The sequence below is a fragment of the Mustela nigripes genome, chromosome 6 (genome assembly GCF_022355385.1).
Source record: "Mustela nigripes isolate SB6536 chromosome 6, MUSNIG.SB6536, whole genome shotgun sequence".
In the NCBI taxonomy this organism is placed as follows: Eukaryota; Metazoa; Chordata; class Mammalia; order Carnivora; family Mustelidae; genus Mustela; species Mustela nigripes.
In genome coordinates this window covers 88879606-88948190 of record NC_081562.1, presented here as the reverse complement: position 1 = coordinate 88948190, position 68585 = coordinate 88879606, and the positions used below count along the sequence as shown (strand labels likewise).

The following is a 68585-nucleotide window of genomic DNA, read 5'->3' as shown; positions in this document are numbered from 1 at the left end:
TAACTCTATCTCCTGTCTGTCAAGGGCTGGAAAGCGCACTCCGCCTTTCTTCAGTTTAAGCCAATCCTGAAATCCAGAGTGGAAAAGATCTTCACAGGAGGTGATAATTCCCATAACTCCTTGCAGGGTGTCCCACCTTTACCAATTAGTAAAGTCCTATTAGAAATCTCTTTTCGCCTTTTCCTGCCTTTTCGGGAGTCCTCCTCGTCAGTCAAATGGTTTTGCTAACTTTAGAGGGTTATTGGGAAGATGAAATAGGGAAAGGGATTTGAAAGATATAAAGGGCTGCCTCTTCGTATTATTTTGAGGTCAAATGAGATAATACAGACTTAAGGCTTAGATCTGTACCTGGTACTTGGTAACTTAGCTGATTTTCCCCATGATAACCTCAAAAATTAGAGAGGGACCTGAAAGTTTGCCCTTCCTAGACATTTAGAGCTTGTAGTCTCATTACAGCCTCCTTGGATGGGAAACTCAGATTCCTAGGTTTTAATTTCTGAAAGTACATGATTGAATGAATAAGTGAGTACGTCCTCCATTCACTCTTCTGGGATCTGGCCTTGCCTGGCCTGGCTTCCTTCCCACCACCCCCTGCAGAGCCTCTCCCTCAGAGCCCTGAGCTCATCCTAGTTACCAAGTGTTTGTTTAGTTCTGTCCCCCTCCCCCCCCCACACACACAAGGACACCAGCCCAAATGCTGGCTTTCCCCAGTGAGTTCTTTTCTTTCCCCCACTGATTCTTACATAGGAATCTGAATGTGTTGGAGATGGAAACTCGGGCCATCTCATTCAATTCCTTCGGTTCAGGAAAGACAAAACTGACAGCCAGAGAAGGGCAGAGTCTCAAGGCAGAACTACCAAGTCAAATACCTGCATCCATGCAAGGGGGCCCTGTCTGCTGTCAGGGATAGGAGAATTCTCAGCCTCCTCTTCTTTTCTCCACCTAAGTAGGTAGAATAAATCACTATTTTTAAATGCCTGGAACACAAGCAAAGGCTGGAAAAGGGCTCACGAAAGCCCCTCCACACAGACGCTGGGGCTTCTTCTTCATTCCTCCATCTTACCCCAGTTCTTATTTCCGGCCCCTTTTGGTATCCCCGCTCCATCCCCAACCCTCCAGTCACATTTGTTTGGCTTCTGTGCTAACCTGCCTATCATTTGTGTGTCCCTCAACAAATACATTTTCTGGGATGCCTGGGTGGCTCAGTTGGTTAAGCCGCTGCCTTGGGCTCAGGTCATGATTCTAGCGTCCTGGGATCGAGTCCCACATCGGGCTCCTTGCTCAGCGGGAGCCTGCTTCTCTGTCTGCCTCTGCCTGCCACTCTGTCTGCCTGTGCTCACTCTGACAAATAAATAAATAAAATCTTTAAAAAAAAAAAATACATTTTCTGGGACGCCTGGGTGGCTCATTGGTTGGGCAGCTGCCTTCGGCTCAGGTCATGATCCCAGCACCCTGGGATCGAGTCCCACATCGGGCTCCTTGCTCAGCGGGGAGCCTGCTTCTCCCTCTGCCTCTGCCTGCCTCTCTGTCTGCCTGTGCTCACTCGCTCTCTCTCCCTCTATCTCTGACAAGTAAATAAATAAAATCTTTAAAAAAAAATACATTTTCTGTTTTTTGTTTTTTTAAAAAACGGACCAGTGGCTCTCTGGGGGTGTTTAGTCTGAATCCATGCAAATACCCAAGGCTCCACAACGGGTCATATTTGACTGGCAGCTCCTGAGGGTTGGAGTTCCCTGGCCATTCCTTCTGCCCCCGCCAGTGAGGCTCAAGTATACTCCAGACAAAGCCAGTGGGTTGGTTTCTCCTAAAGTGAAGCCAGATTGCTTGGGTTTGAATCCCAGCTCTTCCACGGACACTGGAACGAGTGACTTAAACTCTCTGTGCCTCAGTTCCCTCATCTTAACAGAGAGATCTGCAGTTAGCTCTCTCATACGGCAGCACCAAGCAAATGAGTTCATACACCTAAAGCTCTCGGAACACATAGTGTGTATTATAATATGTATAATCGTAGATACTATGTAGTATGTCTAATAATACCATAGGCCATTATTATAGGAAAAGACAGGGACTCAAGAAATCTGTGTCTCTACCCCCACCCCTATATATACTGGGTCATGAGGCCTGGGATGCCATTACCCTTCTCCAAACCTGCTCCGCTGGCCCCTAAGCAGTCATTACCCTTCCCTAGCCCCCTTCTCTCCCCTGGGGCCCAAACCTGGATGTGGGGAAGGGAAGGAGGACAGGAGGGAAAAATGTGGCCATTTTAGGGCAGAGGAGCTGTTAGAGGGGAGAGGGAGTGGGGGCAGCAAGGGAGTAGACCCAGAGTTGGGAGGCTCCTTATTGGGAAAGGCCCCTGTCTGATTCTGGGAGACAGAGGCCAGGCCTGGGCACTTGGCCAAGTCCAACGAGAAGGCCCCAGGCCCTGTCCTGGCCCCGAAGCCAACACTGGTGAAGAGAAGACTAGATGCTCATTTGCTTTGGGCCCTTCTCCACACGGTCACAGCACACAGTCTCCTACCCCAGTCCTACCCCTTTCTGCCTAAACCCCCATGGCCATTAAAGTGATCAGAGCCAAGAGGAGGACCCCCCCCACAAGTGTGTTGGGGAGCAGGGCTCCTGCTTTGGCTGTCTCTAGGACCCTGCCAACCACCCACAATCCCCACTACCTCGGTTCCTTGTCCAACACTGTGAGCTCCTCCTACAGGAACTCAGCCAGTTCTGGGGAGACCACTGCCAGTGAGGGGGGGCCCAAGGGTGAGTAACAGTTCCCGCGGGGATCGGGGTGCCCATGACTAATCAATGAGAGAGTGAGAGAGGAAACTTACATTCCTTGACTTGTAGGGCAGTGGATGGAGGTGGGAGGTGGGGCAGGGCAGACTGAGGCAAGGACAGCCAAGTAGGGACACAGAGAAGGAAGCTAGGCTGCAGTGGGGGTGGGGTGTCTCTTCAGCCCTGCTCTCTCCACATCCCAGGCTGCAAGAGGGGCAGGCCCTAGGTAACCAAATATCTGGGTCCCTGCTCTGTTCAGAGGCTCCCCATCTTCTGGCCAATGAGGCCCTCCCACAGTTCATTCAAGTGGGACTTCTGATCTTGAAAGTGTTGAGAGGGACAGACTGGCATCTCATTTGCATTCCTTAGCCCCTATTCCATTCATCTAGGGGTCCCCATTCCCCGAAGACTCAGCTTGGAACACCTCCCCTGTGCCAGGCTGAGGGCATACGAGAGGAAGCGAGCTGGGAGCCAAGGTGCCCTGGAAAGGAAGGAAGCCAGTCTGCCGCCACAAAGGAGTCAGGAAAAAGAGGGAACAAACAGCCAAGTGCTTCCTGCCCATTCTCTTTCCTACCTCCCCACCTAACACTCCCCACCAGCCTCCTCCAGACAGTCCCCACATCTGAGGGCATGGGGGAGAGGGAAGAAAGGGATGCAGAGACCCATGCTGGATATCACCTACAGCCTCCAGCTGAGAAGCCTTCCTGGCAGGGGGCCCAGGGCTACTCTCACAGAACTCCCTGCTTCCCCTGCCTAGTGATCACCTCCACCTCAGCCAGTCCCTGAAGACCCTCGTCCCAGTTTTTTCCACTTGGGGAAGAAAGTGACCTGTTCCTCTTTCTGTTTTATGGTTTGCTTTCTCTGGCATGAGCTAGAGAAGAGATGGGATGGCGGGGAAAGCAGGCAGCCCTCATCCCTCAGGCCACTAGCTCACCGCCCCCCTCAACCCCGCACTGGCAAGAGATCACGCCCCAGCTGTGGCCTGTTGACCTCTCAGGACACAGATGCCCCCACCTGTGCACATATGCACACTGACACAAGCCTGTTCAGGTGTTCAGACCACACACACACACACACACACACACACACACACGTCTTCACCTCACATCAACATTCACCGCACACAGGATCTCCTCCCCGCCCAACGGTGAACATCCGTGCAGGGATACAAAAACCTGGACCAACTTGGGCCCAAAATCTATCCCAGCTTTGACACTTCCCCAGGCCTCTTTCTCCTCTTCTTCGGCCCCAGGGCTTTCCCTACAGAGCACAGCAGGGGAGGGGTGAAGGCACCTTAGGGTGCTTCTTCCCCAAGCCTGCCAGTTGTGAAACTCAGTCAGCTCTGTCTGGGTTTCTGGAACCCAGCCCCCATCCCTGAGGTGATCATATGGAAAACGTCCAGCTGTGGTTGCTTGGAGAGATGAGCTCAGCCCGTCTGAGTGGGGCTGGGGGCCTGGACTCAGCATCAGACTTTCCATCTCGGACCTTACCCCTCCTCCTACCCCTAAATACCACCCCAGGGATTCAGGAGCAGGAAGGGGGCCAAAGGGACTTCTGACACAAACATCTCAGGCCGAGACGGGTTTGGCAAAGGAGCGGAGACACTGAGTGGAGAGCAGACCAGAGCTGGAAGCACCTCCAGGCCTGCTTCACCCCTACCCACCCACTTCAGGGAAAGAAACCCAGAGAAGAGAGACACAGGAGACACAGCGTGATGAGTGTGGAGGAAGTTGACTTCAGAAATCAGTACCCAAGAGGTGGAGGTGAGGAGGACAGGGAACCAGTGAAAGAATTGTCACTTCAAGGACCCCAAAATGGCGAGGGATAGAGAAAGCTGGGTCCTAAATGGGAAGCGGGCGGGGAGCAGACCAGAATGCCTACAGGCTCCCGCCCGCTCCAAAGCACCTCTTGGTGACCAGCAGAGTTCCCGACCCAGCCAGAAGAAAGGACAGGCCCCCCAGTTCTAGCATCTTCAACTCACCATGCCTCCACACACCTCTCTCCACATCCTCCCTCTTCCCCCTACTTCTTTTCTTCCTGGTCCTTTCCCCTCCCTCCTGCTGCCTCCACTCCTTCCCTTTCATCCTCTGGGCTCTACCTCTGCCGTTTCTCTCTTTCTGTAGCCTCTCCCTGTCCACCCCTTTGCTCCTTTCAATCCCCATCATAGCCCAATTCCCCCTCCTTCTTCTCCCTCATCATCTCCCATCCACCCCACCCTACCCCCCACCAACCCAGCATGGCCCACTGAACTTCCGTACATAGTTAGCATTCAAAATGTGTACTGACTTGGGTCAACCACCCTTCCTATGTGTCTTGCATGGTTCTCGGCATTTTCAAGTAGACAGAGCTCTACTGCTTAAAAGGCTGGAGCTGTAGAAGGTTTTGAGCTGCGAAGTAGCATCATCAAGAGCCTTGGTTTAAGGAGATTAATTTGCCTGCAGTGAGTAGAGCAAATTGCAGGGGGGGGATGAGACCTTCTTTTCTCCTTTTCCCTCTCCCTCTCCAGCTGTTTCCTTCTGACTCTTCCTCATCTTCACAGGCTTCCCCACATAACCACAATGTCTCCCTCTCTCCCTTCCATGAATCTTCCTTCCTTTCTTCAGTTTCCCTTCCCTGCACCCCCAACCACACAAGCTCCTTCCACCACCACCCCCCTTCGTGGCACATCTGTAAGCAATCCGCTTATGGTGGGGGGTGGGGTTGTGATCTCTTCCCAGCCAGCTGTGGGGGTGTGGCCAGCCACAGCAGGCTGGGTGTGAGGGTGTGAGGATGTGAGGGTGTGGTCTGAAAGAAGGGCTGATCTCCCCAAGGTGAAAGCTTAGAGCTCCATCCCACCTTTCCCTCCCCCAGCCACTCAGTGATCTACCAAACTCCATTTCCCTTCTTCCCAGGTCAATCTCTATCACACATCCTTCTATTTTAGGGAACTGAGGGCCTTAGCCCTACCCCCACCCCACAGTTCTGTCCTCTGGGACCCCCTAGGCAAGCCTAGATCAGAGATGGGGACAGGGACCGTCCCCAGCCTCTGAGTGGCTGGATAAGCTATTGAAAGGGATCTGAGCCAACAGGTCAGGAACGGACCGCCTCCCCTTGGCTTCTCCCCTGGGGCTTTGAAGTCCAATCAAGGATTGAGGCCAGGGGCGCCTGGGTGGTTCAGTGGCTCAGGTCATGATCCCAGGGTCTTGGCATCGAGCCCCCCATCAGGCTCTCTGCTTGGCGGGGAGCCTGCTTCCTCCTCTCTTTCTGCCTGCCTCTCCACCTACTTGTGATCTCTGTCTGTCAAATAAATAAATAAAATCTTAAAAAAAAAAAAAAAAAAAGGATTGAGGCCAGAGGTGAGAAAGGGCAGAGGCTCAAAGGGCAAAACCCATTTCAACCTTTGCTGCAGGTAAGGCAGGAAGCCCCCATATATATTTGCACTCATAAATTGTATACAACACTGCGTTCTATTAGATTATTATCTCAACTCAGGAAGCCACAACCTTGGAGTCCAGAGGTTAAGAATCTTTCAAGGTTTGGTGCCCCATCGAGCTGTAGCTGCAGGAGAACAGGAGAGGGCTGTATTCCCCAGGAGTGCTCCATATCACTGAACCCCTTAGTCTTGGCCCTACAGACTGTCCATTCTACCCATAGGGGCTGGCTGCTAGCCACACCTGGACCCCTTGCTGGGGTCACTGTACACCCCACTTACCCCCAAATTCAGCACCCCAACGGTTAGATCTCCTGAGGGGAAGGTCAAGGCGACAGACCTATCTTAGCCCTTGTACATGATCCCTGGAAAACAAATGTGCTCATTACAAGGTGATGATGGACAGGGAGGAATTTGCAGCCAAGAAAGGAGTGTGTGTTTGTTTGGGGGTGGAGAGGTGAGGAGTGCAAAAAGGTCCAGAGACTCATGGGTAGGACTTCTGTACTTTCCTGAGAAACAAGCAGGAAGGACATGCAGTCCCTCATCCCCAATCTCTCACCAGGGCAAATTTATTATTTTGTTAAGGACAAATGGCATACCTATGCTATACATACAGACACACACACACACACACACACACATGCCTGCAGAGACACACACACACACACATGCCCACAGACACACGCACACACACCCTGATTCCTTCCAGATCAAAGAGGTTGTCATCTCTGTAAAGCCAGAAGGAGCTAAAGCTAATGAAACCATCTGTCTGGGTTTGGGTGCAATTCCTGCTCCCAGCCCCTTCTGATGCCCTAACTTCCTGTCTGGGATTGGTAATCCTTCCCAGGAGAGGGCTAGAAATGGCAGGCAAACTTATAGGGGTGGGAGGGAATGCCTGGCTCATCTTCAGCCCCTCACAGCCCCAGTCAGATGTGTATTGGGAATCCTGGTGTTCCAGGTCCCTCCCTGATGGGCTCCAGATGTGCTTACATCTGGGAAGGCTATCCCAGGAAACTGATGCTCCCGCCCACAGCTCCCACCCCGGATGGATCTCTTCTCCAGCCCCCAGGTTTTGGAGCACAGAAGCTTGAGGCACTCCTTTCCTCTCCAGAGGTAGGTACAGGGCAGCAAGGGGGAGAAAAAGGATGGAAAGTAATGGGGGTGGGGTGGGTGAGCGAATAAAATGAGGTCAACATTTAGAACACCCCAGAGAATCGTATTTCCCTTTTAACTTCCTATCTGGGGTTGTTACATTTTGCTGTAGGATTCTGTTCCAGAAAAAAAAGAACAGAAAAACTGAAGAGGGTTTGGAAGCAGACTCTAGCTGCAATGGAGGAAATTCCTTCTCATTGATTTGCTTGTTTTGCACCCCTGGGTCTTTTTTTTTTTTTTTTTTTAACCCCAGTGTCTCCTTAGCCCTGCCCCTCTCCCATCAGTGTCCTTCCCCTAATTCCTGTCCTTTTGTCGCTCCCCAACCTGGCCCAGCTTGGGAAATTTCCCAGTTTGGTTCCTACAGAGATATCTGGTCATAGTCTCAATCCCTAGGTCCAGAGGCCCGGAGGACCCAAAGAACTTGGGCATACTGCCTCCCAGAACTGGTCTTGTCACCCCAGCAAATGTCATCCACCCGTCCTGTGCTCTGAGCAAAGTGGGGGTGGAAGGGAAAGAGTAGTCTGGGTTTACTTTAGGTCTAGGATATGGGGGAAGGGGTTCTCCCCACCAGACAGGGAGTGGGGGTAGGGGATGGTGACTCACAGATGATGGAGCCATTAGTTCCTCTAGGCTGAGACCTGAGTCAGGGCAGTGACAAAACCCAATGGTTCCCAAGGCTTGCTCCTGGACTTTCCGATTACCCTCTCTTAGACACACACGCTGAGAGCAATGTCTCAGTGTTAGCTGGCTCTGGACCCAGACTCCGGGGATAACTAGGCTCCTACTCTACTTCCAGAGATCCCCCTGCAGCTCCGTAAGTTTCCTAAGTATCCCTTCTTTCTTCCCTCTCTGAAAATGACTCCCACTTGCCACCCCACCATAGGGTAGAAGGAGTGGGACCCCCTCCCCCCGGCCAAAGCCAGGAGCCACAGACCACCTGACCCCTCGGGCCCCTTTGTCCAGCAAACTCTTCCCAGTCTTACTTGTATTAAGTGACACTGAGAACATGATATTTGCACAGTCCCCCACAAGAGTAAAGCGAGAGCCGCCAGCCCAGGGTTTCCGGCTGTCCCAGGTCTCTCTAGGCTGCAAGGGTTGAGGGAAACAGGATCTGTCTCAGCCCACCTACAACCCACTTCTGTGTGCTACCACATGCCAGTGAGGAAGTTTTGTTTCATGAAGACCTCACTCAGCCCAAACCACCCAACCAGGCTTCTTACAGACCTGACAACCTTGAGTCTATTCCTTGAAATCAGGACATCCAGCCTCAGTGTTCTTAGAATTTCCAAGCATTTGAGAATTGGAAAGAAACAACCGGGTCTCACTCCAGAGAAATCACATGCATACACACAAAAACTTCCACCCAGTTTCAGAGCACTAATGGACTGGGCACGCAGTGTTTCCCCCACTCCAGCCTGGGGACAGTGGACCTAAGTTAAAGATCCCTGCTCCAGAACCTTTTCCCTAAAGAAACCGAGCCCAGTTTAGAGGGCTAAACCGACAGTACAGTGGAAAAGTAATGACTTTGGAATCAGCTGGGATTGAATCTGGATTCTACCTTGACCCCTTTCTTTCTGTCAATCTTGGCATAGTCACTTCACTCCAAGGACCTCAGTTTCTCGACAGTAAAATGACGATCCTGATACATTCAATGCTGGACAGCTGGGAAGATTAAATGGGATAAAGGTAGGTTAAAGGTCAAGAGCAGGACCAGACACACAGCACATGCAAAATAAACGACCAATACTCTGCATCCCACCCTAGTGTTTAGAATGTGCTCCTCTATCCTGACCATCTCTGGAAATTTTTTCCTCTTTTTTTAAGGCTCCAGCCTTCAGGACAGGCAGGCTGGTGACAGCAGGAGCCTGGTGAGTGTCCTGCCCTTGCCCTTCACTCCTTCTGCCCCTCCATCAAGCAGACTGTGATTAATAATAGCCAATCATCACAGCAAATCATTCCTACTGAGCTATGAAGGGACAGAGGGCACCAGAGAGGTCAGATCTGAGAGACAAAACAGAGACACTTGGAGACATACACGCTGGACCAGAGAAAAGCTGAGAGATACACAGAAGAGAGAAAGCTGAGAGGAGACAGAGCATTTAGAGGTCAGCTGGCTAAGAAGAAAGGGCATTGGGTTTAGAGAGTCAAAACACTTGAGTTCTAGAGTCACCACTGACTGGCTAGCTGCGTGTGACCTTGGATAAGTCACTTCAGCTGTCTACACCCATTTCCTCTTCTGAAAGAGAGGGTTGGGCTGATAACCTTTAGGTTAACCTCCTCCTGGCTGACCTTTTTAGGCTGGCTTCCAGACCTGGAGGCTGTGCCAAAGCAGCTCCAAGTAGGAGGGAACCCCAAGCCAAGCCTGACCCAGAAGCAGAGGAACATAGAGCTAGGCAAAGGCAGCTGTGATGAGAGGAAAGGCAGGAGGTGTTGGGGCCACTGGGATAGGACTTATAAGGGCAGAGAGAGCCAAGAGAGGAGGGATATTGGGGATAGTAGAAAAGCCAGCCAGAGAATGACTAAGGGGCTCCCGGTATAAACAGGAGCTGGGAATGGACAGGGAGGGGGCCCGTTTAAGTTGGCCAAGGCTGGGGGTGTGGAGTGAGGAGGAGGACTGGGGCAGGACACTATGTCCCCTGTCCCCCACCAAGGATCCTGGGAGGAGCTGAGTCACACACCTCCCTCCTTCTGCCCCTCCCCACCCCCACCCCAAGCTCCCAAATCCTGGGAAAATCTAAAGTGTTTGTGCCTGGACTGAAAAAAAACGAGAGAGCTGGTTCGTACACTTGTGCTTTGCCGGGCTATACAGTGGTCAAGCCACAAGCCCTCTGCCCCCAAAAGGGGTTCTCAGCCCTTGGCTTGAGCAGTATCCCCTAGAGGTTACCTCTGCGGCAGGGGCGCACTTAAATTCTGACCCAGAGATTACTTGGGTTCCTCACCTAAGAAAGCTTCAGGACCTACAGATGTGAGAGTGGGATGGGAGCCCACGTCACCCCACAGTCTGACCAGCTGACCTCTCCCTTGGGCCACGCTGGCTCTAAAGAGGGGCTTTTAAAAAAACAGCTGGATGATTTGGGACAGGAAGTAAGAGTAGCAGAATGAGGAGGAGACTATGTGAAAAGAAAAAGCACGGATTTGGGGCACTTTCATTCTGAGACTCCCAGGCCAGAGTGGGGCAGGGGCCTGGGGAAGAGAAGGGGCAGGGTTTGATTTGTGGGATTATTATTCTGGAAGGGGAGAAGTCCTGGAGGAGAAAGGCAGGAAGGGGGCAGGGAAAAAAAGGTTACGAGAGAATCTAGGCCCCTTGGTCCCCCTCCCCCAGACTAAGATAAAGACTAGAATCCTGAAAGGTGATCTCATCCCACAGAGCCAGGGCTGGGGGAAGGGGTGGGCTGGGGGTCACCGCCTTCCCCTGCTGAAGAGTCCTTTCCTCTACATCCACAGGGGATCAGGGGATAGTGGGGTCCTGGGCTCCAGCTCCCAGAACCTAAAGTTTGGACCCCTCTGCAAGACACCACCACCACTGCCACCACCCTAGCCGACTTTACAATTCTTCAGGTTTGTAGGAATCAAGCCAGTTTGATCAAGAAGACACTGAGGGTCCCAAGTACCTCCCCCTCCCAAGCACTCCTAGGCTCTTAGAGGTCAACTGCCAGATTCTAGGGAGGGTCTCAACAGAGGTTTCCATACTCTTCCACCAAGAAAGGGGTGACCTAGAGCAGAATTCACCTGTGATCACGCCGGGGCAGGTCCTCCATCAGATCAGGCTGCCTAGGAGTGCCCAGTACCTCAACTCCTGAGTCCCAAATCCAGCCAGATTTGGGACTTGGCCAGATCCCAAGCACCCAGTGGCCGCAGAAGGCAAGGGGGAATCCCAGTTGGCTAGATGCCAGGGGTGTCTCCTATCTCTTTAGACCCCAAAGTCTCCTTCCTGAAGGAATGAGGGAGAACCCCACAAGCATATACGGGCTGCGTCCTCCCTCCAGAGGTGATTCCTTTCCTCATTAGGAAATTCTCCGCTCCCTTTTTCCGACTCCTTTTCCGAGCGTTTACGTTGTACATCTGGAAAGGAGGGGGAGGAAGGAGGGGAAAGCAGTGAGGAGGGGGAAGAGCCCAAACCCGCCCAGTCTGACCCAGTCCAGACAACCAGCCTCCAGCTGGGGCTAGGGAGAGGGGAGTGGAGAGGTGCGGCCCCCCCCACGCCCCTTCGGGGTGGGGGGCGCGGGCTCAGCGTTCCGAGGACCCAGGAATGCCCCCCCACTCACCCCCCCGGCAGGCGGGGCGAGGGCTCAGCCGGGAGTTTGGCAAACTCCTCCCCGCGTTGAGTCATTCGCCTCTGGGAGGTTTAGGAAGCGGCTCCGGGTCGGTGGCCCCAGGACAGGGAAGAGCGGGCGCTATGGGGAGCCGGGCACCAGGGTTCCCTCTCCACACCGGGCAGCCGCGCTGGGGGCCCCGGCGCCGACCCCCGCTGCTGCTGCTGTTGCTGCCGCCGCTGCTGCTGCTGCTGCAGCCGCCACCCAGGGTTGGGGGCTTCAATTTAGACGCGGAGGCCCCAGCAGTGCTCTCTGGGCCCCCGGGCTCCTTCTTCGGCTTCTCGGTGGAGTTTTACCGGCCGGGAACAGACGGGTGAGTGAGGAGAGCTGGCGGCGGGATGGGGGTGGGGGGTGGAGGGCTGGAGACTGGGGGCGCGGCTGAAGTATGGAGGGGACCAAGGCTGGAGTTTGAGAGGCGGAGTTTGGAAGGACTAGGGCTGGAGTTGGGGGCCCACGCTAGAGTTGGGGGCCCGTGCGGGAGTAGGGAGGGGACAGTGGCCGGCGCAGAGCTGGGCGCCTAGGTTTTGAGATCAGTGGGGAGACCTGTGTGGGGTGGGGAGAGGACACGAAGCTGGAAGCTGTTGAGGTCTGGGCACGGGTCTTGGGGCCAAGGGAAAGGAGGACCAAGAGCAGCGGGTCTCTGGCTGAGATCTGTGAGCTGCCGGGACCCGGGCGGATGCTGGCGGAGAAGGGGCGCGGAGGCCGGGAAGGGCTTTTTGGAGCCCTGGGGGACCTCGGGACCCCTGAGGGCCATTGTGCGGAGGGAAGACGGGCTAAAGCAGAATGAGCTCTGTGTAGCAAGAGGGGAGTCGGGAAGTGAGGGGGTCCGGAGGTTAAATGGGGACTAGCCTCATCCTCCCCTCCCCCGCTCCGCTCAGACTGGGAAAGACCCGGGAGGGGGATGGCGGCTCCCTCCCCTTTCTCCTCGGGCTCCTACTCCGCCTTCCACCTCCAATCTCCGTTCGGACGAGGGGACCGGGAACTTGGGGAGAGTCCCGGGACTCTGGCCCTGGGGGCGCCGGCGCTGGGGCGGGCTTGGCCAAGGGCGGGTGCTCGGATGTGTCGGGAGGGGTGTGTGCGCGCGCGTGAAGGGGGGTGGGCGGTTTCCCTCTTCCTCTAGCTCTTGGGAGGAAGAGAAATGCCGATTTCCTGTAGCTTGTCGGCTGGAGCTGAACTAAGACCGGACTCCAGGGCTGGGGTCGGAAGCTGAGGAGACGTGGGCTCGCTGGGCCCAAGGGCGTCATAACATAGGACATCAAGGACTGGGGAAGTCTCAAAGGAGGGTCCTCATTCCCAGCTCAGCAGGGTGACGAGCACACCGGACCCTGAGTGCCTGGATAATGGGGAGCCCACAGACTTGGGAAAGCTGGAGTTAGAGCTGAGGCAACATTGGAACAAGGGTGTTTGTTTAAATATGGGGGGTTGGGAAGCAAGAGGAGAAGGTAGCTGCTCCTGAGCCAAGGCAGGGACTCCCAGGTGCCAGATTCCGGATCCTCCACAGTAACTGGGAAATCCTCCTCTTCTGTCTCTGGGCTCTGAGCTTTCCATGGGTCCTGACCACCACCACCACCCTAACCCCTAGTGTCTCCAGGTTTGATAGGACCTCTGTCGGCGGTGAGCTAGTTTTATACACGATACAGTTAACTTAGCTCTATTCATTTTCTTTAGTTTTTTGGAGAAAAGGAGTTAATCTAGCTAATTCAATGGGGGGGGGGGGGTGCAAATTTCTCCTTTGTCTGGAATGGGAAAAAAGAAAGATAGTTAGGCCCCAGCTGTTGGTTCTGCGCTATTCAAGGTCCCCACCCAACCCCCACCCCACCCCCCTGGCCTCCTGCCCAAACCCCATTGCATCACCCTGGCCTGGAGCCTCTGCCAGGCCTGGCCTCCCCTAGGCCCCCTCAAACTGCTTACCACAACCCTAATGGAGTAGAGAAGAGGGAGGCAGGGGGGTTATGGGATCTTTCCCCCACCAGGGTAAATCCAGTGGTCTGGCTCCTAACCTTGCTCATTAGGCCATCCCCACCCCACCCCCACCTAGCAAAGTGTCATCTCCGATTTAAAAGTCTCCTTTAAAACATCTGGGCTCTCACACCCTCCGGTTCCCTAGGTGTCTGACCCCTGGGCTAATCCTACAGTCCCTAAAGCTGTCCTCTAAACCAGGACCCAGCAGCCTTCTCATCCCTCCTCCTCCCCCTCTGCTCATCTCTCCTCCCAAGAGAACCCAGGTATCCAGCTTGCACTCCTCCCCTCTCATTTTCTCTTACAATACAGTCTTAGAGTAGGACTCTGAACATTCCACCTCCCCAGTGACCTCCCTCCCACCGCAGCTGGGCCTTCAACCCCCTCCTGCCCACAGGGGACAGACACGGTTCCCAGACCTGGGGCCATCGCTGAAGAGGGCAGACCTCAGTGTTCTTGTTGTCACTGCAGTGGCTTTCACAGGGACACTGAGACAGCCTCAGAGGGCAGGGTGAGCTCAAGAGAGGTTATGTGGTAAGAAAGGGCCAAACTTTGAGTGAGTGCTCGGGGTGCATCCTGGCCCCAACACTTGCTCTTTGTGTGACTGGGGCGAGTTAGTTTTGCTTTGTGTTTCATGTAAATCAGACACCTAATGATTGGGGCTGCTCTGAGGACTGAGACAAGAGATAGAAAAAGCACATGGTCCGTAGAGGGAGATCAGTACATGGGAGGCATAATTTTTCTAGGGTAGCTGTTTTCTATTTCTGGTTTTCTCCTCTCTGGATAGCACCTGGTTCTTTGTCTAACTTTTCCCCTATTTCTTACTTGCTTCTAGTATTTGTTTATAGTAGTGATAGTAATAATGGTCCTTCACATTCCTTAGCACTGTCCTATCAATTTTTCCATTGGATTGTTAAGAATAATCCTTGCATTAGATATAGGAAACACTATTGTGCTGTTTTATATACATATAAACGGAAACTTCAGGAATCATAGAAATTGGCTTAGGGACCATTCAAGGGCAACCCATCATTTTAGGTGGGGAGGGAATCCAGAGCTTGGAGAGAAGTGACTTGGCCCAGGTCACAAGCTGGAAAGGCGCCCAGACTTCTTAGGCCAGCTCCCTCTTCTCTTCTGGTACCAGCACCGCCACAAGGGGAGGCAACTCTTCCTCACCAGCCAGCCCGGCATATATCTTGGGAATTCACTGAGGGATCTAGATGTCCTCCTCTGGCCTGGCCCTTTTGGTTGTGGGACCTGCTGGAGCTGGGCCCTGGTCCACTTGCTACTCCCCACCCCCCACCTTGCCAGGCCAACAGAGTCAAACAGTAACCATGTATTGAACAGGAACCTGGTTAATCAGAAGCCTGGCTGGGGAGATAGTAGAGGGGAGAGAAGGGGATTGATTTGTTGGCAACAGGGTAGACCAGAACGCTGGCCTAGGAAGTTGGATTCTTAGCTTCTGGTCCTCCTGTCAGGAAGGATTCTGATTGGCCTTGGACATCTTACTTAATCTCTCATCTGTAAAATGTGAACATGGGACTAGGTCAGCAATTTAATTAAAGCTTGTTCTTTATTTCCTTTATTTTTGTTTAAACGCAAATAGTATCTTACCAGGGACTCTATATAAAACAGAGAAAAGAGGATGCTCTCTGAAAGAAGATGGGAGGACTGTCAGGACCAAACTAGCCTCCCCAGACTCCATGTGGCTGGTGTGAGGCACCTATGGGACAGTCTTCAAACCAGTGGTTGCTCTCTGTGGCTCCTCGCAGCTGTGGTAGCCTGTGTCTCCACAAGCCAACTGTTGGATTTTGGAGAGCTGAGGCTTCAGAGGAAATCATGGCAATTATTTCTTCCCGTGAACTCTACATTTTAGAAGAGTTTATCTGCCACAGTGCATTTAGTAAGGCATAATTAATTCCTTTTGCCCTGTTTTTTATCAACTAGAAGTTAGAACAAGCAGACAGCTCTAGCTGCCAATCAGAGCTTCTGACCAATACGTGATAACCAGCTTCCCCAAATGTGATAGAATTTTGGCCAAAAGCAAATACGCTTGCAGTTTTTATTAGCCCAGCCACCTTATCAGGTGAATGCATGATTTCCACTAGGCTTTCTGAAATACTGAAAATAGCCCAAGGACCCTTCTTTGTTACCTTCATGGACCCCTAAGAGGGCACAACTGCTGCAGGATTTAGGAAGCAAGAACTAGGAGTGGGGCATCCAGGATTAGCTATGTGATAGGGCTGCCCTGATACTGGGCACTTTGCTTGGCACATAGGGAAGGGAGCTATTTATTGGGATGCAAGGGCCGCTGGCCCCGCAGGTGTAAGTCACGGGTTGGGGTCTGCGTCTGTGTCCCTTGCCTGCATTCCAGATCTCCTGAACTCTCCAACAGCCACAACATAGACGCCCCCTGGCCCATGAGCCTGTGGGCTTCACAGGCTTTGGAAGGCCTCTCTCACCTTCCATCTCTGCCAGACTCCAGGCATCCTAGGAGCACTCGGGCTCAGTTCCTCCTCAAGAGCAGGAGGTCTTGGAAAACTGGGAGCAGGAGCAGGTCTCTTGGCTACCATCCTGTGCTCTCCTGGAAATGGAATGAATATCAGAGCTCCAGGAGGCTCAGGTAAACTGCTCGACCTCTTCACCGGGGGGGAGAGAGAGAGAGAGAGAGAGAGAGAGAGAGAGAGAAAGGGAAGTGCCCAAGTCCACACTGAGCTGGTGCTAGACCCGGAGCTCATGACTCCTAGTCCAGTCCTCTTTTCACTGCCTCCTGTACCACAGCTATTCTTTGGGGCTGCGCCTGCTAAGGGAAGCTTGTACCCCTCTCTCCTCACCCAGGCCCGGGGCAGTGCAACCTCTGCGCACCACCCCCAGCCCCACTGCCAGTCTCACATACTGGGTCCCTGTGCCTTCTAAGAGGCCAGCTCCCACCCCCCAGCTGGATGTAATGCCTGAGTGAGAGGGGTGGGGCCTGGCGGGTGGGAGACAAACGGAGAAGTGAGAGGTTGGAAACAGACAGGAAGCCACAGGCAGTAAACATTTCCTGTCCCCAGGGTAACCAGGGCTCGCACCCCACCCCCCTTCACTCCAGGAACTCTCCCTCCCTGGCCCCCCTTCTATTCTTCTGGACCCTGCCTTCTCCCTCCTCTGTTCTCATCCTCAGCCCCCCCCCCCCTCGCTGCCTGCTCCACACTCCCCACTTCGGTATGCCCACCCCTATTCCCCTTGAACCCCACCCCTATCACCCTTGCCCCACCTGGTCCTCTTGGAAGACATCCCTAGCTTTTGGGGCATCTACCATACTTACCCACTTGGGCTCTCTCGGGTAAGGAGGACTAGGGAACATAGCCAAACAGCAGGGAAGAGATGGTGCTGGGAACTGAAAGGGGCCAGAAACCAGGAGAGATGGAGAAGATCTGAGAGAGATCCAAGAGTGAGAGATCTGAGAGAGAGACACAGAGGCAGTAGTCACAGGGGCGAAGGGACAGAGACGGAGAAGCAGTGCCAGAGCAGATATGGAAGGAGAAAAGAGGCTAAGCTGACAGGGACACTGGCCCAGGGCCTGGGTCCATTTGCCCAAGGCTGTCAAATGCAGTCATTGTGGGAGACCCTGGAGGAGAAAACCAACCAGGCTGATGGCTACACAGAGGACTTGGAGCCAAGGGCCCTCAAAGACTGTGGTAGAGGCAGAGCCAAAGACAGAAAAGATTGCCCGGGACCTTAACCATAACCACACCATTACATAGGACCCCCCAGCAAGGGCAGCTTTCTCCTCATTGTCTTGAAGCACCATATTCAGAAGCAAGACTCAGTAGAGCAAGATCTGAATTCAGACTCTTAGTGATGGTGTGTGGGAAGGGTGTTCAGGGGCTGAGCAGAAACTTAGCCAAGATGGGGAGGTCTACCCCAGAGTCTAGGGGGAGGGCAGGCCCAGGCCCAAGGGAACTTGTCTTCACCATCCTCCAAGATCCTCTCCACTTCTACTGACCGATTTCCAAGACTCATATTTTCCTCCTACACACCCCAAGGCTGGGCAGCCTGGATGCCTGGGTCTTGATGCCTGGGTCTCGGCCCAGAGAAGGGCTTTGGCCTGGGCTTTGGCTTGGGACAAAAGGGTAGAGGCTAGGTGAGAGGACCCTCCAAAGTCCTCTCCAGGGGGCTCCAGACACTGTGTGTCCAATCCTGGCAGATCTACAGGGAAGCTGAGGTCCAGGCCCTCTGGCCCCTGTTCCCTTCCCAGAACGGACTCTTGGTTCCTCCTTTCTCTAATAACAAGGGAAGGTGGTGGAGGGGGGTGGTTGTGTTAGTGACAGCGGCACATGGGGACCACCTGACTCCAGCCTGTGCCTCTGGCATCTGTGGCATCTTCTGAGATATAAATACAACCGAGGGGGCATCTACCCCACCCCCCAGCCAGCCCCTGGCCCAGAGGCCTGGGGAGACTGGAGGAGAGCGAGGAGTCACTCTGAACCGCCTCTCCTTTCCCCTCCGCAGGGTCAGCGTGCTGGTGGGAGCGCCCAAGGCTAACACCAGCCAGCCTGGAGTGCTGCAGGGCGGTGCCGTCTACCTCTGTCCCTGGGGTGCGGGCTCCGTACACTGCTCGCCCATTGAATTTGACAGTAAAGGTAACCCCCTTGGGTAGGGGAAGCTCGGAAAGGACCCGGGGGTGCGGCTGCGGCTGGGGGGCGGGTCGAGCGGCGCCGGGAGCAAGGGGGCGGAGCCTGTCCGGGTCTGTGGCCACGTGCTGTCCCCGCGCGCTGGCGCTCCAGCTCCGGGGAGCGCCGGCTCCCCGTGGCACTCATACCACGTTCCCAGTCTAGCCCAGCCCTAGGAGGGCGGGTGTGATTCAGAAACATGTGGCTCTCATTTCCCCTGAATCACCCACAACTCTGGGAGGCCGGGGCAGCAACACAAAGACAGGGAGAGCCACACAGACTTTTCAGTCCATCCGACTAAGCACTGACTAAGTGACAGCGCATGCTGGGCACTGTGCGGGGGCTGCGGGGACCAGAACGCGATGAGACTACCGCCCTCAAGGAGCTCCGGATCTGGAGTAGATGCAGAGGTGGGTGGGAGTGAGACGGAGGGAGACAGCAGAGAGAAGGGCAGGAATAACAGCTAACACTTTCAGAGCACTTGCTCGCTGCTGCCTGCAAGCAGCATACCTCAGCTTGCTTGATCCTTTCAACGGGGGGTGGGAGGGGGTGGGGGGTGAGGTATTATCCCCACTTCATAAATGAGGAAACGGAGGTTAAGTAACTTGTCCAAGGTCACGCAGCTAGTATAGGGTGGAACAGGGGCATGAACTTGAATAGTCTGGCTCCGCAGATAAAGACTGGTGTGAGGGACAAAAAGAGGAGAGATAAAAAGATGGAGACAATGGCGAGGGCAGGGAGAAAAATCATGAAACAGACTTTTTTTTTTTTTTTTTTAACCTGAAAGATGAGAATCAGAAGAAAGAAAAAACTGTCCTCTAGAGGCCAGAGATAACACTTGGAGAGAGAGATGAAGGGAGAGAGAAAGAGCCGTAAGGGGGCAGAGACCCAGATAAGAAAGGGGATGGAACAAGGTGTCATTAGAGACTCAGATCCAACCACAGAGAAGTGGAGGCAGAGGACTACTCTCAAGGGAAATAGCCTTTCTTCCCCACCACCCTCCTGCCTTCACCTTCCCACAGGCATCCCTGTCCCAGCCCGGTGAGGAGGCACGGGGACAAGGGGAAGTCAACTCTAGAAAGCCTAGGTTCTGGGTGCATGCACATGTGTGTGCACTTGTGTCTGGGGAAGGGGTGAGTGAGGCTGCTCAGAGCAGACTCTAACGACCCTTCCCAGGGCACCTGTGTGGCTCAGTCATTAAGCGGCTGCCTTTGGCTCTTGTGATGATCCCAGGGTCTTGGGATCCAGCCCTGATGGGTTCCCTGCTCTGTGGGAAGTCTGCTAATCCCTCTCCCACTCCCCCTGCTTGTGTTCTCTCTCTCACTGTGTCTCTCTGTGTCAAATAAATAAATAAAATCTTAAAAAAAATTTTTTTTTGAATTAAGACCCTTCCCCACTCCTCCCAGGGAGTCACGGGGCTTGGGGTTTGCAAGCACCTGGGTGCTCCCAGACTGAGGGTGGAGGCCACTCGAGGTCTCAGCCATCCACAGTCCAGCCTAACTGCCTTTTCTCACTTCTCCAAGGCTCTCGGATCCTGGAGTCATTGGTGTCCAGCCCAGAGGTAGAGGAGCCTGTGGAGTACAAGTCCTTGCAGTGGTTCGGAGCGACAGTTCGAGCCCATGGCTCCTCCATCTTGGTGAGAGCCCACAGCCCCAACAGTGCCGTGATAGGAGATGGGTGGCTGTTGACTATAGTGGAGCACAGGCCTGAGGGAGAGAGGAGAGCCCCTTCGGACTAACCTGCTCCTGGGCCCTGTCAGGCCTGTGCCCCTCTGTATAGCTGGCGCACAGAAAAGGAGCCGCTGAGTGATCCCGTGGGCACCTGCTACCTCTCCACAGACAATTTCACCCGCATTCTGGAGTATGCACCTTGCCGCTCAGGTAGGGCAAGAGAGGGCATGAATCCTATGTTTGCCTTCTTCCCATGAATCCCCACACCACCCCAATTAGCCTTTCCCATCACGGTCAAGTTCAGGGAGGGCCTTTCTCTGGTGCCCCCACCTCCATCCCTCCCCAAGCTCTCTCTTTCCTGCGAGACCCATGTGTGCTGGACTCCTTCCCACTGCCTTCTCCCCTTGCAGATTTCAGCTGGGTTGCGGGACAGGGTTACTGCCAAGGCGGCTTCAGTGCTGAGTTCACCAAGGTGAGAGGGTGGCCTGGGAGGGAAGTGGCTGTGCGTGGGGTCACCCAGGAGTCAGGACTAGATGTGGACTCCTCTTCTTCCCCTACAGACTGGACGTGTGGTCCTGGGTGGACCAGGGAGCTATTTCTGGCAAGGTAAGTCCTTTCTCTGCTGTCCCTCCGTCCCCTGGCACACGGCCTCTCATCTCTCCTCCCGCCTGAGGTCACCATCCCTCCCTCTTCTCTGCCCCTGTCTTCTTTCTCTTCCTTCTTAAGATGTGTATATCCTTTTCCACCACCCTCCACAAGCTTTCCTTCCCTGAACCAGACCTCTGCAATGCCACCCCGCCGTCTCCCACTGCCCTCCCCCACCTCCTCCTCTGTGCATCCAACGCCTTGTCCCCTTCCCCAGGCCAGATCCTGTCTGCCACCCAGGAACAGATTGCAGAATCCTATTACCCTGAGTACCTGATCAATCTGGTGCAGGGGCAGCTGCAGACCCGCCAGGCCAGTTCCATCTATGATGATAGCTACCTGGGTGAGTGAGCAGCTGGGGAAGGAACTAGAGGGGGAGAACCTCAGGCGCTTTTGCCCCAACTCCCCCACTTCCTCTTCTCCCAATCAGGCATCTGCAGTCCCGCTGTCATACTTGTGGGCAGGCTGTGTATGAAGGCCCAGTAGGGGTGGGGGAAGACCTAGAGGGTGGGCCACAGCAGAGGGGTCCCCACAGGAATACTAATACCCACTCTCCCTGTCCCCCAGGATATTCTGTGGCTGTGGGTGAATTCAGTGGTGACAACACAGAAGGTGAGTGTGTCCCCAGGTTGGGGGACAGATGGAGGAGACCCAGGACGAGGTGCCACAGGAATGAGACCCCATTCTGGTCTGATTCCCCTTTTCCCCACCCTTAGCGCACAATTTTCTCATCTCTTTACAGACTTTGTTGCTGGCGTGCCCAAAGGGAACCTCACTTATGGTTATGTAAGACGCAGCCTGACCCTCCCTCCTTCCCTCCTGTCCCTTCCCTTCCCTGGCAAATCACAAAGAACCATGCACCGCAGTTTGTGAGGATTCAAAAAGTGGATCAGAACCGGGGCTCTGGAGGTAGCCCTGGGTTCAAAGACTGATGCTTACTCTGGATGAATCATTCTGTTATTTATTCATACCCTACTTTATTCCATAAAATCCTTAAACCTATTAGCCTCTCTGAGCCTCATTCTTCTCTGTATAATGGGATAATAATAGTTCTGACCTCACAAGGCTCTTATAAGGACGAAATGAGATAATGCCAGTGAAAGGGCTTAGTGAACTCTTAGGCAGTGTACAAGTGGTAGCTGTTATTATTAGACCGTGACAAGTGCTTTAAAAAGGACATAGATAAGAATGCCACAAGAGTTCATCCAATTAACAACGTTTATTAAGGCAAGGTAAGAGATGAGAAGATGAATAAGACACTGTACCCCATCTCATAAGGTGCTTCTAGTTGAGGATGTGAGATAGGACCCGGGTCGAGGGACAGAAACTATTCCCAAGCACCTCGGTGCCACTGGCTCTGCCCACTCCTCACAACAAGCTAATGGGACTAGATGATACCAGGCACATTTTCCACATGAGAAAGCTGAGGCTCTGAGACCAGGCAAGTGATTTAAGATCACCCAGTCAGTAGGTGGTCGGAGAGAGGTGTAAAACCAGATCTGTCTTATTCCAAGTCAGCCTCCTTTTTTTCTTTTTTTTTTTTTAAAGGTTACTTTTTAAAATTTTTAAAAAATATTTTATTTATTTGAGAGTGAGAGAGAGAGAGCACAAGCAGGGTTATTATAAGAGGGAGAGGGAGAAGCAGACTTTCCTCTGAGCAGAGCGCCCGATGTGGGGCTCGATGCCAGGACCCTGGGATCATGACCTGAGCCAAAGACAGACGCTTAACCAACTGAACCACCCAGGGGCCCCAAAGTCAGCCACCTTTCTGCACTGTGATAAATTTCAGAAAAGTGGTTAAGAGGATATAGCAGTTTAGGGGAAGGAGTAACCTTTTTAGGGCAGGAGCAGATCAGAGAAGGTTCTATGAAGGATCCATGGAGATGAGGCTAAAGGGCATCTGGGACAGGAGCATGAAAAGCATAGAAGAAAAGGAAAAGAAAGTCAGGCCATTGTAGCATTGGTGGGATAAGGAAAATAAAGAAAGGTTGAGGAAAAACAGATAGTTTGGGGCCAGATTCCCCAGAGCCTCAGAGGACCAGCCAAGAAGCTGAGAACTGGGGCAATGGCTGCAGGGAATCACTGTGGATTTCCAAGCATACGTGTCCCTCCTGGATCCGCTCCAGGACTGTCAGTCTCTCTGCTGTGTTGGAGGCAGGGTACCCAGAGGCAGGGACAGAGCCAGGGACTGTCCAGCAATCCTGGGAGGGGACTCACCCCGGAGTAACAGCAGCAAGAGTGGGGAAGAGGGCGAGGAGTCAAGGGCCAGTCGCTAAGGGGAGACAGAGGGGAGCCAGGAGTGTTGTGGTTTGGGAGGCATGGGGGATGAAGAATAACTAGGTCCCAGCATGCATTCAGCATTCAACTGATGATTGCTGTCTGCTGCTCACCAAGCACTACTTCAGGCTCTGGGGAGAAAGCAAAGACCAAACCGGAACTCCCGCCCTTGCTTATCATACATTCTAGTGCATATAGATGGACACGGACAAATATGAAATCCATCAGTAGTTAACCAGCAATACGGAGAAAACTAGTGAAGTTGCCATGTAATGGAGCTACCTGGCATAGAGATGGGAACGTGAAAGCAAAGTCTGGAGGAAGTTAGGAGACGAGTGGTCTGTGTCTCCCACAAATGCCTCTCCCCAGGGAATCCCATGCCCATTTGTCCTCCACCCAGGGGATGGTCTGGGAGTCCAAGACCAATGGGTGTATCTCATCCTCTCCAGGTCACCATCCTTAATGGCTCAGACATCCGATCCTTCTACAACTTCTCAGGGGAACAGGTGAGGACGCTCACAACCCAGCTTGGCCTTCTTCCAGCGAAGTCCCAGCCCCAACCTAATAAGCTCGGCCCAACTTCTAGGCTCCCTGGAGTCTCTGACCTACCCCTCCACAGTCCCTGTTGATCCTGTCGAGTGACCCCCTAGTTCTGACCCAAAGCTGCCCCTTTGTCAATCTCCACCTCAGATGGCCTCCTATTTCGGCTATGCAGTGGCAGCCACAGACATCAACGGGGATGGGTAAGTGGTGGGAAAGAGGCACAGTGCCATGCCCTCCCCAGATCCATGATTGAAGAGTGGGAGTGAGACAGAAAAACACAAGGAGAGTTTTTCTCTGGATCTCACCCCCAACCCAGTGCCTGCCTTCCCCATGCCTGGGAGCCAGGAGAGAGCAAAGGGCTAAAGACCTCAAGTCTTCTTGCTTTGGGAAGAGGGAGCCTGGGATCCAGGATGCCTGGGATTTCCTGGCAGTGGGGCTGGAGGGGAGGTGGCAAGGCAGGGTCTCAGGATACCTAGGTTTCCTCCCTGCCCTCAGGCTGGATGACTTGTTGGTGGGGGCACCTCTGCTCATGGAGCGGACTACTGATGGGCGGCCTCAGGAGGTGGGCAGGGTCTACGTCTACCTGCAGCACCCAGCTGGCATGGAGCCCACACCCTCCCTCACCCTCACGGGCCATGATGAGTTTGGCCGGTTTGGCAGCTCCTTGACCCCCCTGGGGGACCTGGACCAGGATGGCTACAATGGTAAGTGCCAAGGGCCCCAGGAGCTAAGGAGGAGTCTGGGGCCTGAGTCAGAAGGAATCTGGGTGGCTGTCAGCTAAGATACCCAGATCCCCCGGTGACTCCTCAGGGAGGTTGTGTAGACTTTAATCCTCATGTCTGGGTTTTGAAACTTGAAGAGGTTCAAGATCTTGGAAGAACGGATGGTGAATAATGATCCTGGGTTCTGGGTTCCGGTGGAAGAGATTCAGACTCCTGGATTCCCAGCCTCCTGACTTGTGTATGTTGTGTGTCTTGCAGATGTAGCCATTGGAGCTCCCTTTGGTGGAGAGACCCAGCAGGGAGTGGTGTTCATATTCCCTGGGGGGGCAGGAGGGTTGGGCTCTAAGCCATCCCAGGTTCTGCTCCCCCTGTGGCCAAGTGGCCACACACCAGACTTCTTTGGCTCTGCGCTTCGAGGAGGCCGAGACCTGGATGGCAACGGATACCCTGGTGAGCAGTGGCTGAGGCCTTGTTCACCTTAGAATTCTCCAGATCACAGACCCCCCTCCCCCCTTCTCTGCACGTTCCTGGGGTCCTGGGTACAGTTCTAGAATAATGCCACCGAGTGCCCCTGTCCCCTCCTTTTGACCTCCTTTGAGCAATGACCTAGAAGAGGGTTAGGAAGGAAAGATGTTGATTTGGGGCCTGCTGTAAGGGGTCCTTTCTTGACTTCTTGCAGATCTGATTGTGGGGTCCTTCGGTGTGGACAAGGCTGTGGTGTACAGGTATGAATTCTAGGGGGGGCAGCGTGGGAAGAGTGGGAACTAGGGAATTTCTTGGTAGGGTTGGGAAAGTGCGCAAAGGACGCTGGCTTCCTGGGGCTTGTGCATCAGCCTCCTGCACCTGGATTCCAGAGAAGTCTTAGTTCTATCGACCTCATATCCACTCTTGGCAGGGGCCGCCCTATTGTCTCTACTAGTGCCTCCCTCACCATCTTCCCTGCCATGTTCAACCCAGAGGAGCGCAGCTGCAGCTTGGAGGGGAACCCTGTGGCTTGGTGAGCTGGGGCCCAGGAGATGACAGGGAATGGGTCTGAAATACCTCAGTCTGTGCCTGGGAGTGCGCAGAGAAACCAGGTCTGGGGAAGGGGACAAATGGCGGGTGTCCGTCTGGGTCTGGGAGGTAGGTGGAGAATAGAATGCCTGTTCCTTGGATACACCAGCTTTCCTCTTGGTCTTCTTCCAGCATCAACCTTAGCTTCTGCCTCAATGCTTCTGGGAAACACGTTCCTGACTCCATTGGTGAGGGAGACTGCCTGAATCTCTTAGGCCTTGGGATGGGGGATGGAGGGACCGGGGACTTTGGCACCTCCCTTCTCTCTGAATAGGTTAAGGGGGAGAGACAGATTCTCCTGAACATATGTTCCTGGCTGCAGGCTTCACAGTGGAGCTCCAGCTGGACTGGCAGAAGCAGAAGGGGGGAGTAAGGCGGGCACTCTTCCTGGCCTCCAGACAGGCAACCCTGAGACAGACCCTGCTCATCCAGAATGGGGCTCGGGAAGACTGCAGAGAGATGAAGATCTACCTCAGGGTATGGCCCCAAGGGCGGAGAACAGACTGGCCTGGGTTGGGGGTGGTGTCCCATAGAACTGGGGTCCCTCTTGAAATAAAAGAGATTGGGAAATCCCAGTGAGAGGCTTGGGACTTTGGGGGCTGAGGAAGGGGCCCTTCTGTCTGAGGAACTGGGCACCAGGCTGTTGGGGCCTTGGAAGGAAAGAGAATGGTCATATTTGGACACCTGGATTCTTGAGGGCCCTGAGTGGACAAAGAGATGTAAGAGGCTGAGGAGCAGGACCATCAAGTCCCCAGTGTTCCCTGACACAGTGAATTCTTTCCCCCACCCCCCAGAATGAGTCAGAGTTCCGAGACAAGCTCTCCCCAATTCATATTGCTCTCAACTTCTCCCTGGACCCCCAAGCCCCTGTGGACAGCCATGGCCTCCGGCCAGTCTTACATTACCAGAGCAAGAGCCGCATAGAGGACAAGGTGAGGAGAGGGGGGAGAGAGGAGATCTGGGAAGAGATTGCCCTGGGCACCCGGGGCAGGGCCGTGGCGGGAGGAGCCTTCAGCTCAGGAGGAAGTCTAAATTCCCCCTCTCAAGGCTATCCTGGTCCTCAGGCTCAGATCTTGCTGGACTGTGGAGAAGACAACATCTGTGTGCCGGACCTACAGCTGGAAGTGTTTGGGTAAGTGAAGGCCAACATCAGGCTGGGGGATTCCAGATGCCAAGACCTCAGAGTAGGACTTGTTGGAGTTTGGAAGCACCTGGCACCTGAAAATAAGTAATAGGGATATACTGGCAAGCTGTGCGACCTTAAGAAGTTACTCAACTTCTCTGCGCTTCAGCTTCTTTGTCTGTGGAGTGGGAATGATAGCATCCATTTCTCTACCTTTTTGGAAGGACTATGTGAAATAATCTACGTAAAACACCTGGCTAGGGGATGCCTGGGTGGCTCAGTTGGTTAAGCATCTGCCTTCAGCTCAGGTCATGATCCCAGCGTCCTGGGATTGAGTCCTACCTCAGGCTCCCTGCTCGGCAGGGAGTCTGCTTCCCGCTCTGCCTGCTGCTCCACCGCTTGTGTGCACACTTGCTCTCCTTCTCTGACAAGTAAACAAATAAAATATTTAAAAATAAAAAATTTAAAAAAAAAATCAATCATCTGGACTAGTGCTGGCCATAGAGTTGGAACTCAGGAAATGGCAGCTATTATTATTACATTATTATTATGGTTCATTGTCCTGGTTTGGGGATTCATTTCCCAGTGTCCTTTACCCTGTGTTTCCCCTCCAGGGAGCAGAACCACGTGTACCTGGGTGACAAGAACTCCCTGAACCTGACTTTCCATGCCCAGAATGTGGGTGAGGGCGGTGCCTATGAGGCCGAGCTTCGGGTCATAGCCCCTCCAGAGGCTGAGTACTCCGGACTTGTCAGAAACCCAGGGGTGAGAGGGGCCTCTCAGGTTCAGCTTGGGAGGGGACCTGCCAGAGGGGCACCAGAACCTTACCCATACCCACCCACCTCCAGAACTTCTCCAGCCTGAGCTGTGACTACTCTGCTGTGAACCAGAGCCGCCTGCTGGTGTGTGACCTGGGCAACCCCATGAAGGCAGGAGCCAGCGTAAGTCTGGCGAGGAGGAAGGATCTGAGAGGGCAGTGACCAGCCTGTCCAGAGCACAGCTGTGGAATAGGGAAGGGGGCTGGAAGTGGGGTGAGACAAATGCCCACTCTAACAGGCTCCCTTGTCCTCCTTCCTTGCCCCACAGATCTGGGGGGGCCTTCGGTTCACAGTCCCTCACCTCCGGGACACCAAAAAAAACATCCAGTTTGACTTCCAGATTCTCAGGTAGGGATTAGGGGGTGAGGGGCTGGGTGGGGTGGAGCCCGGTACAGGGGGACATCCCCCTTGCTGGGCTCCAGCACCGCCTCAGTCTCTCCATTCCGCAGCAAGAATCTCAACAACTCACAGAGCGAAGTGGTTTCCTTCCAACTCTCAGTAGAGGCTCATGCCCAGGTCTCCCTTAATGGGTAAGCACCAAGTCAAAATGTGGCCTTTTTTTGGAAGGGGAGATGCTTCTAGGAAAGGATGTATCTAGGATTCCTTCCGCGGTCCTCTAAACCACCCTCCTCCTTAGTGTCTCCAAACCTGAGGCAGTGCTGTTCCCGGTGAGTGACTGGCATCCCCGAGACCAGCCTCAGGAGGAAGGAGATGTGGGCCCTGCTGTCCACCACGTCTATGAGGTGAGGAATGGTAGGGGACAGGGGCTGGGTTCAGGGCAGGCTGCTGGGAGTGGAGGGACGAGAGAGAATTTCATCTTTGCCTACTGACTGCCTCCTTCACTTCTAAGATAGGAGACATGCAGCAGGGGACAGTGGGCCATGATGCCCCAGGGGTCTCAGGAGAACAGAAGCCCTCAGCTCCTCCTTAGGGTGGTTGTGTTCCCCTCTCCTCAGCTCATCAACCACGGCCCCAGCTCCATTAGCCGGGGCATGCTGGAGCTCAGCTGTCCCTGGACTCTGGAAGGTCAGCAGCTTCTCTACATGACCCGGGTGACAGGACTTGCCAACTGCACCACCAGTCACTCCCCCAACCCACAGAACCTGGAGGTGAGAGGCCTGGAGACTGGCATGGGAGGAGGGACTAGGATTCGGGAGGTTGGGGAAGGTCACCAGAGGCCTGGAAAAGAAAAAAGATTGTCCCTAAAGCTAGGACTGTGAGAGGGGCAAAATAGCAAAGATACCTCAAGGCTGTGGAAGGGGGAAAAGACTCTTTTTTATACACTGCCTGAAATATCCTTCCCTTAATTCTTGCCCTGGCATACTTCTAGGGTCCATCTCTGTCCCACCTTCTCTGGGAAGCTGTCCTCAGACCTGTCCCCCTGGGCCCTTATGCCTGGTTTAAAGTTTATTTACTCATTGGCAACATTTAAGTAAATGAGTATCTATGCTAACACTGTTATAGGCTCAGGAAATATCTCACTGAACAAAACTAACAAGGTCCCCTCTCTCATAGAGCTTACATTTTAGTAGAGAATAAGAGACAATTAAAATTGAAAGGTGGGGGGTGCCTGGTTGGCTCTTGGTTCAGCGTTTGCCTTCAGCTTATGTCATGATCCCTGGCTCCTGGGATCGAGGCCCAGAGCCCCACATCAGGCTGCCTGCATAGCAGGGAGTCTGCTTCTCCCTGTCCCTCTGAGTCACTCCCCTTGCTTGTGCTCTCTCTCTCTCTCTGTGTCAAATAAATCAATAAAATCTCTAGAAAAAAGAGAGAGAGAGGGGCGCCTGGGTGGCTCAGTGGGTTAAAGCCTCTGCCTTCAGCTCAGGACATGATCTCAGGGTCCTGGGATCGAGCCCCGCGTCGGGCTCTCTGCTCAGCGGGGAGCCTGCTTCCCTTCCTCTCTCTCTGCCTGCCTCTCTGCCTACTTGTGATCTCTGTCAAATAAATGAATAAAATCTTTAAAAAAAAAAAAAAAAAGAAAAAGAAAAAAGAGAGAGAGAGAACAGATTGAAGCTGCTCTGGAACCCAATGCTAGCTGACTTGGAAGCTGTGATGAGGTGGGAAAGGCAGCTAACGGTCTCTTCCTTTATCCAGTTGGATCCAGAAGGTTCAGAGCACCACCGCTTACAAAGACGGGAAGCTTCAGGACGGAGCCCAGCCTCCCCAGGACCTCAGATCCTGGTAAGTCATACTGGGACTTGGGTTCTCAGAGCCACCAGAAGGGCAGAATTCAGGGTTCAAGCCTCTTCTTTCTTCCCAGAAATGCCCTGAGGTGGAGTGTTTCAGGCTGCGTTGTGAGCTTGGGCCACTGCACCGGCAAGAGAGCCGAAGTCTGCAACTGCATTTCCGAGTCTGGGCCAAGACCTTCCTGCAAGTGAGGGAGCCTTACCTCTACCCTGACCTTCAGGCCAGCCTGATCATACCCTCACTTTCCCTACTGCCCCAGCCACCTCCTTGGGTGAATGGGGCCCAGACAGTACAGCTCCCCTTCCTCACCCTTGTTTAAGCAAGGCAGTGTGTCCTTTGTGCCACCTAGTGGCCACTTTGGGAATGGCAGCCTCCCTCTTCAGGCCGTTTGGGAGGAGGGAGAACTGTAGGGAGACCAGCAACAGAGAGATGGAAGATGAATTCACAGTGGAGAGGCGAGCTGATATAGGAATAGTAAAGAGCAGTCATTTATTGAGCAAACGCTGCTGGCCAGGCAGTGTCCTGGATGCTTGACCCACATTAATGACTCCAAAAAAAAAAATTGTATTAAACATGTAGCTATCTAATTATACATTATTTAGTTACACATTTGTTATCTCATATAAGGAACACAGATATTCAGGAGAAAGTAAGTCCAAAACAGGGAAAGATCACAACCTGAACCAGATTGCGGGGAGCCCTCTGTCCTCTAGATCCCAAGAGGGGTGGCCCTGAGCACCTCTTCCCCATCCACAGCGGGAACACCAGCCTTTTAGCCTGCAGTGTGATGCTGTGTATGAAGCCCTGAAGATGCCCTACCGAATCCTGCCTCAGCAGCTTCCCCGAAAGGAACTTCAGGTGAACCTGGGCCAGAGGTCTGAGCTGAGGAAGGATCAGAATACGGGACCCGGCACTAGGACTGGGACATGGGTGGGGGCTGGCCTTGTTGTTTGTAAAAAATACGTATTGAGCATTCCTGTGTGCCAGGGTCTGTGCTGGGTCCTGGGATATAACAATAAGCAAGATGAACAGTCTCTTCACTCTTGGAGTTCACAGGCTAGCAGGCAATGAGAACACAGTGTAACAAGCACCAGGATATTTATGCGAACACATCAGAGGGACACTTTTTTTTTTAACATTTTATTTATTTATTTGACAGAGACAGCGAGAGAGGGAGCACAATTAGGGGGAGTGGGAGAGGGAGAAGGAGGCTTCCCAGTGAGCAGGGAGCCTGACCTGGAGCTCGATCCTGGAATCATGACTTGAGCTAACAGCAGACAGACGCCTAATGCCTGAGACATCCAGGTGCCCCTTAAGGAACACTTAAACTCAGTCTTGCAGGGTCAGGAAAGGCTGCCTGGAAGAAGTGATGTTTCAGCTGAGACCTGAAAAATAACTAGGAACTACCAGGCTGATTGGTTAGGAAATGTATATTCTTTGGGAAAGGAAATTAGCAGGTGTGAAGACCCCAAAGTAAGAGACAATAATGCACACCTTGGGAATTTAAATTTTGAATTCAGAATTCTGTTAGCCCAACCTGGGTAGCCCAACCTGGGAGGTGAGAGGTGAGCTGGATCTGATCGCAAGTGGGAGCCAAGTGTAGGTTGGGGAGAACTAAAGGCTTTCTAGTGACTTCTTCTGACTTGCTCCCTAGGTGGCCACAGCCATGCAGTGGACCAAGGCAGAAGGCAGCCATAGCGTCCCACTGTGGATCATTATCCTAGCCATTCTCGTTGGCCTCCTGCTCCTGGGGCTGCTCATCTATATCCTCTATAAGGTCAGTCATGTTCTACCTGGGACTTGGCCACTCCCTCATCAGGTTCTGCCCTGAACCCAACAGAGTCCCAAGCATCTATCTCCAGACCAGTTCTCCAGCCAAATACCCCCCACAACCCCATCCCCACCCTAGCCACACTCGCACTATCCTTATCCTGCCCGTAGGATCCTTCCACAGCCCCCAGCTTAGAAGGAGTCTCTTGACTTGAGCTATTAAGTTTGCCTAGACTTGCAGAATCAATGCCATGGCAAATATGTGGCATTTGTGCCATCCCATCCCCCAGAAGCTAATGGCAGCCATCACTAATTGGCCAGACCCTGTAAGTGGCCTCAGAATCCTTCTCAAGAGGTAGCCACTACTAAGCATTCAGACGTAGAACTTGAATCAAACCTGTTTGCTATCCCTAGCCTAACTGGGGGCAGTTTTACAGCGCTGATAAAAGAACCCCAAAAGCAATCCTGGCTTTAACCCTCCTGGCCCATTGGACCTATTGTAGAAGTAGCCTTAGCAGCCAGGATTTAGGCCAGTTTTGCAAAATGGGGAGACTGGAAGTGCTAGAATCCTCCTCATTTCCTCTTGGGATTAGCTCTGGGGAGAAATGGAAGCTTGAATATCTAAACTCTCCCTCCTTACTCCCTCACTAGCTCGGATTCTTCAAACGCTCCCTCCCGTATGGCACCGCCATGGAAAAAGCTCAACTCAAGCCACCGGCCACCTCTGATGCCTGACTCCTCCCAGTCCCAGACTCCCAATCCTCAAGGCCCAGTCCCCCCCACCCTCAGTTTACTGACTGGGAGGGGGCTGGGCACTTTCCTGAAGGTGCTGAGGGCCAGGGAGAAGCTCCTCTCCCCAGCCTAGAGACATACTTGAAGGGCCAGAGCCGGGAGGTGAGGAGCTGAGGATCCCCTCCCCCCATGCACTGTGAAGGACCCTCGTTTACACATGCCCTCCTCATGGATAGGGGAACTCAGATCCAGGGATAGAGGCCCCAGCCTCCCTGTAGCCTTTGCATTTTGGAGAACGTTTCCTGAAAACAACTTGGAAGTAGCCCTGGGGAATCCGATCCCAGTTCTCTGGGCCAGATGTGCCACCAGGACTTCCTGTCGAGCTCCAGACTGCAAAGATCTATCCTCAGTCTTGCCAGAGATCACAGGAAGCCCCCAGCTAAGAACCTGGAATCTGGGGAGTGAGACTTGGAAGCTCTGGACAGCCCCACCCTGGTGGGCCAGCAAGAACACTAACAGTGGATGGTGCCCCAGGCCCAGCTCAGGACAGATCCCAAACAAGGATCATGCTGGCTCAGAACCAGCTCCAAGAGGACTCAGAACTCTAATGGGGCCAGATCGAACCTGGGGCCTGGGGTTGATCTGGGACCCAGACTCAGACGTTGGTAACCTAACCAGGCAGATCCAGGATTACATTTGAGCCTGTTCCAGACCTGGGCCGGGAGGCCCAATCCACCTCTGACTTGGGAAAAGTCAGGAATCGCCCAGAACCCTGAAGGGGCCATGATGGTAACAGATCTGGAACCTCAGCCTGGCCAGGCACAGGCTCTCACAGTCCCCCAGGAAAAGGGGAGCCCACTGTCCTGGGCCTGCAGGATTTGGGTTCTGCCCACTAGCTGCACTGACGCTGCCCCTTTCTCCCTGCCCACCCCGCCCCCGTTCAGCTCCGGACATCCGGGACTTATTTAAACTATGTTGCAAGTGCAATAAACCCGGCCCTGTGCCCCCACTGACCAGAGCTGGAATTTGTGTCCTTTCCTACTCTTTCCAAACCCAACCTGGAATCAGATGGCTTGATGCGTAGGAAATGTCTATTTTTCACAGTTTCTTTCCTTGGGAGGCAGAAGTATGACCCCCAGGAACTATGGAACTACTTTCTGGGTTCCCTTCTTTTAAGTGAAAAAGATGATGGAAGGGGTGAAAGGAGGGCTTGACTCCTGCCCATCACCAGCCCCACAAGATCTAGTTCCCGGCACCTCCCAGAGAGAAGAAAAAGAATCCTTTCTCCTTGGGTTTAAGCGCTAAGGGAAGAATACAGAACGGGAGGTCCAAGTTGAAGATGGGGGAAGATGGCCCAGAAGACTCACTGGGTTTCTCTAAATCAAAATAATGAGATGGCTTGAGAGAAAAAGCCACAAAATGCAATCAGAAGAAAGCCAGTTAGGTTTTTGTTTTGTTTTGATTGCTCAGTATATGCTGGTAGGTAGAGAGGGTGTTAAATTGTTAACATACTTTAGTTTCTCTAGCGGTAATCCTGTCAAGTAGATACCATTAACCCCATTTACACCAGGGAAAATTGAGGTCCCTGGAGGTTATATAACTTGCCCAAGGTCACCAAGTGAGTGCCAGAGCAGAGTCGAATTCAGCCTTGTCTGACTGAGAAAGCCCTCATTCTTAACAACATCCCCTAAGGTATAGGTCTTAGAAGAGAAATCGAAATGAGGGAACCCCTCACCGCCCTCTGTCTTTTCAAGGCCAGTCCTAATGTGCCGCAGGAGGAAGGAGAGGGATACTGAAATTCTAATGGATTGTTGGAGGCAGAGATGGCCATGTGATGCTGGAGCAGAATTCGACCACTAGAGGGCAGCATACCCACAAATTTATGGGAATTTTGGGCAGGGAGTGCCTAAAGTCCAATTCCTCTTTCCCCCATCACCCTATTCTTGTTAACTTAGGCTTCTGCCTAGCAGTGCTTACGTCACATTAAACGTATCTGTCCTGGGAGGTCAAGGCTGTGCATGCTCCCATCTGTGACTTCTTGATAACTGTACCTCAGAACTTCTTTCCAGAACCTATAAATGAAGAGGGACTGATAAGGAGGAAGAGAGAAAGAAAGGCCAAAGCCACCCAATATTTCCCAGGATGGCAGCTGATGCATAACAAGGCACTGGGAATTCTCAAGGAAGGAAATCTTGTATTCCCCAGCTTGGGGGAGGCATGGAATTGGCTTCAGTCCAACTCCAGGGGCCAGATTTGAGATTTCTTACAGTATGGGCAGGAGGAAATGAGGAACGGAAGTGAGCTGTGTGGGGTATTGGGCTGGTGTCATGGGTGTGTCTGTGTAGGCCTGTACCTTTGATTATCAGAGAGTGACAGGGTCTCTCCCAAGGGTACACAATATGAGAAAGGAATTTCGTGGGTTCAGAAAGTCTAGAGTTGCATCTAGCACCTGCCTTCCTGCCCCTGAACTATACTTCTCAGGCTCTGGTCTGTTTCCCCTTCCACATCTCCCCGCCCCTCCAGAGGATGTCTGCCTCTCATCCTGAGACTTGAGCCATCCGGGGACAGGAGGGGAGGCTAGGAGGCCTGAGCCCTCTCCCTCTCTTTGTGCAGAGATGGGAAAGAGGCCCTGGGTAGGGAACAGAGCAGCTGGGGGTGCAGAGAGGGGGAGGGGGCTCAGGAGAGGCAGCTGGCAGGCGGGAAGCTGATCTGGGGGTCTCAAGTTTCTTGACATCAATTAGAGCAACCGGCCTGGGCTCATTAGTAGCCCCGGGTGCAGGGCTCATCAATAATGAATTAACTCCGCACACTGCCCGCCACCCCCACCACTGCACCCCCCCACCACCCCCCTCCGCCCCCGCCTGCCTGCAAGGTCACCCCGCCCTCCAGCCAGCAGCCTTACCTTGGTAAGTTAAGCAACCCCTCTTCTTTTTAAGATTTTATTTATTTGACAGAGATCACAAGTAGGCAGAGAGGAAGGCAGAGAGAGAGGGGGAAGCAGGCTCCCTGCTGAGCAGAGAGCCTGATGCGAGGCTGATGTGAGGACCCTGGGATCATGACCTGAGCTGAAGGCAGCGGCTCAACTGACTGAGTCACCCTGGCGCCCCGAGCAGCCCCTCTACTGAGACCTCCCTAACTCAAGAGTCCCTGGGGGCAGTGTGGGAGAGCTGACAAGGCAGAGGGCTAAGAGGTCTCTATGAACAATCAACCACACCTACTTTTTGACTCCTATTTGTTCTGATTCTACCAAGGAGGTGAGAAAATGGCAAGAGGCAAGAAATGGGGGCAGGGGAGCAGGAAGTAGGATGCATAACAGGGCCTGGGGAGAAGCAGTCTTTGTGATACTAGGGTCGAACAACATGGTGGTAGATTGGAGCTAGAGTAAGAGGACCTCCTCTGATTGGCTAGGAGACCCTACATTCTCCCCCAAGGTCAGATTTGGGCAGCAAGACCTGAGTCCCCTGAGATCTCTGGGCCTCTGGATCAGAAGACCAAGGCATTGAAAGCCCCAGCATTCTCTTGCCCTTGAGCTGGAACAACTTTTCTTGAAACCAGATCAGTGGGGGTTAAGGTAAGAGACTGCTGAAGTCCAGAACCAGGAACTTGAACTTCTCATCTAGTCTCACTTCCATGCTGAACCCAGGAATGCCAGTCTCCAATCCCCCTTACCCTTCCTCCATTGTTCCAAGACTCCAGTCCTGCCACCCTTCCAGCAGCAACCTCTTCCTCCCTGCCTCCACCCTTCTTAAATCCCAAGCGTTCTAATTCCCAGTCACACCTCCTTTCCCTCTGGCTGAGACTGGCCTGAAGCTGGCCGCATGGCATTCTGGGAAGTCCTCCTACCTTCCTCCTCTGGGGGCAGGTATAGACAAGTCCAGGCCATAGCAGCTGCATCTTCCACAGACACTTCACAGACTCCCAGACCCAGACTCCTGCCTCATGCTGGGGTCCCAGTTGCTCATCTCTAATCAAGTCCCCCTGTTAGTCCTTAAAATACATCCCATGTCCTGCACAGCCTCCTGACATTCTCCCCAGCCCGTACATTCTGTCCTATTCCCCATCCTCCCCTCCACCTCACCAAACACCCCACTAATCCTCTTCAATTGGAGCTCACCTTAATGGAGAAGGCCCCGGGTTTAGGTCCGGATGCCTGATGGATGCTCCTATCCCCACCCCAATTCAGGTCATCTGTACAGGGCAGAACCTCAGTTCTGGGCTTTGTATCATCTTCTGGGAACCCTAGTGATCACCGTTGCAAGCTTCTTTTTCCACCTCTTTTTGAGTCCATTGATTGCAATCTCTTCACTCAGACCTTCCCTAAGGACCTGGGCATTTGAACCCCAGCCAGAAATCAACCTCGGATCCGTCTTCAGCTCCACATTTCGCCTCTGAAACCCAGCCCAAAAGTCAAAGAAACAAAGGACCTTAGCATTCCCTGCCCTCCTCCACAGCTGACCCTGCCCAGCCTATCATTCTGAAGAGGACCCAGGTGTCCCACCCAACCCAGGCCCCATCCCTCCCCGGAGTACTCAAGCATTCCCTCACCCCATATCAGCTCATGACCAGACTTCCTGCCCTCAGACTCAGCCCTTCCCGGGAACCCAGGCATCTTAGTTCCAGGCTTCCTCCATCACCTCACACCGCCTTGTAGATGTCGTGTTCCCCCAGTCCTGGCTGCAGTGACACAGTAAATCCAGGAGACCGGGGCCAGCAAGTGGGAGAGAAAGCGGGAGGGGCAAGGAGCGGCCGAGACACCCCCTCCTGGAGCCCAGGGTGCCCGGGTTCCCCCTCCTCCTGTCTTCACCTGCTGCGGGCTCCGCCCCCGCTCCGCCTGGGCCGGCCTCTGCTCCTCCCCCGACTCCTCCCCCCGTACCCCCAGCCCGGCCAGAACGGCCCCCGGGACAGAGCGACGCGGAACCCCGGGCGCCTGGGTCCCCAACATGATCCTCGGTGAGTGGGCTCTGCGGCTCTGGGGTCCGGGGCTCCTGGGTCCCTCTCAGTAGGTCACCCCCCCCCAACCTCCCAGCACCGCGGTGACTGCGGCCGCCCGTCAGCAACCGGTTCCCCCTCCCCCTTCTTCTGGCTCCACATCTGGGGGTCCCCTCTTCCCCTTTTCCCCAAGCTGCCGCTTCTCTGGGTGATTTAGGGAGTGGTGAAGGGAAAAGCCGAGCCGAGTAAGACCCCCGCCCCATAATGAGGACATTGCGTATTCATGAGGCTCATGAATATTATATGACGGTCTACGAGAGGCTGGGGGAGAGGGCTGGTCTTGGCCTGGTGGAGTAGAGGAAAAGGTTCTGACCCGTTCCCCCACCAACCCCGCCACACACACACGCCCTCCCCCACCCTTTGCTCAGACACTCCGACATCCTTCTGGGCCCAGGATAAGAGGGAAAGGAGGAAGTGGGGGGCGGGCGGGGAAAAGATGGTGGGTGTAGCTTCGAGGTGTGTGTGGTGGGAGGTGGGAACCTGAGGGTCGGAGATAAGGGGGCTGGGGAGAAGCAGGGGTGGGAAACTGTCCATCCCAGGGCCCCTGCGGCTCCAATCCTGCCTCCGCAGCCATCCTGCCCCAACACGCCGGGACCTGCCCCTCTCTCTCCTTGCTCTGGCTGCCTGGGCCCTTCCTTCCCGGCTTCCTTTTTCTTCCTTCTCCCCCCACCCCCACCCCTCCCTTGGGCCGGGGGCACCAGGGGACAAGGAGCAACGGAGAGAGTAAGGATGGGGGAGGGGAGCCCCTGCGGGGCTCTGACAACCCTTCAGCCACAGCCACCCCATCCTCATGACCTACATCGGAAGGGAGCCCCAGGGTGGGGGAGGAGAGGGACTAGCTGTGCGCCTGGACTTCTTAGCTCCCCTGGTCTCATAGTCACTGGCCTGTTATGTCCTCTGACCCCTGACCTCTGCCCTGGTTAGGCCAGTTCCTGGGCCCTGTTTATGGTGGGGGACACCCCTCCCTCTCAGCAGGCCCACACACTCCCTGCCTCCCACTGGGGACACCTGGCTCCATGCTGGCGCCCCAGGGCTTCCTGGCTCCTGCCTCAGCCCTCTGCTGGGTCCCTCTGCTGGGTCCCTCTGCTGGGTCCCTCCGCTGTTTGCCTCCCTGGCTCTTTTGCTTCCCTTCTTTCTTTCCACCTCTGTTAACTTCCCACTTGTGGGCTTTCTCCCCTTCTGCCCTCCTTCCTCCATCTCTTTCTCTCCCCGTGCTGTATCTCTTCCCTCTCTCACCATGTTACGCACTCCATCATACCTACTCTGCGAACGAGGGAACGGAGGCATGAATGACTGGCTGCCTGCCTTTTTCCCGAAAATATCTCCAGCAAAGAAGAGATTCCTCACCCAACTCTGGAGACTGTCCCCGCCCTAAAGTGACCCTCACCAACACATCTTGGACTCAGGTCCCCAAAACATAGACTCCACATTCCTCCAACCTCTGCAATCCCTGCAGAGCCTATGTGCCCCACCCTGGGCAGGGGCCCCAGAGGCAGCCTCGTGCTTACCCAGAACAGGCCAGTGACTGCAGCACTTCCCTTGGTCAGTGGGCTCAAAAGACGAACTCAGGAACCTGCTCAGACCTGACCAAGACTCCATACCTAGGTCCACCAGTTGGACCCCCATCACATCTCCTAGAGGACCCTGTAGTTAATTCCCTCCTTCTGCTTACCTACGGAAGGGTGGGAAGCCTGCCCACTGGGCTCAGGCCCCACCCCCAGAGCCCATAGTAAGGTTTTCTGTTCCAAATGCTGAGGTCTACTGAGTCCATGTGCCTGGTGGCCCTGACCAAATGGTGGGGCCCCGCCAACCTGCTCAAGATCTAGACCATGGGCCTGAGTTTAAGCAGATGGTGGTTCTGGGCTCAATTCCCTGTTCTGGGCCTTTCTTACTGTCCTCTCCAACTAGGCCTTTAGGGGAAGGGGGCATTGAAGGAAGCCCTTTCCTGTCAGATTGTGACGATTTCCCAGGGATCATCTCTCTTTCCTCTTCCTGGCCACCTCCTCCCTTTAGCCCCGCCCTGCCTAAAACCACCCTAGGGTTATTAAGGATGATATTTTAAGTAGTTGTTCATAATCATCCCCTTGTTGCTTTAATCTTTGACTTCAAAGCTTTTCCAGCCCTCAACCTGCCTCCTGTCCAGATCGGGGAAGTTGAGGCAGAAGGGAACAGATACATGGGATTTGGTCAAGATGTCAAGATGCAGGGATTCGAGGCTCTCCCCCCAGTCCCCAATTTTAGGCATTGCTGGAGAGGCAGAAGAGGCCCAAAGGCCTGAAGAAAAAGAAGGGTTAGAGATGAGAGCCCAGTCCAGACCCCAATCCAGTTCCTCCCTTGGCCCCAGAGTTCAATTTCCATCTTAACCCAGTGCTGACCCCACGCTTCTCACCACCTTAGGTTGGGGCCCTAATACTACTTGCAACCCTAATCCCAATACCTCTCTCCAATCCCACTCTCACCTGGCACAATCTTCAAGACCAGCACTAACTCACACCCTACCCTTACACCTTTCCTGACTCCTATGCCTGTCACACAGGACCACTCCCTAAGCCAGCTCATGGCAGACATTCCCATTCTTTACCACAAGGGCTTGAGGCCCCAGGCCTGACCTAAGACAGCCAAGGGTCTGGGACTCTGACCTGGCCAAAATTTCTGGGGAAGGGAGGAAGGAAAAGACCAGACATCAGTGGGATGGAAGGAGTTAGATGTAGCTTGGTTGTGGCTCAGTGCTAGAGGGGAAACCCTAGCAGGATCAAAGTGCCTAGGGCTAGGTAGGACAAAGAAAGGGACAGATGGACATCCAGCCAAGGGTCTGAGAGTTCACCCTCTCTAAAGTGCATTGGGAACTGTCTTTAATAAAGCATTGGGCAATTCCCCGCAGAGCTGGGTGGGGCTCTATCTGTTGGAGGTAATTACTCTAATGAGCTTCCCTCTGGAGAGGCTTGCCCCAGCCAGGCCCCAGCCAGGTCCCAACTCCTCCCTGCCCTGCCTGACTGCATTTCGATCTCCTACCCCCTCCAAACCCACCTGAAGCCCTCACCTAGCCTGATGTCAGAAGCCCTCCAAACCCACCTGAAGCCCTACCTCATTTCCTGCTTCCCCAGTCCTCACTATGTTTCTGCCCTTCCCCACCCCCATACCCCATCTCTAGTCTACCTACAAAAGTGTAGTGCTTGAAAACCCTGTTTCTGGAGCCAGATAGACAGGTTCAAGTCCCTCACTAGCTGTGTGACCTTGGTCAAGTAACTCCCCTTCTCAGAGCTGATTGTTGTCATCGATAAGGTGAGAACTCGTTTATCTAGCAAACATTTATTGAGCTCCCTTTGTGACAGGCCAGCAATTTCCATGGACTCGTTCAATCCTCTCAACAACTCCTTGCGGCAGTGCTGTTGTTCTCTTTTGCTGAATGAACTCATCACCTAGCTCCTGAGCCTTGGGGCCATCCCTCAGGGAGACCGTGTATGTCCAGTGCCTGGCATATAGGAAGCCCTCAAAAAGGGGCAACTGTTATTCTCAGGGAATAGGAGAGCCCGCCTGAAACGGGACCCCTGCTTCTGCCCACTCTGCCCATGAGCTTCCATCAGCCCCTCTTCCCAACTCATAGCACAGTAGACCCAAAAATCAGGAGGGAGACAGGTGAATCTCTGCTTGCCCACCTTGCTTCCTTGTCTAACTCCATTCTCATTTCAGTCCCCGCCCCCACTTCCCTCCCCTTCCTCCTTCCCTCCAGGGCTCCTGTCCGTGGAAGAGATGAGGTGCTGGCCACAGGGAACTGAATCGCTGCTATTTATTTTCCTCCAACCCCAGGAAGTGCAGGGACCTTGCTCTCCCCTTTCTCTCCTTGAACAAGATGGAATCCTGTGCTTGGATCACATCTCCATGCCTTCCAAGTGAGATTAGAGTCTTTCGGGGGTTATGTAGCCGCGAAAACATTTGCCACAGAGCGTGACAATCTTGATTTAAATCCCAGTCCTGATACTTATAGGCTATGTAATATCAGCCAAGGTTTTTAAGTTCCCTGAGCCTCAGTTTCCTCATATGTCTGATGGGGAAAATAGTATCAGCTACCTCCATAGAATCATAACTGCCTCAGAGATTAAATGTGATAATACTCAGAACTCATTGCCTGGCACATAGCGGCTCCACAATACTTTTTATTTTCTACTGCCTTTTCTAGAACTCATCTCTGTCTTCTTTTTTCTTTTTCTTTCTTTCTTTTTTTTTTTTAAGATTTTATTTATCTGTTTGAGAGAGAAAGAGAACATAGGCTGGGCGAGAGGGAGAGGGAGAAGCAGACTCCTTGCTGAGCAGGGAGCCCCATGCAGGGCTCAGTCCCAGGACCCTAAGATTATGACCCAAGCTAAAGGCAGACATTCCACCTACTGAGCCATCCAGGCGCCCTCATCTCATCTTCTGAGATGGGTGTATGAGTGTTGGGGCTTCAGAGAGTCTGGAGTTGGGGAAAGGGGTCAAGGAGCTGAGCTGCTCTGGGGCGGGGCAAGTGCCAGCCCAAACCAGCTGCTAGGGGTGGGTGCTGTGTGCCTGGGACTCTGGGAGCGCTCAGGTTTCTCTCACCATTCCTGATGCTGCCCAGGGCTCGTTAAGGCTGCCCTGGTCTGGTGTGCCAGGCTTGGGGTGGGGTGTGGGGGGTGCACGCAGAGGGGAGAAGCCCTGAGGGGACAGACCAGGAAGGAGAGGTGGTCAGACTGCCCCTCAGACTGTCGGTTCCTCGCTTCTCTCTCCCTTTCTTGCTTTCTTTCTGTCTTTCTTCCCTGGTCTCTAGCTCTGTGTCCAGCTTTTCAGCAGAGTCTCTTTTTTTCTCTCTCATTTCACTCTCTTCCATCTCTCTGTTGTTCACTATCCTTTTCTTTCTCAGTATCTATGTCTTTTTTCTCAATCACTTACTCCTGCTTCTGTCATTCTTTCCTGTTCTCTCTCATTCACTTTTGTCTGTCTGTCTGTCTCTCCTTTCCCCCTATCTCATCCCAACTCTGAGGTATCAGAGGAGGGAACCCACACAGGGTTTACAGACCCCCAGCTGCCCAAGGGCTAAAGCCAAGCATCCTGCCTTTTACTTCGACCCTTAGCCATCTAAACCCCAAGCTCCCTGCAGCCTTGACCTCAGGTACCCTGGCCACCCACCCTGGCAGAAGGGACAGACCCCTCCAGACCTTTCTGGATCAGCTCCCTGCCCCCAGCTGTGCCTGAGCCCTCCCCACCCCCTCCCTCTCGCCTCTGATTCCCTAATCCCTGCTCCCCCGCCCTCCCCTCTGCCCCACTTTTCCAGGACTCTGATTGGTTGATTCTACTGACTAGACTGGGGGGAGGGGGCTGGCAAGAGAGGGGGCAGGGGGCAGAACCAAGGGAAGGGGACGCTCTCAGGCCCAGGCCCCTGGGGGGCCAGGGCCAGGCCACTGCCTGGGGGCAGCAGTCACCAGAAACTGAAGGTATGCAAAGGGGCAGTCTCTATGGAGGGAGCAAGAAAGAACCCCGGGGTACCCTCTGCCCCAGTAAGGTCAAGGGAGGACGGGGCCAAGCTTGCAGCCTCCTTGCTTTGCCTTTGTTCCTGGGAAGCCCCTGTTGTAGGCAGGGGGTTGCTAGAGCAGTAAAGGGCAGCCGAAATTCCCTAACTGGTGAACTACGAGGTCACAGAAGGGAGTTGGGCTAGTGGAAGCCCAGAGGGGTCCTGAGGGCCTTTGGCCCACCCCCTTTGGAGCCTAGCAAGTGTCCTCCCATGGCTCTGGGGGGAGGAGAAAAAGGTTTCCAGGGTGGGTGGGTAGCGGAGTGGCTAGCCTGGACTTTCATTTCCCCTTGGGGTCAGACCCAGGCATTCCCCTCCCAGAGGCCAGGCTGGCAGTTCCTCCTGCCAAAAACTGGAGCTGAACACTCACAGTAAGACAAAGGGGCCTGCAGGAAGACTGGAAGGTTGGGGGAGTGGTGCTCTGAGAATGGGCCCAGGCAGTCCACCTTCCAGAGCAAATGCCACCCACCTATGACCGACCCCCAGAGATGTCCACAATTAACCAGGATTTCTGACCGGCACAAATCACAGCTCTTTGGGCAGCCTGACTTAGTAGCCCTCCTCCAAATCTATGCCTCAGTATTCCCCTCTGAGCAGTGGCATGAATCACCCACCTGACTCTGTCCTCCCTGGGGTGAGACTTAGCCTTTGGGATTCCTTGGGGGAAAACCAAACCAGAAGAAGGGAGTGACCTGAGCCATGGGGCTCCCGAGTCCTGCTGATCTAGCAGAGAAGGTCCACAGAGAAGGTCTGTGCTCTTCCTGGGTCTGTAAGATGCCTAAAGGTCTTGGGGGAGGGAGGGAGGCTGGAGAAGGGGGAAGTGAAAACCACCCAGAAGGGAAGGACTGGTCTGCACCCTCCCCTGGGCCCACAGGGCACTGTGCTCCATTGCTCCGGACACAGCAAGCAGGGGAAGTGTGTGTGCACCACGGGGGTCACACTTCTGAGTGTGGGGGCCCCAGCTGGGGAGTGGGATGGATGGGTTTGGGCGGGGCTCCCAAGCCTCAACGTTCCTGCCCCAGGTAATGCTTTCTCTGTCCTTCAGGCAGCCTGAGCCGGGCAGGGCCCCTCCCTCTGCTTCGGCAGCCCCCCATCATGCAGCCCCCACTGGACCTCAAGCAGATCCTGCCCTTCCCACTGGAGCCGGCCCCCACCCTGGGCCTCTTCAGCAACTACAACACTGTGAGTAGCAGCCTGCCTGCTTGCCTGCCGTACCCTCCCCCTGGCTCCTTCTTTCCTTCCAACTCACCCCTGCCCTCTTCTCTTGTATCTAATTCCTTATCTCCTCTTAGGACCCCATCTCCCTGACTTCTACAAACATTGTTGGCTATTTGGTACACTACTAACAACAATAGTTAATTTTTGCTGAGGCCTCACTCTGAGCCAGATCCTGTGCTACATGTTTTATATGAATCCTCTCACTGAGTCCAACATCTAGAGGAGAAATGAGACTTAGAGAGGTGACTGTGACTCCAGAGAGGTGGACAGGGGGACAGGTGCTAAGCCCAGAAGGAGGGAACAAGCCTGCCTATTTGAAAATTCTAACTCTTTCGCATCCACAGCTGGATGGGGAGGGTCAGTGGGTTAGGGCTTAGAGGGCTAACAAAGTTGTCTAGATTGAATACAGTATGAAATAGGGAGCCATCATCTATTCCTGAGCAGGAAAGTGACTTGATAAGAGCAGCATTTGGGCAAGGTGGGTGGGACAGCTGGTTGAAAAGGAGCAGAGGCTAGAGGAGCAAAGCCAGGCCTGCAGGGAAACCTGGAAGTCCAGACTGGGCCAGTGGTAGGGCCATGTGAGTGTATAGGAAGGGGAGCGGCAAGGTGTTTCCAAGGAAATATTCCTAGGTCATGGTGACCAACTGGTATTTGGGGGTTTGGGGAAAAGGGAGAGGATGAGTAAAGACTGACTCCAGGACTCAAATCTCTGTGACTGGAAGTCACCTTGACAGGGGCAGGGGTATGGAGGAGGAAGCTGGTCTGGGGTGGGCTATTGAGCTCACTTTAGGACATGGTGAGCTGGTGTACAAGTGGGATGTTGAGCCGAAAATGTCCAGCAGACAGTTGGAATTTGGGTCCTGGCAAGTGGGCTCGAGCTAAAGGTTTGGGGGAAGTCAGTTTCATTCAGCTCAGATAACCCATCATCAAACCATATTCAGCTACAAATGCTGACTGAGCTTCAGCGACGCACCAGGCACTATAGTAGGTGTTTCTATACCTGAACGCACTTCATCTTCACCAAAACGCAACAACATAGACATTAGGATTCCTGTTTCACATAAAACAAGGCAGAAACTAAAGCTCAGAAGGGTTTAGTAATTTACCGCAGTTGACATGGTATGTGCCAAAGGTATGATTCAACTCCATAGGGAAGCTGTTGTTTTATCGCTGTTTCACAGATGAGGAAATTGAGTTCTAACTATAAGCAAGGCACTATTCTAGATACAATGGAGACATGAGGGGGGAAAATGACAAGGTCCAATCTTTTTTTTTTTAAAGATTTTATTTATTTATTTGACAGAGAGAGATCACAAGTAGGCAGAGAGAGAGAGAGGAGGAAGCAGGCTCCCTGCTGAGCAGAGAGCCCGATGCGGGACTCGATCCCAGGACCCTGAGATCATGACCTGAGCCAAAGGCAGCGGCTTAACCCATTGAGCCACCCAGGTGCCCCAACAAGGTCCAATCTTGAAAGACCTTATATTCAGGGAAGAAATATCGACATCTATGCAGTGATCTATAACACAAAACAGAGCAAGAGTTACAAATATTGTGACAGAGACACAATGGTTCAAGTGAACAAAAAAAGATTTTGAGCACCTACTAGGTGCTGGGTACAGGACTGTCTGTGCCCTTGGGGAGCTCATGCTCAGTAGGAATGATAACAAGTGAACAGCTACCCTATAGTGTGAAAAGAGCTGTGTCAGAGGCATTTAGCTTGTATGGGAGCCCAAGCAGGGTGTCAGGAAAGACTTGCTGAATGAGGCAGTGCCTAAGGGACCAACCAGAGCTGAACAGGAGAAAGAGAACAGAGGAAAAGAGATTGAACCCAGAGGTGACATGATTTGGGCTTTGAAGAATTATTAGCAGGATTTTAAAAGGGACCTTAGAGAACATTCCAGACTGAAGAAACAGCATGAACAAGGGCTAGAAAAGAGCACTTGAAGAAGGGCAATTGATTCAGTTTGGCTGGACCAAAAGGGGCTGAGAATATTTCCTTCCACCCCCTACCCTCCCACTGTCATCCCTGTCCCCCCACCCCCCACCCCCTGGTCTGCACACCTTATTTACATTTACCCTTAGGTCTCCAATGTCATTTCCCCCATTTTATTAGATGAGGAAACACAGACCCGAATGACCAAGTAAGTGACTTGCCCAAGGTCACAAAGCTAGTCAATTCGCATGGATAGTTCAGGCTTTCTGACTCCCACAGGGCTCAGGCCCCACTGCCTCTAGCAGGGACTAGCTATTTAAAGCCATGAGTGCTGATAAGCTCAGAGGGTGCCGCGGAGCGTTGAAGCAGCACCAACTTTGGCATCTGGCCGGCAGGATTTGAATTGACATTCCAAAAGTACTGGCTGTGTGACCTTAGGCAAATCGCTTCACCACTCTGAACCTGAATTTTACCAGCTGTAAAAACTAGATAGTAATAGTATCAACACACAAGGCTGTTGGGAGAATTGTATCACATAGTCGTAGTGCCTGGCCCAAAGTAAGTGTTCTGTGTTAGCCACTAGGATTAGTATGTTATTGCTATTATTTTCATTTAAGAGAGGATCAGAGAGAGAAAGGTAGTATGGCCAAGGCCTCAGCCTTTTAAAAGAAGTAGACTTAGGCAGCAGGAATAGGAGGAGGCTCCAGCAAAGGAAATGGAAGAGCCACTGGAGGGGGTGGGGAGGCAACCTGGTTCCTGTAGAGTTGGAGAAGCCAAGGGAGAGAGTGTGGCGGGCTGCATCAATAGTGTCAAATTCTGCAGGGGAATGAGGACTGCAGAAAAGCTGCAGACAGCCCATTGGCAATACTGTGCAGCAGTTAAGTACATGGCTTTGGAGTCAGGCAGCCCAGCTTTAAATTCAAATCCCAGTTCAGCCACTTACTAGCTTATGACCTTGGGCAAATTATTTAACCTCTCTAAACCTCAGTTCCCTCATCTATAAAATGAAGATAATGATAGTACTTATTCTGAATAGTGGTTGTAAAGATTAAATTAGATAATCCATGCAAAGAGCTCAGTACAGAGGCTGGTACATTGCAAGGGCTCAGTCAACATTAGCTGGTGATGGTGGTGGGGTGGCCGTGGTTTTATTTTCATCGCAGAGTCTCTCCCTCCCTGGACTAAGACCTCCAGATCTCTCTCCTACTGGGGCAGTTCCTACCTCTTAGACCTCTTGCCACATTATGTTTTCCTCTGCCCTTGGATGTCCCTCTTTGTCTCCCAAAGACAACCTCTCTCTACCTCCAGCCCCCCCACGCTTCACTCTTCTCTCTATCCTATGTAGAATGGGAGAGGGTGAGATCCAGAGATGAGAGAGGGGGAAACCTAGGACTTGTCCAGAGAGGATGAGCAGGTGTCTGGGGGAGTGGGTTGCTCTGCCCTCCTGTCCCTCAGCCACCAGTGCTGCCCCTACTTGACCACCAGAGGGCAGCAAGTGCACGAAGCATAAGCTCTTTGGGAACCTGGTTGTCCAGCAGGTGGCGGGCGACGCGACGAGGTGGGAAGAGGTTAGGGACGATGTCCCCAGTCTGAGGTCGCTTCTGCTCTGGACGCCCCCGAGCTCCACCGTTCAGAGGAGTCGCTGAGAGCGCAGTGCCTGACACCTAGGTACCTGGGCTCAATTTTCCCTCCTTAGTAGAAGCGACGTGTAAAAAGGACAAAGGGGTAGGCTTAGAGGGAAGAGAAGGGTCGTTTGGGGACCTGGAAGAGAGGTTGTTAGCAAAGAAGCGAGGGCCATGGCAGAGGGGATGGAAGAAAGGAGAAGCGTCCGAGTTAGAGAAACAGAGTCGTCCAAAGGATTGGTGGGTCCAGTGGAGACACTGGACCCAGGACTCTTCCTGGGAAGAGTGGAGGAAGCCGAGGTCACCTGGTCAATACACGGTCGCTGGGCCGAGCGGCCCCTCTCCAGGGCAAGGTCTACCCTGGAACGTGTATCTGGATACGGACACCCCTTCCTCTCCTCTTTTCACCCCAGCCCCGCTTCATCCCTCGCTGGCTCCCTAGCCCCACCCCCGTCCGTGGCCCGCCCTCGGCCCCGCCTCTGGGGCGGGCTCCGGTCTCGGCCGGCACCGCCTCCCCTTCTCCGGCCCGGCCGGCCGCACAGCCCCAAGCCTCCCGGGCAACGAGCGCCGCGTCCCCGTCCCCGGCCTGCCAGGCCCGGCCAGGCTCGGGTGCCCCGCCCGGGTCCGCCGCCCCGGGCCATGGAATCGCGGCCCCCGGGGTCCCGCAGGGTAAGCCACCCGGCCCCTCTTCTCTCCCTGACTCCCGACGCTGCCGCAGCGCCCCCCCCCCCCCCATCCCCGCCCGCCCCTGGCGGGCGGGCTACCTCTCCTTTCGCTTGGTCCTCGGGTTATCTGGCCCATCCCCCATAGCTGGCGCGGTCCCAACCAATCTCTGGATCCCAGCTGGCACCCCCAGACTGTTGCCACCGTACTGGATACCCCCACCTCTGCTTCTCAGATCCTTGGAGTCCCCCAAATCTTCAGACTTCCCATCAGGTCTTACATGTACCCTCAAATTACCACGCCGTTTACAGCCCTCTTATCCCATCCCGGCGTCTCTCCCCTTCCCAGCATCCCTCCCCCACCAGCTTCCACCTGCTCTTTAGACACCCCTAGCTCTCTTTCTTTCCTATTTCAATTCTTCCAATCCCTCAATTCTTCCCATCCCTGAGATTCCACCCTCATTCCCTTTTCACCTTTATGGGGGGGAGGGGAGAGGATGGGGAAGTGGGGTGGTCAAACAAGGGGCAGCGGTTTCCATCAGATAAAGGGCAATGGAAGGAAATATAATCGTGCCCCCCTTCGTGTTCCTGATCTGGTTTCCTCCCTTCCCTCCCCTTTGCCCTTCCTGATTCATTTTGCCCCAGCTTCAGGGAGCCATTCCCCTTCATGTGTGCTGTTGGAGGGCAGGTGGGAAAGGAATGTTTTTGTGGACCTTTCCAGGCAGTGTCTAGGCCAAAATCCCAAGGAAGGGGCTCTGGAGGGGAATGGGCTGTGGGAGATGTTGGCCTCCACCCCTCCCCAGAGAGCCGTCATCTAGGTCATCAGGGCCTCTTGACCTTGGCCTGGAGCGGCACTTCAGTGGCTCACATTCCACCTGCGCAGGGATTGGGCCCAGGAGCCCTCACCTTCAGCCTGGTGTCTCCTCAGTTCCTGGAGGAGAAGGTAGGAAGGACCCACCACCCTGGGTTGGTGCCCTCTAACCCACCCACCCCCATCCCTGGCTGTTGTTTATGGTCTTAAACCTGAGGAGGGGTGTGTGCAAAAGAAAAGGCTCTCAACCTGACAGGAAGGACCCAAGTGGGGCAGAGACCCATTCTTCCAGGATGGTTGTTGGGACAGTCAGCCCACAGGTCAGCCTCAGGGCACTCTGGGGAGCAGGCTGGAGCAGAGACAGAACTGGGACCTCTGCTGTCCCCTCTCCATCCCACCTCTCTCCCTACTGCTGTCATCGACTTAGGTTTCCTGGCCCAGATTGGGTTTCTGTTTGGGCTGAATTCCATTCCCCACCCAGCTTGTGAGGAAGCCCTGGGGCAGGGGGCTGGTGGGGGGCAGGGGGTGTCTCTGGGTAGGGAGGACTGACGCCTGGGGACTGGGAGCTGAGAGCAGTTGTCTGCCTCCCCTTTCTGATTAAAGCCTGTCTCCAACTTGGTCTGTCTTTCTTTCTGCCAAACACATCATACATTCACACAGATAAACACACAGCTGAAGATTACACAACCTGACCATTCATGGCGTCGGCAAAGCCCCCGACACAGAAATGTTGATACATAAATGATGTACACACAGCACATGACACTCCTTCACACTCCACCCATGCACAGATTGATCACAGCCTGCCTAGACACACACAGTCACACCCATTCTTCCCTTGTTTGGCTTCTCTTTGAATAGGACCTGGGTTTCCAGGAGGTGAAAAGTGAGCTACTGCAAGGGGCTGCTTCCAGCCAAGGACAGACCCAGTGATGGGACACTTATCAGTCAGACCAGTCATCTGAAATTGGTCATGGCTCCTGCCTCTACTACTACTAAATCAGGCAGCCCATTTCACAGGGATCTAAAGCCCCCTTCCTGACATTACCCCCAACCAGCCAGTGAGGCTACTGGGGAGAGTCAGGATATAGGGACTTTTCAGATTCCAACCACCTTCGTCCCCCTGCCTCATGTTTCCGTCTCTCACCAGTATCTTATGGGAACCATGAAGACCTGGGAACAGGGAAGGGGCTCAGCTGAGGAGCTAAGGAACCCCAAGTCCCAGCCACTATTTTCCACTTGATTCTTCCACCTAGAAGACAAAAACTTCACTCTAATTTCATTCCGTCCTTAGGAGAGGTCCCAGCCATCACTCAATCCTCAGTCTCGGCTACATTCCAGTCTCGCCTCTCCCTGGCTGCCTAGGGGCCAGAAGGGAGGAGGACTGTGCAGGGAGGCAGTTTTCATGCCTCTAGTCCCCTGGCTTCATCCCCTGATAGCTGAAGGGCTCAGACAGAAACTCCCATCCTCTCCCCTGATAGCTGAAGGGCTCAGAGAGAAACTCCCATCCTCTCCCCTCCTCTTGTGAACTCTTGGCAGGAGACTGCGAAGACATCTGCTGACCCAGGGTGGGGGCAGAGACGGTTCCCAATCACGCCCAGTCCCACAGCCCTGCCCCAAAGAAAGAGTTCAGAAGATCTTTCTGCTGCCAGACCAGACCAGCTTCTTAGTGCGCTCCCCCCCCCCCCCCCCCCCCCCCCCCCCCCCCCCCCCCCCTCCGCCCCCCCCCCCCCCCCCCCCCCCGGCCACCACCACCACCACCACTAATTCCCCTTTATTCGCTACAGCCACGTGTTCTCACCAGAGTTCTTTTACTCCCTTTAGATCTGCTGCCTTCAAGAGGTCTAGGAAGTGTGTTAGGGCAACCGGGGCCAGATGGGAAGCTGGGAATATCTGTCTCCTGGGACTAGAAGCTTGCATTAGTAGACATCTCCCACCAGAGTGGGGCCAAAAGAGTTCAAAGGGCTCAGCTGAAGGCCCTAGGATCTGGGGTGCTTTGGGACTTCCCATCAGTTGAGCTTCTGGTGGATTCACCTAGATAGAGGCCAGAAAAGAGAGTTGGATTGTCGTGGTGTGATGAACTGAGACAGCAGTCCATGTTCGAGTACCAGCTCAGCTGTTAACACGTGATAGGACCTTGGGCAAACCACTTCTACTTTCTATCAGATGGGAGCAAGGGGCCAGTTGATCCCTCACGTCCCTTCCTGTGCGGTGAAGATTGGGCTAGGAGGGAATCAGGGGACTGAGGCTCAGAGCCCTCAGGCCAACTGAGAGCTAGAGAGGAGTTTCTGGGGATTTTGGTTCAACCCAGCTGCTACAAATGTAGGGGATGATGGACATAAGCTTGTGCTGGGGTTCCTGGCTCACCCCAGCCTGCCTCCACAGATGGACCCTGTGCAGAAGGCTGTACTCTCCCACACTTTTGGGGGATCCTTACTCAAGACCAAGCGGCCCATCATTTCCTGTAACGTCTGTCAGATCCGCTTCAATTCTCAGGTAAGAAGCGTAACTGCTCAAGGGGGTGGGGCAGCAATAGCCAGGGGATGTCAGGGGAGGAACAAAGAATGGGGATACTGCAGGAGGGGCAGGGGTGGATGGAAGGCACTTGAGAGGTACAAGAGGTGGCTGTATATTTCAACACGAAGTAGGCCAGTCCTCTATGGTTGACCTCTCCCTCGCTTGACGACTGAGGCTTCCCTGGTTCAGAACTTCTTACAACACAGGTAGCCATCATGTCTGCATGGGAGAGTGGCCTCTGGCGCGCTAGTCCTTGGGCACTGGTCTGAGTTAGGACACTGAGTCCCCTGCAGAACCTGTGCCTCCATGATCTCTGCTAAACTCCTCCCCTCACCCACCCACTTCACTCTAACCTCCCAGCTTCCTCCTCTCTCTACCCTTTCCCATGACAGACTTTCCCATGGAGAGAAACCACCCAAAATGCAGAACCTAGGTGTCAGGCCTTTCCAGCCGTCCTCCCTCTGAGGCTCCCCTGGGACTTCTGTGTGGGTCTGGAGGGGACTTTGTGGGGTACAAGTTCTCAGAGATTTTGGAGAAAAACAGCAGAGCCTCATTCTGCTGAGTAGGGGGAAATAAAGCACATTCTGTTTCTCTACCCAGTCCACACACACACACCATGATGCCAGGCTCCACACATCACTGCTCCACCCCTGGGCCGTCAATCTTCTTAATTCATCCACACGTTTTTATTTCTACTCTGTCCATGTCTGGGTGACCTTGGGGCTCCAGGACTGTATGTTCTTAGCAGGAGGTGCACATAGGAGTCAGGATAGAGCCAGGACCAACCCCACTTTAGGTCTTTCCTTTACCTTAATCCCAGGCATCCCCTCTCCCAACCCTGGCTCCACTCCCTGGTGGAGGGCAGAGAACTAGAGGGGCAGGGGGCCAATAGTAGACAGCCTTCCCCTCTTTTGCCCTCCCTTTCCCTCCCCCACCAAGTGGCTCTGTTTTGACAGCTGTCTCTGCTGCTGTCTCTATCTCTAGAGCTGGGCTTGGGGCCAGGGTCCTCCAGGGTGTCCACAGAGGCTTCAGGAAAAATGAGAACCAGGGGGAAGTAGTCAGGAGAGAGCCCAGACCTCAGGGCTCTTTGGGACTCCCAGCCTGAGTATAGAAGCAGTGAAGGCTGCCTCCCAGGACCAGGAGACATAGGCAAAGAGGCCAGGGGGCCAAGAGATTGCTGGCTGGCTGGCTGGATTACTAGGACCATCCCATTTAGGATTCTATTATAGGTTGGGGTAACCCTCCCTCACCCAGAACTAGGTAAGGAGCCGGAGTGAGCAGCCAGGCCCTGGGTGTGGTGGTAGGGTGGAGCCTGGGCTAGGTAAGGATCCAGGTTTCCACCTACTCAAGCTTGAGAAGCTAGTCTGAACCCCAGGAATAACCAGCCCTCCTTGGCATGGGGCTTTACATCTCACTGGTACAGTGAGAGAGTCACTGCAGCCTGCTGAGACCACCCCAGGACCTGAAGGAGCTCTGTGGGGAGAATGGTCAGATGAAAGGTGATCTCAGATTCCATTTTCTTCCTTCATCCCTAAAGAGCCAGGCGGAGGCACACTACAAAGGTAATCGCCACGCCCGAAGAGTCAAAGGCATCGAGGCTGCCAAGACCCGAGGAAGGGAGCCTGGCGTCCGGGAACCTGGAGACCCAGCTCCCCCTGGCAGCACCCCCCCAAACGGGGATGGTGTAGCTCCCCGTCCAGGTGTGTCTGAATCCCGCTCACCCTACCCTCTCCCCGCATTGTTCAACCGATCTTGTCTCTGTTCTTTCCCCACTTCCTCGAATTCTCTGCTTTCATCTCCCTCTTCCTCAGCCCGTACCCCACCCTGACCCAAGGTGAGTCCTAGAGCCAAGCACAGTGATACAGAATTTCCATCCTGTCACCCTCACTCCCGCCCCAGCTCCTCTCAACAGAGTCCCCACTGTCTGTCCTCCCCACCGCCCAGTGACTCAGAGAGGGGCTAGGGTGAGGCCACCTGGCAAACTTCCTCAAGAAAAAAGGAACCATCAAATCCAGGCAGAGGCTCCTTCATCTTGGGGAGAGGGGCAGGGAGGGATTAGGACACCTCGGGGCCTGCCTGGAGGTACTGAGAGCTCAGGAAACTCAGGCCACTCCCTGGATGATCTTGGTTGATCTTTTGACCTCACTGGGCCAGAGTTTTCTTTCCTGGGAGTGAGACTTTAAGATGTTTGAGGTCTTTTCCAGGTTTACAAAAAGCAGCTCTGAGATTCTTTCTCCCTCATGGCTGGTGGCCATCTTCAATCATACTCCCAGCCAAGAAATTGGAAGGAAGGAATATCAAGACAGGAAGATATGAGCCACCCGCATCCTGGGATTACCACATCAGATATCAGTCATGACCAACTCCAGAGAGACTGGAAGAGCCCCATTTCCTCTTATCCTTGCCTGTCCTTTCTGCCCCACCCTAAGCAGAATGAAAATCAGGCATCTGCTTCACCAGCTTGGGAACCAGGACCCCACTCTCAACACACACACGTGCACACACAGACACACACACACATCCTGTAGAGAGGCACAGACAGGGTGGGCAGATGAGCTGAGTTCTAACTGTGCTCTGGCTGCTTAGTCTGATCATTTTTTAACATGGCAGCATCTGCAAAATGGGAATGATGATGATTGTGGTAGTGGTAGCTGACATTTCCTGAACATCATTGTTCTAGGTGCTTTATGTATACTACCTCATTGAATTAGATCTGATGGTACATCTAGAAGGAGATCATGATACCTCCCCTACTTGTGTAAACCATGAAACCCTGTCCAGATTGAGATGTGGGTGTGCTATCTGGATTGACGTAGGGTAACGGATGACAGAAATGAGCAAGAGAAATAAAGGGAAAGCTCGCAGGATGGACAAGCAAATGCACACCTGTGGGGGTCCGGAGGTCCCTTCCTACAGGTGCCGTACTCCCACTGCCAGCCTCCCCACGACCCGGAAACTGGATCGGCTGCTGGAGCAAGAATGGGAGTGCTAGAATTTCCCCTGTACAGAGGCCAGAACCCAGCGCTGAGGGCTGGGGCCTGTGCATCTTTAATCAAGCCATGAATTATAGAGCAGCCTGCATCCCTGTTCCTTCTCCGGTTCTGCTGTTTCTATTTCCCTTTTGCCATGTCTGTAACTGTTTCTCCTGACCTCTCCTCATGCTGCCTCTGCCCCTTCCTAGAGCTCTTTGGCATGCCTCCCTGGGGACTGGGCAGGACTCTGGGAAGGGGCTGGTCAGGCAGGAAACCTAGGCCGGCTGGTAGGCCATTGAGACCAGAATCCTTGTTCCATGCCTCTCCCCATGGCTAGGCCAGGTGCCAGCTTCACCCTGAAGAAGCGCCAGTGGGGCCAGACCCCTCAACCATTCTCAGCTTCTGGAAAATGAGCCAGGCCTTGGAGCCTCACACCCAGCCTGCAGCAGCTAGACCACATTTGGCTCTGGCCCAGGGCATGAGAGCATGCATGTTGTCACAGGGTGGGGACTCCTGGGCCTGTGCCCTCCAGGAAATGGGGGTGGGTTTCCTCCACATAAAGAATTTTCTCCAAAAACCATCTGGGGTGACCCCTATGTTTCTCCCCTAACAACAGTTTCCATGGAGAATGGACTGGGTCCAGCTCCAGGATCCCCAGAGAAACAGCCTGGCTCCCCATCCCCTCCCAGCATTCCGGAAACTGGTCAGGGTACAACCAAGGGTGAAGGGGGGACTCCAGCCCCAGCTTCCCTCCCTGGGGGCAGCAAGGAAGAAGAGGAAAAGGCCAAGCGGCTGCTCTACTGTGCTCTGTGCAAGGTGGCAGTGAACTCCCTGTCCCAGCTTGAGGCTCATAACAAAGGTATGGACTCTCCTTCCACCTCTATTCCCCTGTCCTCAGCCCCCTCCTGTTCCCTACCTCCTAATTCATTCCCCCAACATCCTGGACCCTCTAAGACTTACCAGTCTCTCTCCCTCCCAAATAATCTCCCCGCCTCCTTAGTCACTGACTTTCTTGGTTCCCCCTCTACCTGCCTTCTTTACCTGTGACTCTCCTCTGATCCACCTTGTGTTTGGGGGGCATCCAAGGGACTGGGGAAAACCCCACAGTTGATGCTCCCCTATCTTTTAATTGGGAATGTGTTTGTCATCTAGTAGGCCTGGAAACTTTTTCCTCCACCCCTTACCTTCTGCCCTCTGTGGGCTCCAGGTACTAAGCACAAGACAATTCTGGAGGCCCGAAGTGGGCTGGGCCCCATCAAAGCTTACCCTCGTCTGGGGCCTCCCACTCCTGGGGAACCAGAGGCCCCTGCCCAGGACCGAACCTTCCACTGTGAGATCTGCAATGTCAAGGTCAACTCGGAGGTCCAACTGAAACAGGTGGGTCCAAGGCCTTTCCCAGGAACTCTAGGGAGTTCTATTCAGTAAGTGGGGAAGAGAACAGGGAGCTTGGGTGAGGGCGCTTCTCTCAGGGTCTGTCCTTGGTGCCACAGAAAGGGCGGAGCCAGGTGTTTGGGGGTGTGGCAACCAGCGTCGGCTGCTACTTTCCCGGTGGCTCACAGCCCCCTATCCTCTCAATCCCACAGCACATTTCCAGCCGGCGGCACCGAGATGGCGTGGCCGGGAAGCCCAACCCGCTACTGAGCCGTCACAAGAAGCCTAGGGGCACCGGGGAGCTGGCGGTGAGGCCTGGGCGCCAGAGAATTCGGCCTTGTGAGGGGGAGGGCCGGAACTGGGGGGAGAAGGCGATGCGGGCAGGCCTGGGGAGAGGTGGGGTTTGCGAGCCACTGCCTGACTTCTCTCTTTCCCCGCCCCTCTCCCCCCAGCAGGGCACGCTGACTTTCTCCAAGGAGCTGCCCAAGTCCCTGGCGGGTGGCCTGCTCCCCAGCCCCCTAGCGGTGGCTGCGGTGATGGCAGCGGCAGCAGGCTCCCCGCTGTCCCTGCGTCCGGCCCCAGCCGCACCTCTTCTCCAGGGACCGCCCATCACCCACCCCTTGCTCCACCCGGCCCCCGGGCCCATCCGAACAGCGCACGGACCCATCCTCTTCTCCCCCTACTGACCTGAACCCCAAACCCCCTCCCATTCAAACCCCCCCACCTCCAGCCGGGACCCAGGCTTCCAGGCTCCAAGCCTGCCCCTACTCTCGGCACTCCCTGAATGATCTCTCTCCTTCCCCCCCACCCCGAGGTACGGGGTTCCAGGAAAGGGGAGGGGTAGCGGGGGAGGGGGGCTTCAGAAGGGGGGGAACACCCCAGATCTCAGGGAACCCCGCCCCCTGCCCTTCCCTCTCCCCTAGAAAAGGGGGGGCCGTCTCACCCCCGAGCCCCCTTGGAGACACCCCCCCTCCCAAAAGCCATGTCCATTCAGCCCTTACCCCCCAAACCTAGCACAAAACGGGGTTCACAAGCCATGGTCGGAGTCCGGGGGGGCAGAAATGGATTTTCCTGGCAATAAGCGGACTCTGGGACTCCGGCCCCCTGCCCCCAAACTGAAGCGCTTCCGTGAACACCCCCATCCTCCGCAGGGGGAGGGGAGCGGGCGGGATCCTGGGTCCCTCAAAAGCACTTTGGTTTTACCGCCTGCAACCTCACTGTGCCCGCCCCGCACCATGCCCCAGCCCCAGGTCTACCTGGGCCCATCGCAGGGGCAGCACTTGGGGGCATCTCTGGCACTTGGGTGGGACCAAGTAGATGCCCCTACAGACCCTTCCCTCACCTTCTTCCTCCCCAGTCTGGATTCCATTCTTTTCACCAGCACCCATCGCCCAAGGGGTACCGAGGGGGGCAAGGGGTGTCCAGTCCAAGCCCACCCCCGCCTCGCCTTCCGCAAAACTGTGAGCAAAAAGCAATAGAAGCCTCGCCCCCGCCCCTCCCCTTTCCGCAGGATTCGCTGAGTCTGTAGCCTCCCCCGTCCTCGCTCCTAGACCTCATGGCTGTCCCTACCACCAAACACCTCCAACTGCACAACTCGGGCGGGGGCGTGACCTCCCTCCCCTCTCTGTGGTTTCCGTGTCGTCAGCCCTTACAGCAGCCGACCGGGAGGGGGACGGGCCCCCACTGGCCTTCCCGTCCCCATCAACTCTTTATGCTTGACGATGTAGCAACCCCGGCCCCCCACCCACGTCTTCCCTTTACCCTCTCCCCGACAATAAAGTCTGGATTCGTTGCCCTCCGTCCCCCAGACTCAGACTCTCAATCTTGGCTCCCTGGTATGGGAGCTATTCCAACGGGAGATGGATCTGTATGGTGAAAAGGGGACCAGAGAGACGGCGGTGGGAGAAGGCAAGATCCGAGGCTTGTGGAAAACGAGCAGAGGATCCCAGTCCCACTCACACCCGCTCCCGCCAGCCCAAATGTAAACTTGGCAATGGGGAATCGTTCCGAGTCCTAGGCTCGGATGGTAGCCGCGGCTGTTGAGAATTCTCCATAACTCCACCAGGCGGCGCCAACGACGTGGAAAAAGAGTCCCCCTCTAAGACGCTCCCGTCTCTCGCGATTCTGGGAAACAGGTCTAGATCCAGTCTCAAGACAAAGGAAAGAATCCAGGCTTTTGCGCCTCTCTCTGCTGGGAAACCCACGCCAGCAACACGCAAGGAATGGGAAAAGGTCGGGGCAGGGACTAGGAATCTGAACTCTAGGCACTGCTGGGCCTCGTAAACAGTGACCTTGAGTTAGTCCTTCCCCTCTTTGGATCTCAGTTTCCCCACATGCAAAATGAGCAGATTTGGGTCTCTTAAAAGTTCATTGAGACTTCGTGTTCCAAGACTAAAGAACTGGGATTGTGCCATTTACAGATATGCAGATATGCTAGAATACCTCCTCTTTTGGTCCCCTAAATGGTCTGTGGGACGGAGAAGCACAGGCTGTTCAGCTGCCTCCCACATGATGTGGGGCAAGGGGCTCCTCATTATCTACAGAATTCAGTTCAACCATACACTCCCAAGAGCAGTATGGACTCTGTGACCCCTTCTCTCTAGCCCTGCTGGGTGGCAATTCAAACAAAAAAGGCCAGACCAGAACCCAGCATCTCCCCCAAGGGTCCCCCTGAATTACATCCCCTTTGCTCACTTCCCCCTCTCCACCCACTTCCCAGTTTTTCAGAGGAAAGAGGGGAGGGAAGGTGAGATGATGATTGTTAAAGAGGAAGGGGAGGGAAATAGAGGCCTCCTGGGTTTGTCAATTATGAAGTTGGGGGTAGGAGTTCACTGCGGGCTTAGAAATGGAACCCAACAAGGAATTTGGGAGTGTTTGGATTGTGTTTTTTGTTTTTTCAGATCTAGCTCAAAAAAAAAAAAAAAAAAAAAATGCAGAGACTAGAGATCCAGAATTCTGAGGGGCAAGAGTGGACTTCTGGGAGAGAAGGTAGTGAAAAGCGGGGACTGGGTCACATGTAGGGACAGAGACAGCAGCTGAAAGAAACTGAAGTGAAAGGGGCTGGGTTACACACCTCCAACCTTAAAAATGAATTCATGATTTACCCCATTCCCTAAGCCTACTGCTCTGACCATTCCCTCCCTATCTTACTGATGGAGAACACCACCATCTACCAGGAAAACTGGGAGTCACCCTCGTCTTCCCTCTCCCTAACCCTTCATCTAATGCATCAGTAGATAAATCCTATTTGACCTCTTAATGACCCATGCATCCTGATCGTTTCTCTCTATTCCCACAACCACCGCCCTAACCAGGATTGGCTACATAGTTTGGGGGCCCAGTGCAAATGAAAAAGCAGGGTCACTTGTTCCAAATGGATCTTAAGACAATGTGGAGTGTTAAACCAGTTCCAGCCCCATGTAAGTGCAGGGCCGTGTGTGATTACACATATGGCATGAAGCCAGTCCTGGCCCAAGCTCAGGCCTGGCCTCACTCTCATCTGGACTGGTGCCTCTTTACTGGTCTCTCTCACTACTACTACTACTACTACTACTACTACTGCTACTATTACTTCTTCTGGTTCTTCTTTTAAGATTTTATTTATTTGTCAGGGAGAGAGAGAGAGAGAGAGAGCACGAGCAGGAGGAGTGGCAGGCAGAGGGAGAAGCAGATTTCCCGTTGAGCAAGAAGCCAGATTCGGGACTGACCTTGGAACCCTGGGACCATGACCCAAGAGGAAAGCATACGCTTAACCAACTGAGCCACCAGAGTGTCCCAGGTCTCTCTCACTTCAAGCCTGCATACTTTCACTTCTTACTTGAGTGCACTTGCTACTTGAGTACAAATCTTCCCGTGACCTTCAGGATAAAACCCCAGCTCCTTAGCATGATGCACAAGGACTTCCTCGATCACTGCCCTCCTCATTTCTCCAGAATCTTCTCTGTTGCTCCCTATCTCCCAGTCTTCGTTCACCTCTATCTACCTCTGTGACTCCATGCATTCTGTTTCCTTTGCCTAGAAGGTCCTTCTTCTTACTTCCTCCCAAAAGAATCCTGTTCATCACTCAAAACCCAACTCAGATATCCCCCTGTAAACTCTTTCCTGACCTCTTCTTTAGCAGTCTCATTCCTTTTCTCCAAGCCCCTGTTACACTGCAAAGTAAGGGTCGGCAAACATTTTCTTAAATGACCAGATGGTAACTATTTGAGATTGTGTTGGCCAAGAGGCAAAACTAAGGGATGGCACTATGTAGGTACTATATAACCATTTAAAAATGGAAAAAAACCCTCTTGGCTCATGGCCCATACAAAAACAGATGGGCAAGGGGTGGGGGTGCCTGGCAACTCTTGATTTGAGGGGTTGTTAGCTGAAGCCCCGTGTTGGGTATAGAGCTTACTTTAAAAAACAAAACTGATGGCAGCCCCAGATTTGGTCCATAAGCCAAAGTTTGCTAACCCTTACTTTAGAGAATCAATTAAACATTTACATATTTACATATCTTTTATTTACATATTTGTGTCCCCTGCTAGACTATATGCATATCTTCTTGTATCCCCAGTGTCTAGCTCAGAGTCCAGTGCATAGTAGGAATGAAACATGTGTTAGTTGAATGAAGAGATGAATGAATGAATGAATGAATGAATGAACAGACAAACAGTGGGCTGAGCCCCTGTGTGGAGTGAAGCCAGAATCCTGGATGCTTCTTTTCCCACCTTTCTTCATCTGGCTCCGTTTATCAGATGTGCTAGGGTACCACATGGGACCCTGCCCACCACCCTCCTCCCCAGTATGAACCACCTCTGAGTCCCAGAGAGCAGAAAGGCAGTGCTCCCTCCTAACAAACTCAAGGCCGCTAGGGTGTCCAGAGCTATTCCTGAAACTTGGTTTTCCCCTAGAGAAGTAGCCCAGATATTCTGATGGTCTGTCTCCATGTCTGGATAATTCTTGGCAATGAACTTAGAGGTGTCCTGCTATGCAAAGAGGGGAAGGAAACAGAACTTATGTCTTTAGGAAGGAGTGAAACAGCTTTGGTGTAAGTAGCAGGGGATTTTCAACAGAGAGGCCCAGATTGCGCTAGCCAAAGCCAAGGGAGGTAAGGAAGGAAGTGGCTGAGGTTGGGTAACTGGGGAATTTCTTATTTATTCAGTCTAGTATAAGACCATGTCTTGAAGCCTGACTGCCCACCAGAAAAAACTGCCCTTCGAGTGAGTTGGACTTCTTTCCACTGGAGTGAGAATTGAAGGCAGGGAGACTCAGGTGAGTACTTTCTGTGGTGGGTGTCCTTTTACTTTCTCTGTCTCCTCATCTCCCAGGTGAGAAAAATAGAAAAACAAAACAAAACAGCTGAGGCCTGTGTGTGTGTAGCAGACAAGGGCAGGGGAAACTGTAGTAGCACCTTGAATATAGAGAGGGTTTCCTGGGTGGTATTAGGGGAAAGGAAAAAGATTAGAAAGTCAGAAGGTGTTAGGGTTACTGAGAATATTTGGATGGATATTGAAGAGACCTGGAGTTTGGTGTGGACAGATACAGAGAGATATTTAGATAAGAATTTGGGGAAATTAGAGAGAATCTTTGAGAATGGGAAAGGGCTAAGAGAGCCTAAGGAGAAGGTTGGGAATCTCAGGAGGGTTGAGGATATAGAGGCCTGACAATGGCTTAAGAGGCTGGTGAGTTTCCAAAACGGTTCAGGTGTCCAGCGGCCCATAGCTGTTCAAGACCTCTAAGTCCAAAGCGAGGTGCTGACTCCTTCTTCCCCTTACTCCTTCCGCCTCTTTAGCCTCCATCATGCAGAACAGCTCCGTCACCAAGTTCTCCTGCTACCATGCATCTGTACTGGGCTATCGTTATGTTGCAGTTAGTTGGGGGGTGGTGGTAGCTGTGACGGGCACCGTGGGCAACATACTCACCCTGCTGGCCTTGGCCATCCAGCCCAAGCTCCGGACCCGCTTCAACCTGCTCATCGCCAACCTCACGGTGGCTGATTTGTTGTACTGCACCCTTCTCCAGCCCTTCTCTGTGGACACCTACCTCCACCTGCAGTGGCGCACTGGCGACACCTTCTGCAGGGTTTTTGGGTTTCTCCTCTTTGCATCCAATGCCGTCTCCATCCTCACCCTCTGCCTTATTGCCCTAGCACGCTACCTCCTTATTGCCCACCCTATGCTCTTTCCCCAAGTTTTCAGTGCCAAGGGGATGCTGCTAGCGCTGGTGAGCACCTGGGTAGTGGGCGTGGCCAGCTTTGCCCCTCTCTGGTCCATCTATACCTTGGTGCCTGTAGTCTGCACCTGCAGTTTTGACCGCATAAAAGGGCGGCCCTACACCACCATCCTCATGGGCATCTACTTCGTGCTGGGGCTCAGCAGTGTTGGCATCTTCTACTGCCTCATCCACCGCCAGGTGAAGCGAGCAGCACAGGCACTGGACCGGTACAAGCAGTCGAGTGTCCACTCCAGCCATGTGGCTGGGACGGAGGCTATACCCGGTCGTTTCCAGGAGCTGGACAGCAGGCTGGCATCAGAAAAGCCCAGTGAGGGGATTTCATCTGAGCCAGTCAGTTCCACCACCACTCAGACTGTGGAATGGGACTCATCAGAAGTGAGGAACCAGCACAGCAGGGAGGTAGCTAAGCAGATGGCAGAGAAAAGCCATCTAGAAGCACCAGCCAAGACCAGGCCAACTAAAAGAACCCAAAGAACTCAGGACTCTCCATCAGAATTTGGGAAGGTTACTCGGATGTGTTTTGCTGTGTTCCTCTGCTTTGCCCTGAGCTACATCCCCTTCTTGCTGCTCAACATCCTGGATGCCAAAGCTCACGCTCCTCCAGTTGTCCACATGCTCACTGCCAATCTCACCTGGCTCAATGGTTGCATCAATCCTGTGCTCTATGCAGCCATGAACCGTCAGTTCCGCCAAGCCTATGGCTCCCTCCTAAAACGAGGGCCCCAGAGCTTCCGTAGGCTCTGCTCCATTAGAACCTTGTCCCCAGTCACCAGAATCCAAGACTGACTGCTCCAGAACTAAAGTGGCCAACTGGTAGGGAGTGGATGAAAGTAAGACCTGTGGGCTTTTTCACAGACAGTTTTCCTCTCACCTGCAAACCAGGCTTCTCCATCCCTTGATGAATGCTTCATCTCTAGGCTGCGCAAGGTGCATTATAATTAATAAATGAATTCTATTCTTTTAATGCTCAGTTGTGGTCTTTGAGGGGAATAGGCCAGGATTGGTTGCAGCTGGAACCTAATCGTTGAGAGTTAGGGGGGACTTAGGTCCCAGTAGGGTTAGGAAGCAGTAGGCCTAGGACACAGCCTTCAACAGAGGGATTTCCATGTATAAAACATGAGTTGGTTTAAGAGGACACATCCCTGTGTTTTTGTTTAACTTGCCAGAAATGGCCCCTGCCCCTAACTACTGCTGCTAGGACCCACCATCTCCATCCCTGCAAACAGGTTTATTCAGCTCAGAATAGTCTCGTAATCCAGCTTTGATAGCCACTCCAGTGAGTTGAGCTCCCTGGCCCTTGCCCTATCCAAAGAGAATGGTTGTGGAAGAGGACTCCTTGCTCTGTGGAAATGAACTGAGCTAAGCTGAAGCAATGGGCAGATAGCAAGGTGTCCCAGCTACCCTAGTAGTCACCGTGGTCAGAGCTAAATCAGCTGATGACCTGACCCCTCACTTCCCCAGACTTGCTCTTGCCATCCTGGGTTATGAGAACAGAACAGAGACTCTAGTTAAGAGAGTTCGGGGGTCCACCTGAGGGGAGACCATACCATGCCCTTCCTGGAGCATGTCCAACATCCTGTCACCCCTGCCAGGCACACGTGTGAACTTAAAAGAGAGTACCTGTGGCCACTAGGTGACGCTGGTTCTCTGTGTTTCCTTTTTGGCGTCCCTGTTGAGGACGGAAGGTGTCAGAGGGACTGTGAGCCCACAAACCACCTCCCACCCAGCCAGCAACAGTGATGACCTGCATCTTCTCTCTTTTCCCCAAAGCTAAGGGCAGAAAGTAACAAATTAGACATTTCTTTTTTTTTTTAAATTTTATTTATTTATTTGACAGAGAGAGATCACAAGCAGGCAGAGAGGCAGACAGAGAGAGAGAAGGAAGCAGGCTCCCCGCTGAGCAGAGAGCCCGATGCGGGGCTCGATCCCAGGACCCTGAGATCATGACCTGAGCCGAAGGCAGAGGCTTTAACCCACTGAGCCACCCAGGCGCCTCCCGAATTAGACATTTCTTATTCATGAGATATTTATTGTCTATTTAGTTGCTGTGAGGGGGAGCAAGGTGGGCACTGTACAGGCACTGGAATATGACAGTCATGTTTACAGTGATGCTGCTCTGGCCACATGCTGTCCCCTCCCTCCTCCTGAGTCCATGGTTTGAGGGAAACAAAGTGAAGACCAGAGAGATTCAGACAAGGACTGAAACAACGAGAGTCAGGGTGGACAGATCAATGTCTTCACCTTCAACACACTTCCAAGCCCCAGGAATCCTGAATCCTAATCCAAAACATGTATTTCTGAGAGTTCTTCTTCCACAAAAATCACAACAGCCTAAACTGAGTCAAGCTCAGACTGCTGAGGCAGGGGTGCAGGCAGGAGGGGTGAACAGCAGGACCAATAAAGAACAATAGCTACAGTGTGTAGAGACAAGGGTTCCAGTCCAGGCTTTCCAGTGATTAGCTCTGTGAATCTAAGCAGCATCCTGGACCATCTGGGCCTCAGGTTTTATCTTGTGTATAAAGTTCGGGGTGGGAAATCATCTTACCCTGTGCCCAGTACTGTCCAAAACCCTGCAAATATATCATTTCATGTAATTATAAAATTTACCATGAAGTATTTATTATAATCTCATTCTTACCAATGAAAATAATGGAAGCACAAAGAGGTTAAGCAATTTGTCCAAAGCAGAACTATAAAGTGGTATGACCATGATTTGAGGGTGGTAGAGTCGCACTTCAGCCCACATGTCTAACCACTATAGGACAGCTGTCTTTCTAAAACAAGAATCAAGTTAACAGATAATCCCTTCAAAGTCCTTCCTGCTCAGCCCTTCTTACATTCTGAAAGTTGACAATTCTCTGAAGGGCTGTAAAAGGGTTCACTTTTTATGTTCCTTGAAGGCAATTCAAGTTTTGGCAAGTAGAAAGAAGCAGCAATAGAGATTGAAGTCAGACCTAAGAAGGGACTTCCCAAGTATCGGTCGCTGGGAAAAATGACTCACGGGACACAGGAGGAAACTCTGGAGCCTGAGACCAGAGGGGCCAGTTCTTAGCAAGAAAAGAACCCTCTCCGCACTCACCCTCCACGGCCCACGCAAACACACCTGCCTCTAATTTTGATTAAAAAAAAAAAAAAACTAGGATAAAGGGGCGGAAGAAAAGCAAGGTTCTCTCTCAGTCTTTCTCTCTCCAGTGGGTGTGCATGGCATGGCGCGTCTGTGTCCACGCACGAGGTCCCTCACGGTGTGGCGCTCACGCGTGTCTCGGGGAAGTGTCTGTATTTGGGGGCCTTCGTGAGTGTGAGTCTGTCTCTTTGTCTCTTTATCTCTGTCAGTCTCCAGCGCAAGCCCCGAGCTCTATCGCTGACTTTCTGACGCTATCTCTCACAGCTTCTCTTTGTCTCTCTCCATCTGTCCGTCTCTCCAGTAGGCTGTCTTCATCTCTTGTACCTCTGTTATCGCCTTTTTTCTCCTAAACTCCACTCTCCCTCCTCCCTTCCCACCCCGCTCTCCCCGCGCCGCCTCCCCAGTCCCCCGCCCCTGGCCGTTCTTGCTCGCTCGCACGCTCTCTCTCTTTCGCTGTCTCTCACAGGCAGATTTATGGTCAGCCCAGGGCTTCTCATTGGCCAAACGCTGACAGGCCTTGATTTAACGCCTCCTCTCATTGGCTGAGCTTGACAGGCCGATTTACGAGTCACTCTACCATTGGCCAAACAGCCTTGGCCCTGATTTATGGCTCGGTGGCTGCGGGAAAGGGGGGGCGCAGCTGGGAAAGGAGGATGCCCCTCCCCTCACCACCCCTTCCTTCTCAGTCTCCCCTGCTTTCTCCTCTTTCTCGCCCTCCCCTCAAGGAACCGCACTCACTGTACCTGTTCCTCCAGTCCCCTCCTCCCTTCTCTTTCAACCCTGGGAGGAGAATTGGGGTAGGGATGGGGGGAAATCCGAAGTCGAGGATGGGAACTGGAGGTGTAAACATGGGCAGGGGAGATCTGAGGGGGTAGGGGTAGGGTGCCAGTGGAGTAGGGAGAGAAGATTGAAGATGGAGAGAGAATGAACTGAAGAGCAAAGGGGAAACTGAGGGGATCAAAGGGGTGATAGTAAAAAAGGAAGGCTGAAGAGAAAAGGGAGACTGAGGGACAGGAAGAAGGGAATCTGAGAAGAAAGGAGAGACTGAAAAGACAGGACACATTTGAAGGGGCAAATGGGCTGAAGGTTGGGAGGCGGCGGGAATCCGGGAACTGGGAGACTTCTTTTCAAACCTCACTATACAGACAGAGTAAGGGACTGAAATTTCCCTTCAGATAATGGCTCTGAAGAGGAGGAGGTTTAGAGGAACAAAAGAGCAATAGAGAAGTGAGAGAGAGAGGGGCAGGGAAGGAGAACTGGAAAGTAATGGCGAAGGAAAGGGGGAGAAGGATGGAGAACTAGAGGAGAAGACAGAACTAAAGCGGGTTCGGGGGTGGGGGGCTATAGTGAGAAAAGACTAATCTCTAGAGGAACTACTGAGTGAAATAATGCCCTCCTCCTCTCTAAGAAGACCCATAGGCGCCTGCATGGGGACAAGTCTGGCGCTCTACCCCCCCCCACCCCCACCCCCACCCCTGGGATGCTGGGATGTTCTACTTCAAGGCTGCGGTGGGCTCCCTTATCCCTACACCTCACTCCTCCCCCTTGCCCACCTCCCCCGTTAAATTTATGAGTTCAGGGCAGGCCTTCAGGAATTAGGAATATTTATGCTTCTTTGAGAGTGAGATTTGGAAGGTGATAAATAAGGGACCATAGTGGGGGGGTGCAGCTGGGGGCTCCTATTTTTAGTGTGGCCACTTTCCCAAGACCCCCCCCCCCCCACCAGTTCCCTCTCATCCTGAGCCAGAGTAGGGAGCACTGAGGGAGGTGGGGAATGGGTTTCAGATATCAGGAAGGGGGTTTGACTACCCTGGAGAGCCCCTCAGAGGACTGCAGATCTTTGCAACAGAAAGTATTGAAGGCAGATGGGGGAGGAACTTTCGAGTATCCTGGCATTCTTATAGCCCCTGGAGTGCAGTTACAGCATTTCTGCAGAAGATGGAGAGAAATGGGGAGAAGCCAGTTTTCCCTCTGCCCCCCTAAGGTCAGTTGCTGAGAAATAGGGGAAAGGAGCCAGGAAATTCAAAGGCAGGTTTCTCTGGCATGTCACCTCCCTCAAAGAGAGAGGAAGATTTGAAATCCCCCACCCCCCACAGACCACAACCTGGGTCCCTGGGAAAGGAGGCTAGGAATGTGGGGCTCAGGGCATCTCCTAGGAGTCTCAGCCTCCACCCCCACTGCTGGCTGAGAATTAAAAACAGCCAGTAGTTCTTGATACTCCCTGCCCTGGGCCTCCAGGAAATGAGGGAGGGAGAGGATCTATCCTGTGATCCACATGCCTTCTCCAGCCCTAAGCTCCCAGAACCATGTGTATGTGACCCCCACCCCAGTCAGAGGGTTTGTTCTGGGCTTGGCTAGGTAGTGAACAAAGATAGGAGTCAGTGGGATGGTGGGGGTGGGGGGGTGTCTAAAGAGAACAGAGAGAGCTGGAGAAGAGCTGCCCCCCTCCCCACACACTGTGCACTCCATTCACTATGGCTTTAGCAAGGATGGCCACAGTGTATGCATGCAAGTACACACGCAAGTACACACGCTGGACTCTGCTGCCTGGAGTGGGAGAAGGGAGGGAGAGAAGGGTCTAGACTGGCCCTTTAAGAGCCACTTAGGGTCAGAAAGCCTGGGCTACAGAGAGGGGAAGGAGCTGATGTCAGAAGACGGATGGGCAGCAAGATGGGGATTGATGCTAATGGGGGAGTTAAAGCTAAGTACCCAGACACTCAGAGGGCAGAACTGCAGATCTGTCTTCCTTATGCTCACCCCCCCACACACGGAACCAAGGCTGTAAATCTGTCTTCTCAATTGGGGGAAGGGGGAGCGAGGAAAAACGAGATGCTCTCTTTTCCCTTTTCCTGTTTTTTTCCTTAACCTGCGCCATCCCCACCCCAATTCCTTTGTCCTCTCCCAACCCATCACCCTTTTCCCCTAAGATTTCCAATTTTTGACTTTTCCATCAGGAATTGAGGTAATAGTTTCAGCTTGTAGAAGGAAACCACAAGAAGGTCTCCTTTACCAAATACTGGATGGGAATGGGTTGGTGGGATTGTGGTCTGAAGCCAATAGGCTGGAAGCTCCCATTTGCCTCAGTTTCTCTTCCTTCCACCCTCTTTTCACTTAGAGGTAACTCCAGCAGCCTCCTCCCAGGACAGTAAAGGTAGGAAGTAGGATGCTGGGTGCCAGGAGCTGGAATGAGTGTGAGAGCTTCAAAGTTGGGTTTGTGGAGCCCTCTGACACACCGAGATGCTAGAGGGCCTAGTGGGCCTTCAAGGGCAGCTAGGGAAGCTGCAGGAGCTATCCGCAGAAAGATATACGGTTTGGTTTCTCGGAAACTCCTGGATCATACTGTTCCTTCTCCTTGACCACATACCCCGCCTGCTGAGTAGAGACAATTTCGGGCCAATAGTCTATTTATTGTAAAGGCAGGGTCCAGCTGCTCCTCATACCTCTCAGGAGGCAGTTGGGGATCTCAGGGACGAAGGCCTTCTCAGTAGCATTGGAACTAGCAACCCTTGGGGAATTCTGTGTCTTCCTTAGGTTCAAGTAAGTCTTTCAGGACCCATAATGACATTTCTCTCTCTCTACTGGCAGTCAGGGCCTATTCTGGACAAGTCCTTCTATATTAAAGGAATCCTCTCTTTGTCTCATCTGTTGCCATGCAAAACCTGAACTCCTTGCTAGTCCTGGAAACAACTGCTGCCTGATTGCTCCCGGGTTTCCCAGTCCTCCTCAGTATCCGTAAGAGAAAGACCCTCTCTTCCCTCTTCCCAGGTTTTCGTTCAGAGGCCTAAAATCACCTCAAGGCCATTCTCTCTGTTTCTTAAGTCTTCAGGGA

At 53.5% G+C, this 68585-nt stretch overlaps 3 protein-coding genes across 11 annotated transcripts; all 3 read left to right on the top strand.

Annotated features, from left to right (window-relative positions):
* Positions 1–11477: 11477 nt before the first annotated feature.
* On the top strand, positions 11478–32815 carry ITGA5 (integrin subunit alpha 5). Of its 2 annotated transcripts, XM_059403327.1 has the most exons (30): positions 11478–11956; positions 18097–18227; positions 19781–19893; positions 20017–20137; positions 20338–20399; positions 20488–20533; positions 20790–20915; positions 21140–21184; positions 21315–21358; positions 23299–23355; positions 23540–23592; positions 23888–24096; positions 24373–24564; positions 24794–24839; positions 25010–25111; positions 25300–25355; positions 25490–25644; positions 25962–26099; positions 26232–26299; positions 26905–27055; positions 27139–27231; positions 27377–27456; positions 27558–27638; positions 27746–27851; positions 28065–28217; positions 29203–29289; positions 29369–29482; positions 30052–30153; positions 30950–31072; positions 31717–32815. In XM_059403327.1, the coding sequence occupies exons 1-30, from the start codon at positions 11580–11582 to the stop codon at positions 31798–31800; spliced, it is 3315 nt and encodes a 1104-aa protein (XP_059259310.1). In that variant the 5' UTR covers positions 11478–11579; the 3' UTR covers positions 31801–32815. The 2 variants fall into 2 exon arrangements, with proteins under 2 accessions (XP_059259310.1, XP_059259311.1); XM_059403328.1 differs by lacking the exons at positions 11478–11956; positions 18097–18227 and adding an exon at positions 18254–18667.
* A 3825-nt stretch (positions 32816–36640) lies between these two features.
* Positions 36641–57215, top strand: ZNF385A (zinc finger protein 385A). Of its 8 annotated transcripts, none has more exons than XM_059403319.1 (8): positions 36641–36747; positions 43353–43489; positions 50939–51049; positions 52608–52770; positions 54659–54901; positions 55250–55419; positions 55626–55721; positions 55869–57215. In XM_059403319.1, the coding sequence occupies exons 1-8, from the start codon at positions 36738–36740 to the stop codon at positions 56097–56099; spliced, it is 1161 nt and encodes a 386-aa protein (XP_059259302.1). In that variant the 5' UTR covers positions 36641–36737; the 3' UTR covers positions 56100–57215. The 8 variants fall into 8 exon arrangements, with proteins under 8 accessions (XP_059259302.1, XP_059259301.1, XP_059259305.1 ...); XM_059403318.1 differs by having other exon boundaries at positions 55866–57215; XM_059403322.1 differs by having other exon boundaries at positions 36661–36747; positions 43357–43489; positions 55866–57215.
* Positions 57216–60576: 3361 nt separating this feature from the next.
* Positions 60577–62596, top strand: GPR84 (G protein-coupled receptor 84). The gene is made up of 2 exons (XM_059404880.1): positions 60577–60669; positions 61190–62596. Exon 2 carries the CDS (start codon positions 61198–61200, stop codon positions 62416–62418), a length of 1221 nt encoding a protein of 406 aa, XP_059260863.1. The 5' UTR covers positions 60577–60669; positions 61190–61197; the 3' UTR covers positions 62419–62596.
* The last annotated feature ends 5989 nt before the right edge of the window (positions 62597–68585 follow it).

What these genes read in the sequence shown, in the direction of transcription:
- ITGA5 (XM_059403327.1), top strand. Translation starts at nt 11,580, where the DNA reads ATGCCCCCCCACTCACCCCCCCGGCAGGCGGGGCGAGGGCTCAGCCGG. An exon ending in CCATGAAGGCAGGAGCCAGC is followed by an intron (nt 27,232 to 27,376) that starts GTAAGTCTGGCG and finishes CTTGCCCCACAG; the next exon opens with ATCTGGGGGGGCCTTCGGTT. An exon ending in GCCCAGGTCTCCCTTAATGG is followed by an intron (nt 27,639 to 27,745) that starts GTAAGCACCAAG and finishes CCTCCTCCTTAG; the next exon opens with TGTCTCCAAACCTGAGGCAG.
- ZNF385A (XM_059403318.1), top strand. An exon ending in GCTTGAGGCTCATAACAAAG is followed by an intron (nt 54,902 to 55,249) that starts GTATGGACTCTC and finishes TGTGGGCTCCAG; the next exon opens with GTACTAAGCACAAGACAATT. An exon ending in GGGGCACCGGGGAGCTGGCG is followed by an intron (nt 55,722 to 55,865) that starts GTGAGGCCTGGG and finishes CTCTCCCCCCAG; the next exon opens with CAGGGCACGCTGACTTTCTC.
- GPR84 (XM_059404880.1), top strand. Translation starts at nt 61,198, where the DNA reads ATGCAGAACAGCTCCGTCACCAAGTTCTCCTGCTACCATGCATCTGTA.